Genomic DNA, 60,948 nt, shown 5'->3' on the forward strand with positions numbered 1-60,948 from the left:
TGAACAAGGTTAACTACGTTATTCGCTGTGTAGTTTGCAGAAAGATTATTTTATATATTGTTAATAATTTATATAATTTCATAACGCAATATAACTGCGAATAAAAGTATACTACAAAACTTAATATACCTTAAAACAAAAAGCTAAATCTTATAAATGAATATAAATTATGAAGAGAAACAACTTGATCGAATAGAATTGCGTAATGTATTACGCTATTAGGTCTTTTGTTATTTATCATCTACTTTATTTAATGGAATAAATCGCAATGTTAATTGCAAATACGTTAAAATTGACGTTTATGTAGGTCTCGACTGCACAAGTGTAGGTTATTATTCTGCATCTTTTAGTTTGTAAATATTTATTTTTTAACTCCTTTTTCTGTATTCCTTGTTTTCTTTTACTTTTTTCCTTTTCCTTTTTTCCTTTTCCTTTTTTCCTTTTTCCTTTTTCCTCTTTCCTTTTTCCTTTTTCATTTTTCCTTCTTCCTTTTTTTTCTTTTCTACAGAGTAAATTTCAGGAGACTGTAAAAAGTAATTTTATGCCCAATCAACAATCAGGGAGAGAAACTTAGCTACAAAAATATAGAGGCATATCTTTACCCTGTATGAGATATAAGGTGAATAATTATAAACAGGAGATTAGGTCACTTTAGAAAGAAAATCATAGGAGAATACCAGACCGGTTTCTGACCAGGACAGTCTATTATTAACCAACTATATTCAATGTAAAATAAATATTAGCTAAAGCCTGGGAGCATGATGAAGATCTACCAATCTTTGTAGATTTTTGATAAACCTGTGGTAACATAAATAGAGATAATGTACTTAATAATGCGAGAATTTGGTATACCAAGGTAAAATTGGTAAAATTAGTTTAAGCCACATTAGATAAAACTAATGCCCTTATACAAGCAAGAAAACAAGACTCACATAAAAGCACAATTATTACAGTCCAGGAACTAAAGCTTTTCACCTCACAATTTTTACAGAATAGATCAATTTGCTTAAAAATTTGAGAGTAAATAGTGGATAGTCCATGGATCAAAATCTATATGATGCCGACAGGCGCTTTTACCATGGGAGTGGTTGCCACCCCACCTCGGGGGTGGAAATTTTTTATTATATTTTGACCGCAAAAGTTAATATAAACATTCATTCTAAGCAAAAAATGTTCTATACATTTTTTGATACAATTAATAGTTTTTGATTTAATCGTTATCGAAAGTGTTAGTTTTATATCTAAAAAATCAATATTTTTCGATGGTATACTCATTTACGATTCACTCAATTTTTGCCGTAGAACAAATTTTATTAGACCAAGTTCTTGGGAATTAAATTACCTACAATTTCATATTTAAACATTTTTTCGTATCTGTGATGCTAATCTTTCTATTCTGAAGAAAATGGCATTTTTTACCAAATTGCAAACATTCGTTATTCGCTTTAAACTTCAGTTTTTTTAAAATTAATCATTCTAAGCCAGTCAAACTTCTAGAATCTATTAACAATACATAAATAAAGAAGAATACATAAGGCCAATGACTTAAAACACCGCTAACTTACATTATTATGCTTCCAATTGGATTTCTCCTTTTTTTTTCAAAAAAATATATTGATTTTTTAACTGTAACTTTTTTATTTTTTATCTTAGAAAGTTCGTTAAAAAAGAATTTTGTAGGTATTCTCAGTCACAAAAAGAGGTGACATTGAAAGGGTTGGTAAATGTGGTTTTTGCATGATATTACAAGTTTTAATTGTCAATAGTTCACACAATTTTTGCCACAAAAAAATTTTTTGCAAACTAAGTTCTTGGGAATTAAATAAGCTACAATTTCATGTTTAAATATTTTTTCGTATCTCTGATGCTAATTTTTTTATTCTGAAGAAAAGGGCATTTATTACCAAACGACAAAAACTCGTTATTCGCTTTTAACTCCATTTTTTTAAAAACTAATCATTCTAAGCCGATCAAACTTCTAGAACCTATTAACAATACATAAATCAAGAAAACCAAATCAGGTCAATGACAAATTTTAATTAGGGTGGTGATTAGGGGGTTGTTTATGATCACTTTTTGCTGAAAAAAATAGGGACATTCTTTTCATTATATGTCACTTAATTTTGTTAGCTAGAGATTTTTTTATTTCTGGATATACACATTTTTAAATACTTTAAATTAGTTTTAACAAGTTATCCTCGAAAAATGCATAGTTTTCCCGTCCGTTTACTTTGAAACAATAATATTTAGCATTTGACGAAGAAGAGCCAACATATAATAAAGAATAGCTCGATTACTATTGGTCTTAAAGAAAATAAAAAAAAAACGGTTTTGTTTATTTTTTCAAAAGGTACATTTTTGTTAAGTAAAGTTGTTTTGATAAAACGAAAACTTTTTGAGTTATTAGCAGAAAACTGATTAAAATACATTGATTTTTTCGATATAAAACTAACAGTTTCGATAGCGAATAAATCGAAAACTATTAGTTTTATCAAAAAAAAATGTGTAGAACGTTTTTTGATTATAATGAATGTTTTTACCAACTCTTGTGGTCAAAATATAATAAAAATTTCCACCCACGAGATGGGGTGGCAACCACCCCATAGTAAGAGCGCCTTTTGGCATGATATAGATTTTGATCCTTGGACTATCCACTACTCATTCCCAAATTTTCAAGCAAGTCGATCCATTCTGTAAAAATTGCGAGGTTTTGTCGTATTTTAAGCTTCATTACTTGGACTATTATGACAATTCAAAATCAATTGACAGACCCCTTCCAGGTAACTAAGGAGATAAAACAAGGAGATGGGCTGGCTCCAACTCTGTTTAATGTATACATATATGGAACACTTTTTTTTCTCTGATTCTGGCCTTGGTTTAGAACTAGAACCTTTAGCCACATAATTGTATATCTTATCACTAACTCAGGTGTAATGTGTAGTGTGCGTGTTGAGTAAGTGTCTTGTTACTTTGCAAAGTCGACGTCATTGTCTTTGCAAAGAGACGCTAATTGTATCCGAACGTCTGCGGTCCCTCCGGTGAGTACATATATGGAACATGTTATGAGAAAAATGTCTGTCAAACCTAAAAAAAATTTTTAATGCCTAATATAAGAAAGGTAATAACGAAACGTAAATTTTGACAATAGACGACACAAGTGCTGAAGTAATAAAACAGCTGAAGTATCTGGGGACAATGCTTGCTAACAAAGCATGCTTCTGTATCGCACGTGTTTGGATCCAAAGACGTCTAGGTCTGGATCCCGCGTATGAAAAAAAGTTGATTAATAGCAAGCTGAAAATTTGTTAATAGCTTAAGGGTGTCTAGTCGAATAAACTTTGATATGTGTGAACACTGGAACAGGGGCAGTTTTAATTGTGGAACAGGTTAAAAATTTGGAACGGTCACAGCACGAAAACGGCACACTTATTTTGTCCGACAGAACAGACTTAAACTCTTCGAACAGAGATTAAACTCTCGTGCAAAAATCAGACTACTATTTATCACCAAATGGGCGTTTTAATGAGTGGAACATGTAGAATATGTCAAATGACAGAAATTATGACAGGCGAAAAATAGCAGTCTGATTTTTTCATGAGAGTTTAATCTCTGTTCGGAGAGTTTAAGTCTGTTCTGTCGGACAAAATAAATGTGCCGTTTTCGTGCTATGACCGTTCCAAATTTTTAACCTGTTCCACAATTAAAACTGCCCCTGTTTCAGTGTTCCCATATATCAAAGTTTATTGGACTAGACACCCTTAAGCTATTAACAAATTTTCAGCTTGCTATTAATCAACTTTTTTTTCATACGCGGGATCCAGACCTATCCATAGGGAAGTAAAGTTCAAAATATATAAAACTATAGTGGAAACATGAATCATAACAGAAAAGACAATAAACCGTATTAATAATTTTGAAAGAAAGATATTAAGAAGGATATTGGAACCCATTTTTGCACAATGGTATGTGGAGAATAAGGTTCAACGTTAGTTAGTTATACCAATATAACAAAGAACCCTCAATATCAAAATTTAAATATGCAAAGATTGCTCTGGGCATGTCCCCTTATGGCAATGGACATCATCATCATCATTGGCTCTACAACCCATGGTGGGTCTTGGCCTGTTCCAGAATCAGCTTCTATTCCTTCCTAGTCTTTCCTCGGTTTTCCAATTTCGTACTCTTAATACTGATGCCTGATTGACTTATGACAATGGATAGTGTCAGAAAACCTAGTAGAGCGCCTAGTAGAAGTATGGTGAGACGTCGGCTAGTAGGAAGGCCAAAGAAAAGGTGGACAGGTGAAGTGAAAACCGATATTAAATACCTAAAGAATTTGGTAGAGACTCAGGTAGGTGTTTATGAATTTATACAGTATATATTTGAATCCAAAGAAGAAAACTAATACATATAAACTTTTGGGACTTTGGATCTTTCAAACTTTTATAATATTTTAGATAATAAAATGTTATTGCCGAGGTTGGAAGATAGTGAAATGTGTAGGTTAAAACCCATTTTTAAAATGGTTTTATTTTTTATCCGGAAAAAACAACATGGCAATGGTTTTTCAGAGGAAAATATTTCATATAAATATTTGTTAGTTCCGTCAGGACAAAACACTGTTACTATTACCATATGAAATGATTTTACCTGTATATTCAACACACAAGGCATAATACACCGTAACGATCTGTCGTGATGTTAAAAAGCATCTCGAATTCTGAAGATGTTCTCAATCTGAGAAAAAATCGAAAAGGCAGGCAATTTGGTTCTACGAACCTAGCGGTAGTCCTGCCTGCATTGATCGCGGCCTCAAAATCGACTCCCACTCGACTTATTGACCTCACCAAAGCTTCTTGTTCTTGAACATTTGCCTGAAAGTCATTGACCATAATATGCACAGCAACGAGTAGCGGTACACATACGTGTTATATAATAATTATGTACCTATTTAGTTTATATGCAAAAAGTACAATAGGAAATATATTTAAATCAGAGGAATATGCGATTATAAAAACATTTCTTTCAGTTTCAGTGATTATTCATTCATGGAGATATTGACCAAGAGAAACCTACAAAAATCGAAATTTCAGCGATAATATTTTTGATAATTATTACCGTCTTCAAGTGATGTGGCAGATGTCCTTTAGTCGAGGAAATGAAGCATTTTGGCTCGCAATTTTTTCGTCCAGCATGGATTTACTTGAAATTTTCACAGGAGGTAGGGAATAGTCCAAGGATCATTTTCTATATCATGCCGCTGTACGCTAAAACCTTGGGGGTGGTTGCCACCCCATCTCGGGGGCGGGAATTTTTTATTACATTTTAACCATGTAAATCGATGTAAAAAGTAATTCTAAGAAAAAAATATTTTTTACATTTTCTTAAAACTAATATCTTTCGAGTTATTCGCGCTTGAAAGTAACAGTTGTTCGACGAAAAAATCGATTTTTTAGAGGGTTTTTTGAGAATACCTCGAACAATATGCATTTAATCAAAAAAACTGTAGATATGTAAATTGTATCTTTTAGTAACACAAACCAAATTCTTTTTCTGTAATATTTTTATGACCAATATAAACCGAGATACAGCATGTTAAAAGTTAGCTTTTTTCGTCAAATGCATAATTTGAAATATTCAAAGCCAAATAACGGAAAAACTTAGCATTTTTAGAGGAAAACTTAAATAATATTTTTTCAAGTATACAGTTAGTAGTCCTGTCGCCAGTGGGAGTACAACGGCCTCCTTAATTCAGATGGACTTACTCAAGTGTTTTTTTTATGTATTTTGACCCGTAGAACACGAATTTTTTGGGTAACAGTCGATCTGGATGTCGATAAGATTGTTATAAACAAAGAACTTGAGGAATCACATAACAGCAATTTTTCGCAAAACAAAACATTGTTTTGTATTTTTTGGGTCATTCTAAGCAAAAAAAAATTTTTCAAGTTTTTTCGTAGGATGCATAGTTTTCGACATAAACGCAGTTGAACTTTCAAAAAATCGAAAAATTGCAATTTTTGAACCTGAATAACTTTTGATTGAAAAATAAAATAACAATTCTGCTTACCGCATTGGAAAGTTCATGTCAAATTCTATCGGTTTTAATTACTTTCATCGCTAAAAATTAATTTTTTTATTGTTAAACAAAGCTTTAAACACATAGTGATTGAATGATGTTTTCAATGCATTTCCCATTTGAAATCGAACGAGTAGGCGCGCATACACACAATTTCTACATACCGGGTGGTGAATTGGAAAGCGGGCCATAGGAAACTCAATGTAAAATTCTAAGCTGTTAAATTCCTGCTTCCCTAATTATTTTACATCAAAAGTCATCAGAAACTATTTGTAGAGAATTGAATTCTCTATTGAAAACAACTGTTAATATTGTTCTATGAACAATAATTATTCAAAATTTTGTAAAAATATAATACAATTTTCAGAGTAATACGCCAAAGCTAGGCCACACACAATACAATAATGTGTATAAGATTGCATTTGTTGACAATGAATTTATTATATTAACAATTAGAACTGTCAATTTTTTTAATTATTTTATCATTTTTTGTTTAAAACACAATAAAGTTGATAAGATACCCTTAGTTAAGGAGAAAATATTAATAATAAAGATATTTTCTTCAGTCAATAATTTGATGTAACATGACTTTTGATGTAACATAATTAGGGAAGCAGGAATTCAACAGTTTAGAATTTTACATTGAGTTTCCTATGGCCCGTTTTCCGATTCACCACCCGGTATACTACGTACATTAAAACGCATGCATTGGGCACGGGAAACGTTATGTGTTTATGGCTTTGTTTAACAAATAAAAACTTAATTTTTAGCAATGCAGATAATCAAAACCGATAGAATTTGATTTTAACTTTCAAATGCAGTAAGCAGAATTGCTATTTTATTTTTTAATCAAAAGTTATTCGGGTTCAAAAATTGCACTTTTTCGATTTTTTGAAAGTTTAGCCGCGTTTATCTCTAAAACTATGCATCCTATGAAAAAACTTGTAAGATCATTTTTTGCTGAGAATCACCCAAAAAATACAAAAAAATGTTTGGTTTTGCGAAAAATCGCTGCTATGTAATTCCTCAAGTTCTTTGTTTATAACAAACTTATCGACATCTGGATCAACTGTTACCCAAAAAATTCGTGTTCTACGGGTCAAAATACATAAAAAAACTTGGGTAAGTCCATCTAAATTAAGGAGGCCGTTGTACCCCCCTGGCGACAGGACTATAGTCCTTTCAAAAAATAATAATAAAAAGTTTCTAGCTTGAAAAATAAGCAACGTATGATCAAAAAAAGGTCGGTACTTGCTTTTCTCTATGAAAAAATCAGTGAAAATAACCCCCTAACTACCCTCCTAATTAGAAATTGGTGTTCACCTTTGTGTAGTTCCTTTTATATTTGTATTGTCAATACACTCAACAAGTTTGACCTATTTAAAAGGCCTAATTTTAGAAAAATTGAAGTTTAAAGAAAAATTAATTTTTTGCAATTTCCCATTTTTCACCTTTTACTTAAAAATATATCCGAAAATACTGGAGATACGAAAAAAATGATGGACTGCTAAGTTGTAGCTTTTTTAATAACTAAAATTCCTTTGTGCATAGATTTTCATTATAGTGAACTGTTAGTGAGATATAGCTGTTTAAATCCTCTATTTATGAGCAAACACCCCCTTATTCAAGCCTTTTAATCCCACCCTAATTAAAAACTAAGGGATCTTACGGAATTTAGTTTACACAGTCTTATAACTCTTTAAAAATCCTATAAAGTTATTTTTGAAAAAACTTTTTATCGCCAAAAATGAAGGAGCTCTGTTTATAAAACGAATTTTTTTTTTCGAAAAATTCGAATAGTCCGCTTATGGATAATTTTCAATGTATGTATAATACCACAGAACCAGTTCGTATACTGGAAGATGACTAAAAAACTATTTGTATTTGTATTTGTACATATTTGTAAATTCGTATTTTTATGTAAATAAATGTTTTTGTAATTTTTTAATTCTACTTTTTTTTCTGTAGATCTATTAAAATATCTACTTATAAAAACTGTAATGTTATTAAGGGTTGAAATATTATAATATTATATCCTAAAGTATAAAACAATCATTATTTAACCAATCAAAACCAAATTTTACCCATATTAAAGTTTACAATGTTTTTATATAATTTTTGACAATAAGGGGTAGTTTACACCCCTAATAATAATCAACGCCCTTAAGCATGATATAGAATATGAATTAAGTAAAGTATAAGTACAGGGTAAGATGATTCCAATCCCAAATTTTTATGTAAATCGATGCAAGCCGAAATTATTCTTTTAGGATAAGTAAATTTTTCATGTATAGCTCCAACAAGGGTGGTTTTAAGGGTTGAAATATTACGATAGTGTGTCTTAAAGCATAAAACAATCATTATGTAACTAATAAGAACCAAATGTGGGCAATATTAAAGTTTAAAATGTTATTTTATAATTTTTTACAATTAGGGGGGTTTTCACCCTTAAAAAACCACAAGCGTACAACGGCTCAATATAGAAAATGAACTAGAGGGTATAATGAGCCTAATTCCAAATTTTTGTACAAATCGATGCTGGACGAAAAAATTGCGAGGTTTTGGCATTTTTTCAGCTTTATTTCCTCGACTACTTCGTTGTTACGCAAATTTAAAATTAACCCTAACTACTGACATGAATGTTTCAGGACTTACGACTTAGACTCTGACAGGCGGTATGTCATACCGTTGCCTATTTTCCTTTATTTTCAATATGCGCTTATCTTATATCACTGCACTGTATTTGCTTTTTACATCAACTATGGAATTATTCTTTAACTACTGTAGGATAAAATACTACTCCAAATAAAATAAACTTTTATATTTTTTACCGAAAATTATGAATACAGCATAATATTAAAAAAATGGTGGAGGTTCTTACAAACAATCTCTGCATAGATTATCTCTGGAAAATATAATCAGAGTCAATGGCGAATCTAGACATTTGCCTTGGGAGAGGAAATTTGCCTCAGGGGTGGAACTTCCAGTGTAACACCAACCAAAAGAAAACAACAACCAAAATAATAACTTATAGGTATGCATTAAGTTCCCTTAATTTTCCCAACTAGCGTGTTTATTGGGTTGAATTTGTCTGTCTGTTGTTTAAGTTTAATGTCGGCTAATATATGTTTAGGTTTCAACAATTTTTTTCTTTAATTTTGGACCTTGTTAGGTGGGTAAATTTCCCCTTTTTCCCTCCCCGTAGATCCGCCACTGATCAGAGTACAGACAAGATGGGACACATCATCAATGAAAACAAAACTAAATATATGTGTATCTCTTTTTCCTCTTCTTCCTCTTTATAAGCAGTTCTGCTTGTTCATGGGTAGATTGATATGCTATGGAATGCTATCACTACATTTTTTGCGCGGTCGGCCGATACTTCTTCTCTACAGATTGGTGATTTATCTCTTGCTATTTTGACCACACGGGACTCCTCATTCTGTTTATTAGGGCAGTCAATGAGGGTATTTGGCTCCGAATTACATCCTTCTTCTTCTTCTTCTTCTTCTTCTTCTTCTTCTTCTTCTTCTTCTTCTTCTTCTTCTCCTTCTTCTTCTTCTTCTTCTTCTTCTTCTTCTTCTTCTTTAGGTGCCATCTCCGCTACGAAGGTTGGCAATCATCATAGCTATTTTAATTTTTGAGGCAGTAGCTCTAAATATTTGTTTTGAGCTGCATCCAAACCATTCTCTCAGGTCCTTCCGCCATGAAATTCGTCTTCTGCCGATGCCTCTTCTGCCATCTATCTTTCCTTGTATTATGAGTCGCAAGATGCCATACTTCTCGCCCGCATCACATGTCCGAGATACTGTAGTTTTCTTTCTTTAATTGTAAGTTCAACTTCCTTCTCTTTACCTATTCTTCTCAGTACTTCATTGTTCGTAACTCTATCTACCTAGGAAACCCTCATAATTCTTCTATAAGTCCATATTTCAAAGGCATTAAGTTGACTCATTGTCTCTACATTTAACGTCCATGATTCCACTCCATAGTATAGTACACTGTAGACGTAACATTTTGTTAGGCGTACTTTAAGAGCTAATGTTAAATCTTTGCTACATAGGACCTTTTTTATTTTCATAAAATTAGAACGTGCTTTTTCGATTCTAACTTTGATTTCTGCAGTGTAGTCATTATTTTCTGTTATAAGTGTTCCTAGGTAAGTGTACTTTTTTACTCTTTCGATCTGCTGGCCCTCTACTATCAAGATTTCGTTAGTATTATGGTTGTTTTTACTAATTTTCATAAACTTTGTCTTTTTGATATTGAGAGAGAGTCCGTACTCCCTACTAAACACCCGTGTTGAGCTGCCCCCCCCCCACTTGCAAAAATTAAAAAACAAATAGCCCTGATTTATGAGCTTTCATATTCCGCAAACTAAAAATTTTGAGCTCGTTCCACTGAGCAGGAATTTAATACTTTAGTGGGGGGGGGGGGGGGCTGAGTCAGCCCCCCACTACTTAAAAATAGGAATATTGAATCGGTTTTTGCGGCAGAATTACGAGCTATTTGTGAGCTCTTGAAATTATATAGTTTCGATTTTTGAGCTCATCCCCTTCACCCCCAAACAACCCTTTAAATGATTTAACTTAAGAGAAAAATGCTGAGAAAATTTAAAATATATCGTATTGCGGATATAATTCTTATAGCTTATATACTCTAAGAATCAACTATTAAATCACGTTCATTTCGATTATTGAGCTGCAACCCCTTCGCAAGAAAGCCACCCTATCTTCCCGGCTTAAGAGAAAGTTGTACTTAAAATGCATCAGTAAATTGCAATTTATTTTGTATAGTGCAGTCACAGAAGGTAAAAATCAACGATTACCTTCAATTTCAGTGAACCTTCATCGATTTTCACGAAAATTGGTCAGTGGTTAGAGGATACCTCAAGAAACAAAGGTGGCATGGTACCACCTTGCGCCTTTACCCTGAGGGTGGATACCGCCCCTTCTCGGGGGTGAAAATTATTTTATAAAAAATAACTGCACAAATCTATAAAAGAACAAATTATAAGCAAAATGTGTTATATAAAATTAATAAAATAAGTCAATATTTTCCAGTTATTAAAGATCAAAGATTTTAATTATTCGTGAAAAAAATGCATGTTTTGAAGCAGTTTTTACAAAAAAGTTAATAGTAGTTTAATTCGTATAGCTTATATTCTAAGAATAAACTCTTAAATCACGCGCCTTTCGATTCTTGAGCTACAACCCCTTCGCAAGAAAACCATCCCATATTCCCGGCTTAAGAGAGAGTGGTACTTAAAATAATTTAAATTAATTATTTGGCGACTACATATCCTTTATTAATTTATGAGCTCGCAAAATATACGCATCTCAACTATTGAATTGCCATTCTCTTTCTATAGTGCAGTCACTGAAGGTAAAAATCAACTATGACCTTCGATTTCGGTAAATCTCCATTCATTTTCACGGAAATTGGTGAGCGGATAGAGGATACCTCAAGAAACAAAATTAACAATAACAACTTAGCCGGGGGTATACCTATGTCACCCCTTCTCGGGGGTGAAAATTACTTTATTAAAAATAACCCCACAAATCAAGAGAGGGACAAATTCTAAGCAAAATTTGTTATATAATGTTATTAAAATGAATCAATACTTTTTGAGTTATTAAAGATCAAATATTTTACTTTTTGTGAAAGAAAATGCATGCTTTAAAGCGATTTTTCATAAATAACTTAAAAACTGTAAGTTTTTACAAAAAAGTTTTCATCACTAAAATTGAAGCTAATAAAAATTATAATAAATTGCTGACTTGAAAAACCCTTTAATGTAAATTTAAAGTAAGCTATAGGTAATTAAATGTATAGTTTTATGTATAGTTAAATGTAAAGGCTGATGCAGCCCCCCCACTAAAGTATTAAATTCCTGCTCAGTGGAACGAGCTCAACATTTTTAGTTTGCTGAATATGAAAGCTCATAAATAGCTCATAAATCAGGGCTATTGATTTTTTAATTTTTGCAAGTGGGGGGGGGGGAGCAGCTCAACACGGGTCTACTACACTTACTATGTTACTCATGAGTCTTTGCAGGCTTTGTAAACTATCGGCTATTATTACTGTATCATCTGAATATCTGATGTTGTTAACTAAGACTCCATTTACTCTTATGCCGACTGTTTCATCTTCCAGAGTTTCTCTCATTACCTCTTCAGAAAAAGCGTTAAATAATAGAGGTGATAGTATGCAGCCTTGCCTGACCCCTCTCTTTTTTTCCATTTCTTCAGATGTTTCTTTTTCAATTATTACTATTGTTCGCCTATTGTAATAGAGGTGTGTTATTAGTCTTAAATCTCATTCATCTAGGTTTTTAGTTTTTAGAATTTCCATGAGTCGATCATGTTTTACTTTATCAAACGCTTTATTATTGTAGTCTATAAAACAGACGTAAAGAGGACGGTTAACATCCAAACATCTCTGTGTCAGCACGTTGAAGGAGAATAATGCCTCTCTGTTACCCATACGATTGCGGAACCCATATTGAGTGTCACTAATATCCAGCTCCAGTTTAGAGTGTATTCCGGCGTGGATAATTTTCAGCAGGATTTTCAAGGTATGTGACATTAAGCTTATGGTTCGGTAGTAATGCATTCTCTGGCATTTACTTTCTTTGGCAAACACACAAATGCTGATGTCAACATTTCTCTATGGATGATTCCCGTAGTATAGATAGCGTTGAACAGTTCTACTATTATGTCCAGGAATTTCCTACTACATCGATTTACTTGATATTTTCACAGTAAGTAGGGAATATCTCAAGAAACAAAGTCTACCCTATATATAATGGCGCTTTTATCTTGGGGGTGGTTCCCACCCCTTCGAGGGGGTGGAAAATTTTTTGGTGTAATAACCCCGGAAGTGGTTTTCATTGAAAAATGACATCTTTTCGGACGGTTTCTTGCGAATACCTTAAAAACTATGCATCTAACTAAAAAAACTATATAAAATATTTTTGTAGCTTCTAGTCTAGGCGCCAAATAGAGGTCACCGTGTCCTTTTCAATTCTGATGGACAAACTCAACGGTTCCTTATGGATTTTTGGCTGCTGATTACGAATTTCGTGGGTGGAATTCGATACGAGTGGTCAAAAAATTGTTATAAACAATTTAGTTGTTTATAAATTGTTTATAAGGCTCTGGCTCATAAACTAAAAGAGATAAAAAATAATGTTGCAAATAAAATTTGTTCTTTAATAAAAAACGAAGAAACAAACGTTTACTAAACTTAAATCCAATAATTAGAACTCAAGATATTGTAAAATTAGTGCACAATGAAAATTGCAAATTGCAAAATAAGTATTTTTCGAAGCTTTATCGAACATAACTCGGCTTTTACGCATGCAAATGAGCCTTAGAAGATCTTATTTTAAAGTTTTATGTATATTCTTCCAAACAAAGTTTGTTAAATTACTTTGTCTTCATTTGTTTTAAAGTTATATCCGTTTGAAGTTAAAATTTTCTTAAAAAATTGTACATTAATTTGTTTATAAGGGTTTCAAGCCAATTTGAGCTATAAACATTTATACCTTAATTAACAATAATGATAGAAGAACTAAAAAGAAACATTTTGAGCTTAAAAAAATGTTCGTATGTGTATTTTTGGCCAAGATATCGATATTTTAATAGCGCACTCTGAGGCGCGAGATTGGATCACCGCGTAAAGGACTACCGCGTAAACTTCTCAATGCAAATTATAATTTCTATGTATATATACGTTATCTTCATTTTTCATTTTTGAAAATCCCAATAAAATCTTATCATATAATTCTCACTTTTCATTCTATTTACTTTGTCTTCTATTTTTGGTACTAAATGAGAAAAAAAAACATTAAAAACTAATATTTCAGAAATATACCTAAAAATAAGTTGATATTATTTATTATTACTATTTTTACAAACTTTATCTTTCATGAATCTGCATCGAGATATACGGAGAATCTCAGCTTTTTTACATCTGCATAAGTTCTTAGAGCAATTTTTACAGTTACATGGTGGTATTAAGTCTGTTCTTGTAGGCAGTAAAACTAAACTTTCTGGGACTTCAGAGTCTAATTATCTATATGATATCCATATAAAGTGGATCTAGTTCTTTTGCAATATCATCAAGGCACGTTAATTGTGTGTATGCCGCCACAACATAAATGCTCGTTTTATATGCAATGATAATGTAAAATAACTCGATCCATTTTTACATCGATATCACATATTGGCTCATTTGCTTGCGTGGAAGCCCAGTTACGATCGATAAAGCGTCGAAAAATACTTACACACTTGACTGTGAGCCGTTTTGTGCCTCATAGCGCGCCATTGAAATATCGATATCTTGACCAAAAATAAACTTACGAACATTTTAAAAAGCTCAAAATGTTCCTTTTGATATCTTATATCATTTTTGTTAATTAAAGTATAAATGTTTACAGCTCAAATTTGCTTGAAACCCTTATAAACAAATTAATGTACAATTTTTTTAAGAAAATTATAATTTCAAACGGGTATAACTTTAAAACAAATGAAGACAAAGTAATTTAACAAACTTTGTTTGGAAGCCTATTAATGAAGCTTTAAAATGAGACCTCCTAAGGCTGATTTCCATGCGTCTAAGCGGAGTTACGATCGATAAAGCTTCGAAAAATACTTATTTTGCAATTTGCATTGTGCACCAATTTTACAATATCTTAAGTTCTAATTTTTGGATTTAAGTATAGTAAACGTTTTTTTCTTCGTTTTTTATTAACGAACAAATTTTATTTGAAACATTCTTTTTTATCTCTTTTAGTTTATGAGCCAGAGCCTTATAAACAATGTATAAACAATTAAATTGTTTATAACAATTTTTTGATCACTGGGATCGAAATCCACCCTCGAAATTCGTAATCAGCAGCCAAAAATCCATAAGAAACCGTTGAGTTTGTCCATCAGAATTGAAAAGGACACGGTGCCCCTCTGGCGCCTAGACTATTCTAAAAAACTAAGAGATTTGTTTCTCCATAAATCTTCTAGTCATAATACAAAAAGAGATATAGTAGGTGAAAACAGTTTGTTTTTTTGGTGCATGCTCAAATCAGTGTATTCAACTTGAAATAACAGAGAAACGGTCGATTTTTGGAGTATAATGCCACGCCACCAATACCTTTTGTAGTACTTAAAAAGGTCTTTAAAATGGGCAATAAAAAATTAATGTCGATTATATTCAAACTAAGCGGGATATGCTGCAAAAAAATTGACGACTAATATATTTTAAGAAAAATGAGAAGTATATTTAACCCCTCATCCATCAGAATTTAAATGCATTATTTTTCTTCTATAATGCATTTTATTATAGTGTTATTTCTATATTAAAACAGTTAGTGCGGCAGATTCGTGCAAATATTATAAGAATTGCACATTTAATGATACAAGCATATAATTTGGTCCACATATACTGCACATATAAAGGTACAAATTTAGATATGAGGCCATCTCAGATTTTGCCTTTTACAAAAATGGCGGTAATTCAAAATGGGCGACTATACATATGTGACTAATAGCACGATATCTTTTGAATGAAAAGTCCGGTCTCAACCTAATTTGCTACATAGGTTCCTTTTGTGATTTACAAGATCGATATCGTGAACTGGAAGAATGGGTTTACCAGAAGTTATGTTTTATATGGTTTCTTATGTAAAACTATTTTATATTATGTAAATAATTTATTTTCAATTTTTCACCCTGTATATATCAATTTTTCAAAATGGTAATACCACCATTGAAAAGAGCGTAAGAATATGTTTTAGGAACTATTTTGAACTTTTAGTTATGTTAATTACCATTTAATAAATGCATAACGTATCTTCACATGTACCTATGTGTGGTAGAAAAATTATTGTGAATTTAATAGTAGAAGCATTAATTTGGACCACATACACTACACATACACAAGTTCAAATTTAGCTATGAGGCCATCTCAGATTTTGCCTTTTACAAAAATGGCGAGCATTCAAAATGGCGGCTGTAGATATGTGACTAATAGCACGATAACTTTTGAACGAAAAGTCCGATTTCAGCCAAATTTGGCACCAAGGTTCTTTTTTTGATGAGTAAGATCTAGGTTGGAACCGGAAGAATCGGTTTACCAGAAGTTGTGTTTTTACTGTTTTTTATGTAAAAATATGTTGTTTTTTTTTCAATTCTTCCCTCCTGTATATATTAACTTTGCAAAAAGGTAATACCGCCATTGAAAAGTGTGTAAAAATATATTTTAGGAAAGATTTTGAACTTTTTAGTTATGTTAATTACTTTTTAATAAATGCATTACGTATCTTCGCATGTAGCTATCTATGTGCGGCGGATTCATTTTGAATGCCCGCCATTTTTGTAAAAGACAAAATCTGAGATGGCCTCATATCTACATTTGAATCTTTGTATGTGTAGTGTATGTGGTCCAAATTATATGCTTTTAGCATTAAGTGCACAATAATTCTTATATTATTTGCACGAATCTGCCGCACATAGGTTCATAGGTACATGTGAAGATAAGTTATGCATTTATTAATTGGTAATTAACATAACTAAAGGGTTCAAAATATTTGCTAAAAAATATTTTTACGCTCTTCTCAACGCCGGTATTACCTTTTTGAAAAATTAATATAAACAGGGTGAAAGAATTGGTAAAAAACAACATGTTTTTACATAAAAATTAGGAAAAACACCACTTCTGGTCGATCAATTCTTTCTGTTGAAGACCTCGGTCTTACACATCAAAAGAAGAACCTACATACCAAATTTGGTTGAAATCAGACTTTTCGTTCAAAAGTTATCGTGCTATTAGTCACATATGTATAGTCGCCAATTTGAATGCCCGCTATTTTTGTAAAAGGTAAAATCTGAGATAAACCTTATATCTAAATTTGAACCTTGATGTGTGTAGTATATGTGGTATAAATTATACGATTCTACCATTAAATTCACAATAATTCTTATAATATTTGCACGAATCTGCCACACATAGGTATATGTGAAGATACGTTATGCATTTATTAAATGCTAATTAACATAACTAAAAAGTTTAAAATATTTTCTACAAAATATTTTTACGCTCTTTTTAATTGCGGTATTACCTTTTTGAAAAATTAATATATACGATATTTAGTTGAAATCGGACTTTTCGTTCAAGAATTATGGTTAGAGAGCGGAATATATGCAAAGTGCATATAGATGCATATATTTCATATTTTCAGACAACAAACACAACATTGCATATTTAAGCTAAACACGATTTATTTTGCATATTTTAAAAATAAATTATATAAAAGTTTAAAATTTTCCTCTCTTAGTTGGAATTTTATAACTTCGATATGAACGAGCTCGTTATTTATCTATCTATCGCTCATCTGGACTTTCCCATTACTACCTGAATTTAACAATTATGGGTGTTCCCAGAAAAATATTATTTTATTAGCGTAGCAAGTCGTAGGTACCTACCTGCTTTTAAGGGTCTAATAATTATTTCGTCAGTTTCCGGCCAACATTTGTTTAAAGTAAACGTTGTATCGTATTTAATGTTTTTGAAGTGATTGGTATATATTAAATTTAAATATGTCTACCATTCAAAAAAGTGCTTGGATAAAGTGTTTTCCCGAGTTAAAGCTAAGTGGAGGCAAAGTATTTTGCAAGGCCTGTTCCAAAATCGTAAGTTACATTCATTTTCACATTTCATTTTTTAAATGAGAAACTGACAAACAAAAACATCATGTCCCACAAAATTATTCTGGAAAGAGTGTTTTACTTCTATAAAGACGGACATAGAGAGAAGCATCAAAATACAAAAATCCATCAAATTGTAGACAATTCCGCTTTTGTTCTTCAGCTTAAGTAACGTACTTTGCTCTTTAAGTAACGTACAAATTGCTAAAGAACTTATGTTCATAAAAGTTAATTTTAGTTTTTTACTAGATCTAATAAAGTCATTAGAACAAAGGAATTTACAATTAAGTGATTCGGTTAATCTTGTTAACACTTTTTCTGCTCATTGTCAAAAAATTCCCGGAAATAGAGGGATTACAATTAGAAATAAATTAAAAAATGTTTTAGAAAAAATGAGGGCTTCGATTGTTTGAGAAAAGTTGTACGTATTTTTGAAGGCAACTTTTCTGAAAATCTTACGACTTAATATATTGTTTTATTTTTGAGTATTTTTAATATGCATTTGCATATTTAGACAAATTTAAAAAAAATACCTGAATATTAGTAGTAAAAGTAATGCATATATATGCGCATACTTTGGTAATGTTGTGTTGCATATATTCCGCTCTCTAGTTATGGTAATATTAAACACATATGTATAGTCGCCATTTTGAATGCCCGCCAATTTTGTAAAAGGCAAAATCTGAGATGGCCTCATATCTAAATTTGAACCTTTATATGTGTAGTATATGTGGTCCAAATTATATGCTTGTATCATTAAATGTGCAATTGTTTCGCATATCGGCCGCACTAAGTAGTTTTTTTACTTGATTTCTAACTTTGTTCAGGTCTTCTTAGCTGGACATTTTAATTCCAAGGTATTTTATTTTCATTACTTGTTCAATACTGATGCCATTCTTTGCTGATTACTATCTGTTGTTTTAGTTTTCTGAGATGAAATTGTCATATTGAATTGTTTTGCTCCTATAAATCTTTGAAATAAGGTTTGCAGACTATATTTATCTTGAAATATCAATACAGCGTCGTCTGCGTCACAAAGTATTTTTACTTCTTTGTTTCCCATTCTGTATGCTCTTCATTCGTTGGCGCTTTTGATGAAGGAAAAGGAAACCTTTTTAATATAGTAAAAGAGTCCATCAAATTTTCGTTAAAATCAATTCAATGTATTTTGCATAATAATGTTGCAATCTATTTTTTTTTTAATTTGAATTCTTTAAAATCTTGCAAAACAAATGCACTTGGGTGGACTCAGAAATGCTAAAATTATAAACAATTTTTTTTCTTATAAAAAAAGAGTATCTCGATAACCATTAGTTTAAATTAGATTCAAAAAATGATGTTAGGAAAGGCTCGGTCACAGGCTTGTTTTAAAAGAAAAAAGTTTAATTGGAAGGAGTGGTTCCTGATATACAACCGGTAAAGCCGATTGGAATTTGCGACGACGTTATAAATAATAGGATAACAATATTTAAATCAATACCTTTCTCATTCGGATCTTCTTCTCGATAAAAATTTTCATATATTTAAGATATTCATAACATATATTATAATAATAAAACGATTGGTATTGCGCGTGAAAAATACCTAAAAACTAGGTTGAAGGAAATTGAATTTCAAAATTGTTTTTCGGCCTCGAACGGAGCAATTTTCCTTTGTTTTTCGTTTAATCCGATGTAACTTGATTAGAGTTACCATAAGTTTTTCTGCAAAAATCCGAATGTCACCTCTCACCTCCACCTCAAAACAGATCCGCCTGGTCAATTTATATATGATCTAAAAACTGAGCTCTATATACGGTTTTGTTTGTATCTTTTTATGGTCTTAAGAAATTTATATATACTTTTATTTCAGTGCTTTTTATAAAAAATACAGTTATTCTTACATCCGATACATATTAAACAAAAAAACCCACACGACCAACCCATCAATCTTTCTGCATTTTAAATAAAATCTGCCCACTTTTCAAAGACCTGCCAACAACAACTCTTAAATCATTCGATTAACCGCTACTGTACTCTCTTTAATATCATAAAACGAGAACTAGTCCTCGCGAAATATTCTTCAGTTGATTTCAAAGCTTCGAAGAAGAAGAAAGCCAGAATAAGAAGAAACCACAAGTGAAGAAGCGGTCGTCTAACTATGGCGATAAAGAATTTTTCATTTTTTATTATCTTGGTCGTAGTTGTAGTAGTTGATTGTGCTCCAAAGAGGCCGAAGAAAGGCGAGCCTCCCGTTCTTCATACGGTTTATGATCAACAGCAAAAGGGAGACTATAATATACAGTTGCATTTGAAAGATTTTCAGATTATTGCAGTCTTGGGCGATGATGTAAGCTTAGGGGTAAGTTTTTTCATTGATTATTTTATTTTATTATACATATAAAGGAAACTTTAATTAAGGCCCTAGCGTGATTTTTTAGAGGACGCAATTTTTTATGTGTTGGAACGAGGAGGAGGGGGTTAGTATAGGGTTAAGTTCAAGTTTGTAGCCATAGTGAAAAAAAGGCGCAAAGGGTTTTCGCACTGTAGGACGTAGGTTCTCTCATAAACTAGCAACCCTACAGAACATTTTATCAGACATTATACAATACGTCCATAAAGTAACGCATAAATTCATTATTTCATAAACCTGCGAATTTAAGGAAAAATCCCGAAACAGGTAAATTTTTATTTTTAAATTAACATTTTTTGGCATATATATCATACTAGTGACGCCATCCATCTGGGCTTGATGACGTAATCGATGATTTTTTAAATAAGAATAGGGGTCATGTGATAGCTCATTTGAAAGGGTATTCAATTCTCTAATTACTTATACAGGGTGTTCAAAAAAATTTTTTTAATTAAATTAATTGAGAAAAAAAAGAAGAATGTATGTAATTTATTTAATTCAAAATACGTTTTACTGTTGGCAGAAAAGAGAAAAAACATATTTTTATTTGACAAATAAATATTGCTTTTCGGTTAAATTCAATGTTAAAGCTACCGCCCACCAGCCTCTTGGAAATCTAAACATTACGTTTAGAGAAAACATTTTTAATATGTATTCTGACAGCAGTAAAATGTATTTAAAATTGAACAAATTACATACATTCATCTTTTTGTGTCAATTAATTTAATTAAAAACATTTTCTTGACAACCTGTATAAATAATTATGTTAATATTTATATTAGTGAATAGAGAATTAAATATCTTTTTAAATAAGCTACCACATGACCCCTATTCTCATTTAAAAAAATCCTCGATTACGTCATCACGCCCAGATGGATGACGCCACTAGTATGATATATACGCCAAAAAATCGTAATTTAAAAATAAAAATCGACCTGTTTCGATATTTTTCCTTAAAGTCGTCGGTTTACGAAATAATGAATTTATGCGTTACTTTATGGACGCACTGTATACGACAAAATTTAATTTTCTACACCTTTATTCCTCTTACTTTATTACCGTATAATGGAAAATTAAAAAATTATAAACGAAAATAACTAAACATTTTAGAAAGTCAATTGAACTATAACTATATTTATCTGAAATATCAAAAAAAAACTTAACAATAGGTGGGACTGTAGACTAGCGCGAAGCTTCATGTTGTATTTTTTGTATTTTTAAATTTTAAATAATAGTTTTTTAATTAAATAAACTAATTTTATTATTTTATTATTTTTTATTTTAAAATTATTTTACAACATCGATTTACAAAATATATTAATTTATTTATTTATTTTAACAATTTTTTGTACATTCGAAAGGACATAAAACCTCTGTTAGTTAATATCCTTGTTATTCTTATTCTCGCATAATAACACTGGATGGCTTTTTGCCTATTTTGACTATGTCCTTCCATTCAGATTTCTCTTGAATCCTTCTCCTCCATTATCTTACATTCACAGTTTTCAGGTCGTCTTCCATGTCATCCAACCATCTCGTTCTACGTCTTCCTTTTTCTTTGTCTTCCAATCGAATTCCTTTTTAATATTCTCTTTGTGGATTTTGTATTTCCTTGTTGCTGGACACATCTCAGCCATAAGTCTCTGACATTTAACAAATCTTACAATATTGTGCCTTCATTCAATTCATTAATCTCGTCGTTTTCCCTGATTTTCCATGTGAGGTCTTCCTCTTACACTGTGCTGTATACTCTTTTCAGTATCTTTCGCTCCGATGTTTTGAGTTGCCCTTCATCTTTTTTGCCATTATCCAGATCTCACAATCATAGGTTACTACGGATCTAATTGATGTTCTTTATTCGGTTACTATTATTTTCTCTACATCTGATCTACTACCACCTTTTTTCCATTATTGATCCCAGATATGTAAAGTTATGTACTTCCTCTATTTGTTACTTAAGAAGTAAAAAGACTTCCTTTGTAGATGATATATAAATTTTTATTAAAATTGTTCTTAAAAAGCTTCAAGTTTGACTAAAAGTACATCACAAACGTTTTCGGTCTTATCAGATCATCTACCAGGTTAAACTCCAGATCTAGGTTAAACTATAGTTGAAACTAGCCGCTAACCATTGGTCACATGACCGTTGTATTACAAAATTTGAGCCATTTGGGCTTAATCAATACAACACCGACACTATTTTGTAATACAAATGTTGTAATACAAAGGTCATGTTGACCAATGGTTAGTGGCTAGTTTCAACTACTAAGATCTGGAATTATTTAACCTGGTAGATGGTCTGATAAGACCGAAAAGGTTTGTGATGTACTTTTAGTCGAACTTGTAACTTTTTAAGAAAAATTTTAATAAAAATTTATATACCACCTACAAAGGAAGTCTTTTTTACTTCTTAAGTAATTTTTTACAATGGTATACAGCCAATTAGAGGGATCCCCCTTTTTATGTCCTCTATTTGTTATTTATTCATTTTAATTTTAGTTTCTTGTCTGTTGATTTTTAAGAATTTTGTTTTTTATGTACTTAGCTTAAGGCCCATTCATTTGGAGTATTTTGCAGACTTGTCGATTTTCTTCTGAATATTGTTGCTATGTTCGGTTAGGAGACAAATAATTCAATTTGTTGTGTAAGTTGAACCTAATACCTGTTTTTTATTGCTTACCTTTACCACGATCCAATACGTTATAATTAGGAATAATGTCGGGGACAGTACGCATCCTTGTTTAACTCCGCTTTGTATAGCTATATCTTCTACCATTTCTCCCGCATATTCTAGTCTGGCTCTGTATCTTTTGTAAAATAATCTGATCAGGTTATTGTATTTCATCGGCAGTCTATATAGTTTCAGAATCTTGCATATTTGCTCTCTGTTTATACTATCGAAGTTCTTTTCGAAATCAATACAAATTATATTTATATTTAAAAATAAATAACCATTTTCAATTTCGTTGCAAAACGAAAATACAGCCGAACCATATTCTAGTCCAATCAGAGAGTGCAGCAAGCACCTCTACCGGTTTCGAAACTTATTAGTTTCTCATCAGGAGGCACATATGTTGCTCTCTCTGATCCAACCAAAACAAACCCCAGTGTGCAGTCTCGGATTGCAACGAACGAAACAGCATAGATGTTCTAGCGGCCACTGCTAGCAAAAAGACTAAGTTTTCACTCTAATGGCATAGAAAACAACATCATCCTTAGTCTCAGCATCCGTATGGCTTGCAAATTGTAGAAGCCTCGGAGGTGTAACCAGAGAAGGTTCCCATTGTTTTCATTCTGGTGGGACGTAGAATAGCATTATGTTGTTTTATATGCCATTAGAGTAAAACTTAGTCTTTTTGCTAGCAGTTGCCGCTAGGGCATCTATGCCGTTTCGTTCGTTGCAATCCGGGACTGCACGCTGGGGTTTGTTTTGGTTGGATCAGAGAGAGCAGCATATGTGCCTCCTGATGAGAGACTAATAAGCTTCGAAACCGGTAGAGGTGCTTGCTGTACTCTCTGATTGGACTAGAATATGGTTCAGCTGTATTTTCGTTTTGCAACAAAATTGAAAATGGTTATTCATTTTTGATTTACATTTGCTCTGATTGGAGTACGAAGGGAACCATTCTCGTTGGAATTTTACCGCGCTGAGCAGATGGGACGTGAATTGTAAATTGTAGAATTCCCTCATCTTCCTTAGTCTCAGCATCGGTATGGCTTGCAAATTGTAGAAGCCTCGGAGGTGTAACCAGAGAAGGTTCCCATTGTTTTCATTCTGGTGGGATGTAGAATACCGTTATGTTGTTTTATATGCCATTAGAGTGAAAACTTATGTCTTTTTTTATATTTATATTTCTTTGTCATTCGCTAGCTTGTTCCAAGATAATTCTTAGAGTACAAATGCGGTCATTAGCGGAGCTTTTAGCGTGAAAGCCTGCTTGGTTTCTTCTTAATGTCTTGTCTGGCTTCAGTCTTTTCAATATGAATGAACATAAGAAATTACTTTGGATGTGGCGCTCAATAGTGTTATTGATCGTCAATTCTCGGAACTACTTTTGAAGATGGCCCTTTTTTGGTATCTTAATGATTACACATTGGTGACACAATGATTACACGGTAGGTTGCCACTTTCATTGGTTTTGACCAGTGATGTGGGAGGGAGGGGAGGGGAGGGATCTGATGTGGTATCACTGGTTTTGCCCTTTTTAGTTTAAGTTTCAATGTGTTTTATTATATTTCTTCTTTCGTTATTTCAGCTGTTGTAACGTTTAACTACTGAATTTCATTTTCTTCGTATATATAAGCTGTTGTTGGTTCGTATTTGGAGTATATTTCTTCGAAGTGTTTTTTCCATACTTGTTATCTCATGTTCTGTTTTAATTATATTTCCTTTGTATATCTTTGATTTGTTTACTACTTTTTAGTGTTTTCCCTGTCAACTTTCGTATGATGGTGTATTATGTACTTACTTAGGTCGTTTAATTTCACCGTCATTTTTTTCTAGCGGTTTTTTTCTAGCCTCTTTCGAGGGATTTGTCTTCATCAGTGGTTTCCTTTTGTAACATTTATTCTTCGTATTTTTTTCCTTCTTCTATTAGTTGTAATATGTTTCGGGTTATCCATTTTTTGTTTTCTCTTTTTCATTCCAATCGTTTCGTTTATGTTTTTTGACATAATTTTCTTAAAGTTCTTTCATAGTTCCTCTACAGATTCTTCATTTTGTGGCGCTGATTTTTGGTTTATTTTCAGTCTTTACGTGAATTCGATTCTTGTGTTTTCTTGTTTAACAGCTTAGATATTGTATCTTTGCGGTTACGTGGAAGAGCGCTTCTTAGCTGGTGTTTCTAGGAACATCATCTAAGAGCGAACGTCGCCTTTTGCTTTATTATAATTAATACTGTTTGTCTAGTTTGTATTTTTTTCTTTTTTGAAAAAAAGCAATAAAGTCATTATTATTATCAGATTTAGCCATACGGCTCACACTCCCTCTAAGGGGAAAATTGACTCATCCCAGATACCTACGGTATCAAAAGGATTGAGCTCTGGTGGGACTCTTTCCGTGTTTTCGAGCCCTAGGTGACTTGGTATGCAGGTGTATCTCCCAGAAATTTTCGTACACATCTGGCCGTTGCGAGTAGTACTGCTTTCTGCATGGTCTTATAAAGATGTTCATTAAGACCCAGCTTTTTTATGCTTTCGAGGAGGGTCTTCGGAATGACTCCAGTAGTAGACATAATAATCGGTATCGTCTGGGTACTTTGCATTCTCCATTGTCTCCGTATTTGAATTTCCAGATCTCTGTACTTGGCGATTTTTTCAGTAAATTTAGTACGTAGATTATTGTTGTTAGGAATCGCCACATCAATGAGGGTTGTTTGTCTCGTTAATTTATTGACTAATACGAGATCTGGTCTACTATGCGCCACTGTTTGGTCTGTGAGCACAGTGCGGTCCCAGTATAGCTTGTAGTTGCCATCCTCAAGCATACTCTCAGGGACGTATTGATAATATGGGAGATGGTCGGTTTGGAGAAGTCCCAGCTTGATAGCTATCTCCTGATGAAGGATTTTTCCCACTGCGTCATGCCGCTCCTTGTACTCAGTTGCAGCAAATGCCTGGCAGCCCCCTGTAAGATGTTGGATGGTTTCTTGGGCTTGACATCCATATCGGCATCTGTCGTTTTGAACATGGGGGTCTTTGATGATATATTTCAGGTAATTTCTGGTTGGTATAACCTGATCCTGAATGGCCAGTAATGAACCCTCCGTTTCAGGGAACATCTTTCCTGATGTCAACCAGTAGTTCGACGCTATATTGTCGACATAATCTTGGCTGACCTCATTGGGATGTCGCCTGTGCAGAGGTTTACCCATCCAGGCGCGCACTTTTTCGTCCTTAGTAAGGTGGTTTATGCGCAGTTCTGCTTCCTCCAGTTTTATCGGTGTTGTGTCATCTACTGCGCAGATAGCGCGATGTAGAGTAGATGTTTCAGCCTGCATCTGAAAATAAGTTCTTAAATTAGCAATTTGTTTATCTAATTGCTCACCTATATCCATAAGTCCTCTTCCTCCTAGATTCCGTGGTAATGTTGTTCTTTCTACTGCACTTTTAGGATGGTGTTTTTGTGCCTTTGTGAGGTGTGTTCGTACTTTTCGCTGAAGAGCTTCTATATCTGTTTTTGTCCACTTAATAATACCAAATGAGTAGCTAAGCGCGGAACATGCGTAGGTGTTTAGTGCCTTAAAAAAATTTCTACTGTTAAGGTGTGAGCGAAGCAGCTGTTTTACCCTTCGTGTAAACTCAGTAGTTATCTCTGTTTTCATTTGTTTATGGTCAATTTTCCGCACTTGCTTTACTCCAAGATATTTATACATATCGTTTTCACCCATGGCCTCGATGTTCTGGCCATTTTGCATATCGAATCCTCCGGGCTGTACTTTTCCTCGGACTATATTTAAAATACGGCACTTATCTAGTCCAAAGTGCATACTAATATCATTAGAGAAAGTTTCTACAGTTTTTAGCATCTCGTCGAGTTGGTTTCGAGTGGAAGCCATTAATTTCAAATCATCCATGTACAATAAATGATTAAGCTTCGCCACCACATTGTTGTTATTTTTGATGCTAAAACCTGCATCTGAGGAGTTCAATAGCTGAGATAGTGGGTTCATAGCTAGACAGAACCACAGAGGACTCAACGAATCTCCTTGAAACAGGCCCCGGCTGATTACGATATTTTCAGTTTCGATGTTAACTTCACCAGGTATTTGAAGGTGAATTCTAGTTTTCCACTCTGTCATTATATGCTCTAAAAAGGTCACTATATTATCATCGACTCTATATATTCTCAATATATCTATAAGCCATTCATGCGGCACTGAATCAAAGGCCTTCTTGTAATCAATGAAGGCAGTAAAAAGATTCCTCTTTTTGGAATATGCCTGGTTAGAAATGACTGAGTCGATGATGAGTTGTTCTTTGCATCCCATGGAACCCTTAGCGCATCCTTTCTGTTGAGGCTCTATGATATTGTTCAGAGCACAGTGTTGATAGATACGCCGGGCTACACAGGATGTGACCAATTTATACAAAGTTGGAAGACAAGTAATTGGGCGGTATTTGGCTGGATCTTGGGTGTTATTTTGATCCTTCGGTATTAGATAAGTGGTACCCTGAGTTAGGAATGCTGGTATATCCTGCGGATTAGAAATAACATGATTAATTAATGTTGATAAGCATTCATGAACACTCCAAAACTTCTTGAGCCAAAAGTTTTGAACTCCATCTGGTCCAGGAGATTTCCAGTTATGAAGCTCTTTGATGATATTTGAGACTTCTTCAGTAGTGAAGGGTTCGTAAAGGGTAGTAATGTAGTGTTGGCAGTTCTGTGTCGTATCTTCTATCCATCCAGCATTGTTGTTAAGAACAGCTGGTGTGGAAAGTTGATTTCCCCAAAACTCATGAATTTCTTCTTGGCTTGGGTAAGTCTTATCGACACGTTCTACAGTGGAATTGAGTTTTCGATAGAACGCCTTCTCAGAACTCTCAAAAAGAGCATTGTCGCTTTTGCGGTTGTTACTAACTTTGTACCTCCTTAGTCGCCCTGAATAAACGGAGAGTTTTTGTTTTAATGTATCCAGACACTGATGGGCTGTGTTGTTTTCTGGATCATATCTTGAGTGTCTTGCGGTACTCAGCATTATTTCTTCAGCTCTCCTGATGACTCTTGTACTTCTTACACCTCGTATGTATTCTGTGACTTGACCAATATCCCTACGCAGCAATTCAATCTTTCCGAGCAGTCTTTTTTCCCAAGGTGCAATTCTGTTACCAGTTCTTTCGTTATTAGTACCTCGTCGTGTTCTGATCTTAACGCCCATTACATTAGCAATTGCTGTTGCTGCACAGTAGATTAGCATGTGCAAATATTCTAATGTGTGGGCTTCTGCGACATAATTGGGTAGGACTTCAGTGTTCACAATTTGTAACAGCGCACCTAGTTTCTTACAAGAGTTTATTCGTGGTAGCGGTGGTCTGCTAAGTGGGTTTGTTCCATTAAACTGCTGTACCGCACGTGCCATTTCGCTTACTAGGTTATCACGTAACTCGTTATTTTCCTGCTCAGTATTGTCAGGTTGAGTTTCTTGTATGGCAAGCTCAGAAATCTGCTCATGAACTTCAACAGGGATTTGATCTTCAATTACAACATCGTTCTGAATCTCCCGTTCGACTTCGCTTCTGATGGTATTGCGTCTAGTCTCTGGGATAAGGTTGTTTCTTATAATTACCCGGTATTGGTCCGATACTCGTTGCTCCGATACTTGAATATCTGGGTATGTCCTGCAAAATTCGGCATACAGCTGTTGACGGTAGCCGATTGTTTCTTGACCGAGGTTTGTCACCTTGTAGTAGAAGCGCAAAATGTTTTCATTAATGGACACAGTCCATTTCATGCGCTGCCTCGGTCGTCCCGCTTGAGTGAGCGCCGGCTGATGATCCAGCGCAGCACCTTCGGCGGGTGGAGCTCTTGTTGTTGTTTGGCTCGCTTGTGGTTGTGGTTGTGGTTGGGCTGTAGCTGATTGTATGACAAGGGCCCGCCTCCTCAACACCCTGCCACCGACGTCCCGCATGCTGTCACGTCCAGCGCCGGCTCCAGACGTGCCCTGACGATCCCCAGGCAGCGATCCTAAACATAAATTATTAATCTCCATTCTCATGGGTGTGCATTTTATACCTACTGCCAGGTGTCAGTTTTTGTTCCACGGCAAGTATTCCTGCTACTCTCTGGGTATTGGCGCTACGAATACCCAGAAAGCATCCCCCATTCGCAGGGGGCCGCGCCTGATAGAAGAACTGACAAAAAACTCCCACAGGTTTATTATTATTATTATCAGATTTAGCCATACGGCTCACACTCCCTCTGAGGGGAAAATTGACTCATCCCAGATACCTACGGTATCAAAAGGATTGAGCTCTGGTGGGACTCTTTCCGTGTTATCGAGCCCTAGGTGACTTGGAATGCAGGTGTATCTCCCAAAAATTTTCTTACACTTCTGGCCGTCGCAAGTAGTACAGCTTTCTGCATGGTCTTATAAATATGTTCATTGAGACCCAGCTTTTTTATGCTTTCGAGGAGGGTCTTCGGAATGACTCCAGTAGTAGACATAACAATAGGTATCGTCTGGGTACTTTGCATTCTCCATTGTCTCCGTATTTGAATTTCCAGATCTCTATACTTGGCGATCTTTTCAGTAAATTTACTACGTAGATTATTGTTGTTAGGTATCGCCACATCAATTAGTGTTGTTTGTCTTGTTAATTTATTGACTAGTACGAGATCTGGTCTATTATGTGCCACTGTTTGGTCTGTGAGCACACTGCGGTCCCAGTATAGCTTGTAGTTGCCATCCTCAAGCATACTCTCAGGAACGTATTGATAATATGGGAGATGGTCCGTTTGGAGAAGTCCCAGTTTGTTAGCTATCTCTTGATGAAGGATTTTTCCCACTGCGTCATGCCGTTCCTTGTATTCAGTTGCAGCAAATGCCTGGCAGCCCCCTGTAATATGTTGGATGGTTTCTTGGGCTTGACATCCATATCGGCATCTGTCGTTTTGAACCTGAGGGTCTTTGACGATATATTTCAGGTAATTTCTGGTTGGTATAACCTGATCCTGAATGGCCAGTAATGAACCCTCCGTTTCAGGGAACATCTTTCCTGATGTCAACCAATAGTTCGACGCTATATTGTCGACATAGTCTTGGCTAACTTCATTGGGATGTCGCCCGTGCAGAGGTTTACCCATCCAGGTGCGCAGTTTTTCGTCCTTAGTAAGGTGGTTTATGCGCATTTCTGGTTCCCTCAGTTTGATCGGTGTTGTGTCATCTACTGCGCAAATTGCGCGGTGTAGAGTAGATGTCTCAGCCTGCATCTGAAAATAAGTTCTTAAATTAGCAATCTGTTTATCTAATTGCTCACCTATATCCATAAGTCCTCTTCCTCCTAAGTACCGGGGTAATGTCGTTCGTTCTACTGCACTTTTAGGGTGGTGTTTTTGTGCCTTTGTGAGGTGTGTTCGTACTTTTCGCTGAAGATGTTCTATATCCGTTTTTGTCCACTTAACAATACCAAATGAATAGCTAAGCGCGGAACAAGCGTAGGTGTTCAGTGCCTTAAACAAATTTTTACTGTTAAGCTGTGAACGAAGCAGCTGTTTTACCCTTCTTATAAACTCAGTAGTTATCTCAGTTTTCATTTGCTTATGGTCAATTTTCCGCGCCTGCTTTACTCCAAGATATTTGTACATATCGTTATCGCCCATGGCCTCGATGTTCTGGCCATTTTGCATATCGAATCCACCGGGCTGTACCTTTCCTTTGACTATATTCAAAACACGGCACTTGTCTAGACCGAACTGCATACTAATATCATTAGAGAATGTTTCTACAGTTTTTAGCATCTCTTCTAGGTGTTCTCGAGTGGAAGCCATTAATTTCAAATCATCCATATACAACAGATGATTGAGCTTCGCTATTACAGTATTATTGCTTTTAATGCTAAAACCTGAGTCTGTGGAGTTTAATAGCTGGGAAAGGGGGTTCAAAGCTAAACAGAACCACAGTGGACTCAACGAGTCTCCTTGAAACAGGCCCCGGTTGATTGCGATATTTTCGGTTTCAATATTGTTTTCACCAGGTATTTGGAGGTGAATTTTAGTCTTCCAATCTCTCATTATATGCCTTAAAAAGGTCACTATGTTATCATCGACCTTGTATATTTTCAAAATATCTATTAGCCATTCATGCGGTACTGAATCAAAGGCCTTTTTATAGTCAATAAAAGCAGTAAAAAGGTTCCTTTTTTTAGTGAATGCCTGGTTAGAAATGACTGAGTCGATGATAAGCTGTTCTTTGCAGCCCATGGAACCCTTAGCGCATCCTTTCTGTTGAGGCTCTATGATATTGTTTAGAGCACAGTGTTGGTAGATACGCCGGGTTACACAGGATGTGACCAATTTATACAAAGTTGGAAGACAAGTAATTGGGCGGTACTTGGATGGATCTTGGGTGTTATTTTGATCCTTGGGTATTAAATAAGTAGTTCCCTGAGTTAGAAATGATGGTAATTCCTGCGGATTAGAAATAACATGATTAATTAATGTTGATAAGCACTCATGAATACTCCAAAACTTTTTAAGCCAGAAGTTCTGAACTCCGTCTGGTCCAGGAGATTTCCAGTTATGAAGCTCTTTGATGACATTTGAGACTTCTTCAGTCGTGAATGGTTCGTAGTTAGCAGTGACGTAGTGGTGACAGTTGTGCGTCGTATCTTCTATCCAGCCAGCATTGTTGTTAAAAGCAGCTGGTGTGGAAAGTTGATTTCCCCAAAACTCATGAATTTCTTCTTGGCTTGGGTAAGACTTGTCGACACTTTCTACGGTGGAATTGAGTTTTCGGTAAAACGCCTTCTCAGAGTTCTCAAAAAGTGCATTGTCACATTTTCGGTTGCTACTAACTTTATACCTTCTTAATCGTCCTGAATAGACGGAGAGTTTTTGTTTTAATGTATCCAGACACTGTTGGGCTGTGTTATTTTCTGGATCGTATCTCGTGTGTCTTGCAGTGCTCCGCATTATTTCTTCAGCTCTCTTAATGACTTTTCTACTTGTTACACCTCTTATATATTCTGTGACTTGACCAATATCCCTACGCAGTAATTCAATTTTTCCGAGAAGTCTTTTTTCCCATGGTGCAATTCTGTTACCAGTCCTTCCGTTATTAGTACCCCGTCGTGTTCTGATCTTAACGCCCATTACATTGGCAATTGCTGTTGCTGCACAGTAGATTAGCATATGCAGATATTCCAATGTGTGGGCTTCTACGACATAATTGGGTAGGACTTCAGTGTTCACAATTTGTAACAGCGCGCCTAGTTTCTTACAAGAGTTTATTCGTGGTAGCGGTGGTCTGCTAAGTGGATTTGTTCCATTAAACTCTTGTACGGCACGAGCCATTTCGTTTTCTAGACTATGGCGCAACTCGTTGTTTTCCTGCTGTGTATTGTCAGGTTGAGTTTCTGGTATGGGAATCTCAGGAATCTGCTCCTCAAGGATTTCATTAGGGACTTGATCTAAAACTAGCTCTTGGTTATTAATCTCCCGTTCGACTTCGCTTTTGATGGCATCGCGTCTAGTCTCTGGGATAAGATTATTTCTTATGATTACCCGGTATTGATCTGATACTCTTTGCTCCGATACTTGAATATCTGGGTACTCCCTGCAAAATTCGGCATACAGCTGTTGTCTGTAGCCGATCGTTTCTTGACCGAGGTTTGTCACCTTATAATAGAAGCGCAAAATGCTTTCGTTGATGGACACAGTCCATTTCATGCGCTGCCTCGGTCGTCCCGCTTGAGTGAGCGCCGGCTGATGATCCAGCGCAGCACCTTCGGCGGGTGGAGCTCTTGTTGTTATTTGGCTCGCTTGTGGTTGTGGTTGGGCTGTAGCTGATTGTATGACAGGGGCCCGCCTCCTCAACACCCTGCCACCGACGTCCCGCATGCTGTCACGTCCAGCGCCGGCTCCAGACGTGCCCTGGCGATCCCCAGGCAGCGATCCTAAACACAAATTATTATTCTCCATTCTCATGGGTGTGCATTTTATACCTACTGCCAGGTGTCAGTTTTTGTTCCACGGCAAGTATTCCTGCTACTCTCTGGGTATTGGCGCTACGAATACCCAGAAAGCATCCCCCATTCGCAGGGGGCCGCGCCTGATAGAAGAACTGACAAAAACTCCCACAGGTTATTATTATTATTATTATTATTATTATTATTATCTTCTTCTTCTGTTTGCCTTCCAGTTTTTGAACTAACGCATAGCATAAAACAAATTTAAAAACTTCCTATCATGTATCTTAAAACATGGTTATTTTGCTATTTTATTACACAAATGGGGGTAAAATTTACCTTGTGGGGGTTGGGATATTGACTGCGAAACCTAAGTCTTCATTCGCCTAATCATAGACTAAAATTTACCTTTATATACTAAATCCATCTCTATCTGTATTTCCGGTGCCGCCCAAAATCCCGACAGCCAAAATCCCGACAGCCAAAATCCCGACGGCCAAAACACCGACACGCCAGAATCCCGACACGCCAGAATCCCGACAGGCCAAAATCCCGACATGCAACAATCCTCTCATAAGTAAAAATTCCGACTTTTGTTTAATACTTTTAATACAAAATACTTTTGTTAAGTAACAAAAAAATAAAAAACAAATGGTCATAAACAAAAAACAAGAAATAAATGTAATATGTTAAAAAGAAACTTATCAAAACTGTCGGGATTGTGGCTGTCGGGATTTTGGCTGTCGGGATTTTGGGGTAGACCCCTGTATTTCAACTATTATCTTTTGTAATATCTCACTTTTCAACACGTCTTCTTCGTCAATAATAATGTTTAAATACTTCATCACTTTCGCTGACACTTTTTGCAATAGTTGTTATGAAGAACTTACTAATTTTCATCTTCAGTTCATTTGCTAGTGACGGTTTTTCTAATTCTAATATTATTATATTTTTGTGGTTTGTTAGTTTCTATTTAAATTAAAATATAAACTTAGAAATCGACAGCTAAAAAATATTTTTTATAATTTTTAGGATTACGATTACACCTACGACTATTCAGATTTCACAGTAAAACCTAGTAGCTCCAAACCAACTGAAGCACCTTCGACAGCTTCTCCAAGTGTTACAATTTCATCATCATCGATACCGCCATCTACTGCAAGTCAACCGAACAGCCCAATAAGCATTGTTTCCCATACAGAAGAATCATCCAGTAAGCCGGATGAAAAACCTAATGTAGAATTAAATCTTGGTGGTTCTTCAGAGCAACCACTATCATCAAATGAATCATCGGAAAAACCTATTTCTACAGAAGAACCTGTATCCACAATCAAACCAATCGTTGCAGAAAATTCTACCTTTTCAGCAATTCCCGTTTCAACAGAGCTAACATTGGTGAATAGCTCACCTGTGGTCGAAAATGCAATTTCTAACAGTTCTACAACTCAAAAAACCGCCAAATTGGATGATTCACCTGGCAAAATCAAAGTTCAGATTATCGAGACACCAATACGGATGAGCGTTGTACCTGGAGAAGATGTTGAGCAAAACGAAACACTTCCACAAGGAGAAATTCTTCAGTTGCGTAGGTGTGCCACAGGGTTTACCAGAGATAAGAGGGGCAGATGTAGACGAGTGAGACGACCTGCAAATCTTCAACAATCAATACCGTAAGTCAGACAATTCTTCTTCCTTTTTTTATTCTTTTTGTATAGACATGACTCTGCTTGTTTTTTTCAATGTGACTCCAGTAAATTGTCGTTCCATAGTAACTATCGAACTGGAAAAACTGTTTTTGTAGTCTTCCCACTGATCGTCTTTCTATTGGAGAACCGTCTCGCCGTCCTTACTACTTAGGCCAGGGTAATAAGGCAAAAATATACCCTGTTCGTGACACTCGAGCAGCCAGGGTACTGAAGCGTTTTTTCGACAGGTAATACCTATGATAACAAATTGTAACTATTTCCTGCGTAGGATCTGGCGGCCATTTTTATTTATAAACAATTTAATGTCGAAAAACGGCATTTTTTCGGTTTTTTCTCAAATCAATGGAAAACAGTGTACCTTGTTGTTACATTAGTACAAACATCTTCGTGATCATGGAAAAATCTTTAAAATGACGTATTACACAGATTGATATACTTATTTATTGTTAATATAATTGAGAAAAAAGGTCTAAATTTCAAAAAAATTAATTTTGCAATAACTATTGTAAAAATTAGTGTACAGCTTTGAAATTTTTGTCAAATAAGGGTTCTGTAGTGCGTAATATGTGACAAAAATTTCGAAGCGATTTATTCAATTGTTTATATTTTATTCAAATTGTTTATCCCAGAGAGCTTTTTTTGCAATAAAATAAGTCAGAAAAACAGAATGTTAGAACCATTCTGCAGGTGTCAAATAAAAGATCATAAGCTAAACTTTCAAACTTGTTTAAAAAAAGTTAATATAAAGTGCATTTATTAGTAATAAATAATTATGCAAAAGTCTCGTCAATTTTTCCTTATAAACAATTTGAATAGCTTTTTTGTTATGGTCGGCACAAACATTTTTTTACATATTCTACAAGATGGTATTTTTACACGAACTTAAAAAAAAATAATTTAGCCTAGGTCAATTAGGGCCAAAGTTAGCAACATTTTTTTAAAAATTTACAGCTAATTTGTTTATAATACATAAGGATCGAAAATAGCGCTTTTTCACTTTTAAAGACATGAAGTATTCATAAAATTTTTTTGCTCTATTTGCTTTTCAAGGAAGTCGTCAATAAAGCTTTAGAAATGAAGTATGTAAATCCATGCGACCTAAAATTGAAATATTAACTTCAAAATCCTACAGTTTTTTGTATCTTGGGAACCAACCAATGGATTTTAATGTTTTTTTAATTTGTATGTACTTTTAGCGTACTTTACAAGTATAGAGTCAGTTGATTCATAAATTATAATAACCAATTTAATTTATTTAAACAAAAAAAAAACAATTTATTTAATTTTTTACCGTGTTTTAGGTGCACTACTACAAAGTAATGTTATTTATATAATAACTGATAAAAAATTGTTATGAATATATTATAATATATACAGGGAGGGGCTAAATTATGGAAAAAATTAATTTTCTCTAAAATGGAGGATTGTGAACAAATCCCGAAACAGGTCGATTTTTATTTTTAAATTACAATGTTTTGGCATATATTTCATATTAGTGACGTCATCCACCAGAGCGTGATGACGTAATCTATGATTTTTTTAAATAGGAATAGGGGTCGTGTGACACCCCATTTGAAAAGGTGTTCAATTCTCTATTCAGTAATATAAACATTAATATCATTATTTATACAGGGTAGCCAAAAAAATAATTTTTGAATTAAATTAATTAACGAAAAAAGAAGAATGTATAGTTTATTTATCTCAAAATACTTTCTGTCGCTGTCAGAAAATTGAAAAAAAATGTTTAGTTGGCAAATAAACATTTATTTTCGCTCAAATTAAATGTTAAAACTGCAAAGAGGTTGTCTGTGATTTAATTTAAGCGAAAAGAAATGTTTATTTGTGAAATAATTTTTTTTTATTTACTGGCAGCAGTACAATGTATTTTGAGTTAAATAAATTACATACATTCTTATTTTTGCGTCAATTAATTTAATCCAAAAATTATTATTTTGGTCACCCTGTATAAATAAGGATATAATTGTTTATATTACTGAATAGACAATTGAACACCCTTTCAAATGAGGTGTCACATGACACCTATTCCCATTTAAAAAAATCATCGATTACGTCATCAAGCTCAGATGGATGACGACACTAGTATAAAATATATGCCAAAAAAATTGTAATTTAAAAATAAAAATCGACCTGTTTCGGGATTTTTCTTCAAAGTCGTCGATTTTAGAGAAAATTAATTTATTCCATAATTTAGCCCTCTCTGTATATATTATTATAATAAAAGAAAAATTTCTATAAAAGTGTGACTTTTACTCTATAAGTTTGCTTACAGTTGCAGTAATTTTTTTGATTCATTGTTTATCAAATCATTGTTATGTCTTAGATTTTATATTTATATGAATAAAAAATAATATTACCTGGGGAATAGTCCGATATTCCTCTACCAAGGCCATAACTGTACCAAATTTTCTGGAGGCCTGGGATAACGGCGAATAGCTCTTTTTAATTCATCCCATAAATGCTTAACAGGATTGAGATCTGGGCTGCATGCGGGCCTTCTAATCTTATCAGTCCAACCTCTATTTTATGAGTCAATCAGTGTTTTTATTTACAAAAAATGGTACAGCTCTTACACGAAAAGAGATATTCGGATAATTCAAAAAACAAAATTTTAGTGATGTCTCTGGGATAATATGACAGGACTATTACACAAAATGAGCCCTTCCGTTTTTCCACAGAATTTTTTAAAGTTAGTAGAAAATACAACGCTTCCATTCACCCCTGTATAATGCCACGCAAGCAAATTTTTTTGTTACCGGAAAAATACGAAACGATATCAATATATGTATCTACAAATTGGTGCAAAAATCTTAAAAATCGGAGCACAAATAATAAAGTTATAAACTATTAAACTTAATCAAAAATTTTGGGTGGCCGAATTTTGTGCCGGTGAGTGTAGTAATTATATATTTATTACAATTTTTTATCAATTATTACATACATAACATTGTAGTTGTTCACCTAAAATACGGTAAAAAAAATTAAAAAAAAACATTTTAAACAAATTAAATTGTTTATTAAATAATTTATAAATCAACAGACTCCATATTTGTAAAGTACGCTAAAAGTACATACAACTTAAAAAAACATTAAAATCCATTGGTTGGTTCCCAAGTTACAGAAATTGTAGGATTTTGAAGTTGATATTTCAATTTTAGGTCGCACGGATTTTATGCTTCTACTTCATTTTTGAAGCTTTATTGACGACTCCCTTAAAGAGCAAATAAATCCAAAAATTTTTCTGAATACTTCGTGTCTTTAAAAGTGGAAGAGCGCTATTTTCGATTCTTATTTATCATAAACAAATTAGCTGTGGATTTTTAAAAAAATGTTGCTAACTTTGGCCTTAATTGACCTAGGCTAACTTATTTTTTCCTAAGTTCGTATAAAAATGCCATCTTTTAGAATGTGCAAAAAAATGTTTGTAGCGGCCATAACAAGAAAGTTATTCAAATTGTTTATAAGGAAAAATTAACGAGACATTTTCATAATTATTTATTACTAATAAATGCACTATTTATTAACATTTTTTAAACAGGTTTGAAAGTTTAGCTTATGCTCTTACATTTGACACCTGCAGAGTGGTTCTAACATTCTGTTTTTCTGACATATGTTATTGCAAAAAAAGCTCTCTGGGATAAACAATTTGAATAAAATATAAACAATTAAATGAATCGCTTTGAAATTTTTGTCACGTGTTAAACACTAATTAACCCTCATTTGACAAAAAATTCAAAGTTGTACACTAATTTTTAAAATAGTTATGGCAAAATTAATTTTTTTGAAATTTAGACCTTTTTTCTCAATTATATTAACAATAAATAAGTGTATCAACCTTTGTAATACGTCATTTTAAAGGCTTTTCTATGCTCTCGAAGATTTTTGTTCTAGTGTAACCAGAAGGTGCACTGTTTTCCATTGATTTGAAAAAAATCGGAAAAAATGCCGTTTTTCGACATTAAATTGTTTATAAATAAAAATGGCCGCCAGATCCTACGCAGGAAATAGTCACAATTTGTTCTCATAGGTATTACCTGTCGAAAAAATGCTTCAGTACCCTGGCTGCTCGAGTATCATGGAAAAAACCTTATTACCCTGGACTAACTCTATTTGTTGTCATTCGGCTAATGTGGTCATTCTATTATACTTTTTTATTTCTTACTCAGTTACTAATGTTGTCCACCTTGAGTCTCCATCGAATATCAGTAGTTCTAACTAATAGACCCACATAATAAACCCAAAATCTGTTACTATCAATTTTTTGAACGGGTTTTATCTCTGCTGTTTCTAGCAATGTTTTTGTGCTCTCTATGTCAGGTTGCGTTAATGTCGTATTTAATTTTATTGGTTTGATGACTGCTTTGTAAATTCTGCCGTTCATTTTTTTTTCGATATTTTTATTTCTCTATATTGTTTCATTCAGGCAACCTGCGGCTTTGTTTGCTCTATTCACTTGATCTTCCTCTTCTGTTAGACTTACATCCGTGCTGTAAAAACACTTACATTTTTTAATTCATCTTCTTGTAGTTCTTATTGGCGGTGGCTGTGTAAACATCTACTGAGCTACAACTATACCACTCTCTTCGGTTTCTCAATCAGGAAATTCTTAAGCGAAACCTAAAAGAGTGGTATAGCTCTATAGAATAGCTCTCGTAGAGCTTTTAATTACTATTTTATAAATATTTCCTGATATTCTCGGTCTGGGATTAATAAAACAGTTCAATATTTTTCAGACTTTTTCAATTCATACAATGTTAAAAGCTCCAAATACCATAATTTATAATTTCACTATTCTGAAAATTGCAATTGATTGGTCTATAGTACAATGTTTGTTTTATGTTTATCTACACTTCTTTTAATTGATTTACAGTATTCTAACACTATATCATAATTCATAAAAATATTTATTATAGTTATTAAGATACCAAGAGTATTATTATAAGGATAATAACGGTTGAGGTCAATGGCCTATATGTTACCGGCCAAACCCGAATTCAGGACAAACTAGTTTGGCCTAGGCCAAACTAGTTTGTCCTATCGCGCGTAGGCCAAACTAGTTTGTCCTAGGCCAAACTAGTTTGGCCTAGGCCAAATATATCCTTATATATGATTTATCCTGATATGTATAATAAAGACTCACACTTCAGGATAAACTAGTACGGCTTAGTCTAAACCAATTTAGCAGAGTCGAAAGTAATTTAGCGAACATGTAAGGACTTTTACATGCGGGGAATTCCCAAATCACGTCCCAACAGGGATGGCAAAAAAAATACACATCGATATATTAAATCATATGATACATCGAATGAAGATACTGATACATGCTATAGATCAATATATTGTCGTATAATTAAATAATATAAAAAATAATAAATTAAAGAATGAGGTTTTCTCCAAAAATTAAAAGAAAAGATACACTTACGAATAAAATCGAGTACGAATTAATATTGTTTTCACCAATTTTGAAAAAATGTGAAAACGTTGAATTATTATCCACGTCCGTCTGTCCGTCCGTCCGTCTGTCTGTCTGCCGTGAACTCAACTCCTCCGTCATTTCACCAGGTAGAATGACATATGAGGTGTCAAATGAAAGCTTATAATCCAAGGATGGTACTAAAGGTGAGAAGTTTAACCTAGGCTGTCTGTCCGTCCGACCGCGAATATAACTCAATATTATTGTTTTTTTGTTACGAATAATTATAATTTTAATAAAAATGCTTATTTTTCCAAGAACAAAGTATTTTATTCAATGTATTATTTATATTAAGCCGTACTGGTTCGCTGAATTACTTTCTTCTTCTTGACTTTTTCCCATTATGAGTTTGCCGTTTTCGTCTTCCATAGCACTCTATTCTCCCAGTCGCCATCTCTGAGGTCTCTATCTATCATAGCATTTCCTATGTGAGTTTTCCATCTCACTGCAGGTTTTCCTCTCCGTCTTCCTCCCCGCGGGCCCCAGTTCCGTAATCTTTTCGGCTATCTGTGCTCCCGCATTCTTTGTACATGCCCGTACCATTTCAGGGCTCTAATTTTACTACCACAACTTTTTTGTAATTGAGCATTCTACTTCTATTTTGTTTCGTATTTCCTCTGTTCTTATTCTATCCTATCTGGTAATTTGTAGACACCTTGTCATAAACTCCAATACAATTGTTCGTATTTTATTTCGTATTATTGTTGTCACTGGCCATTCTTCCGCTCTTGTAGGGTAATATTCAGCACAATGCCCTGAAAAATCCTTTTTTGTTTTCTTTAGTTAGAGTGTTCTTCCATATCATTCCATGTAGTGCTTTCGTAACTTGTTTTCCCCGTACTATTTTCATTTCTATATCTTTCATACAAGTGCCATCTCAGTTTATCATTTACCCTAAATACTTAAAAATCTTACAACTCTTAATAGTGTCTTCTAAACTTACGTTTAAATCAGCAACCAATCTGTGATCAATTATGTACTTTCGACTAGATTAAATTGGTTTAGACTAGGCTAAACTAGTTTATCCTGATATAAAAACATACATTTCAGGATAAACTAGTTTGGCCTGAAGTGTGTGTATTTATATCAGGATAAACTAGTTTGGCCTACGCGCGATAGGACAAACTAGTTTGGCCTAGGCCAAACTAGTTTGTCCTGAAATCGGGTTTGGTCGGTAACATATATACCGAGGGCCTTCCGCCCAACGGATATACGTTGACCGAATCACCGTTCAAATAAGTACATTTACCAGCAAAAAGTCGTAACGTAATTGTGGTAACGATAGTTTTACTTAGGTTGTTATTTGTCAACTTGACAGTATTTAACTAGTTATTTAAATTTAATGCAGTAGGACCTTTTTTTTTCAAAATATCGCCCTAGGGCATTATATCATACTTAACTGACTTCAAAATCATGTCATTATTTGTCAAATAATATACCATTCGGACTTTAAGTACTTAACGCTATCAATTTATTTCTTAGACTGACCTTACGATTTAACTTCTCTAATTTATTGTGTGTCTCTGCTTCCAGGAATTTCTCTTTTTTCTTTGAGTCATTCAGTCGGTTTCTAGACTGTGGTTGAATTCTCTAGACTGAACAGCGGTTCGGTCAGGTTACTTGTTACTTGTCATATCAAGAGCCGTGCACTTGGAAAGTCGATTCGAGTATATTCCACCATGGAAAGAGCACGGCTATCGTAACAATATTTTGACTTCAGTTTGATTTTTCTGTGGATATACCTTTTACGTCCTTTTTATAAACCCCTCTTCTGTCTATTTCTTTGGTTCCAATTTAGAATTTCTGTAACTGAACGGAGTCATATGCCTTGCTATTCTCATCTTTACTTTGTTCCTCAAGCTGTCACTCCCTGTTCCATCAGAACTCTTTTGTAAAGTAATACAATATACGATTTAACACTTTCTCTTTCGCTCCCTCTACCTGTAGCTTCACAATCATTCGTGGGTCCTTGATGTCTGTACTATTTACAGTGGCGGTTTCTCCATAAGTGCACATGTGCACGTGAACCCCCAAAATTATTTTCACACCAACATTCATATAATATGTAAAATTTATCATTATATAAATAACATTTTAATCTAACTATACAGTAATTGAAATTGGAAATAACAGATCCAAGGAGTTTATAAGTATATTTTTATTCTATTTCAAAGGAGAAACTTCACGGATGCGAGGCCTTAGACAGAACCTTGTTCACCGCTCACGGTGGTTCCTATCCCAATAACTTTTCATACGGCAAAATACAACTCACCACCCGCCCCGCTATAGCCCATAAGTTTAGATGGCCACAAGAGCACACATTGGATGTGATCTTATAGTAGGGGAGCAAAGTATACTAAATGTGCAGTCACTCAAGCCTTATGGGGACCCAGGGCCGCGCCGTCCACGTGTGCAATGTGTGCGGCGCACACAGGCGCCAGCAATTAAGGAGCGCCACTAGAGTTTTCACAAAAATTTTAGGCGGATCAAAATAACACTTATCCATTTTTTTCAGCTTCTACCAAACGTTGGGAATCATAAAACAACACTTTGCAAGTCTGGCTTTAAAGCATTTACCTAATACACGCTGGTCCAGCATAATTGATGCTTTACAGCCATTATACAAAAAATTGTCAGAAATTTATTTTGCTTTATGTAATATAACGCATTACCATAAAGATCGTAATTGAAATTATCAAGCTAGATCTTTAGGAGATAAAATATCAACATTTACATTCATATGCTCAGTTGTTCAGTCTACATACCTATGGTATAAAGTTCCGATGAAAGTTAACTTCGTTAGCAAAATTTTTCAATCAAAAACAATGAATATGCAGCTGGCATTAAATGATTTACAAGAGATAAAAAAATTGTTACTAGAGTTTCGGACAGATATCAAATTTAATGATGTTATTGCTTCAGCAAATGAAACTGCAGAGAAACTGAATGTGGAGCCCAGTTATCAACCAACCAGGTTGATTAGGAACATAAAGACGAACCGATTTTGAATCCTAAAATGTCATACAAAGTTAATTTCTTTCATTGTGTTCTCGAGCAAGCATTAATTTGGAAATTTGGAAAAAAACCGAGATTCAATGATCATCTACATATTATAGAGGGAGACGATTTTTTAAAGAATTATATGAATTATACAGCTTCAGCCTTTGTTAAAAGAATTAAATAATGATGTTTGTAAAATTTTAAAATATATATTTTTAACGGTATTAACTGTTTCTTCATCTTAATGTGCCTATCCGTGACGAATGTAGGTGATCATCATGGCAATCTTTATCTCAGCTATATCCGCGCTATTCAGAGCGGAAAAGCTGCACAGATGTTGTATCAAACCAGGTACTGAGGTATTTTAACCAGGATGTTTTTTTCTTGCTGGACCTCGCTTTCCAAACATTTTTCCTTGCACGATGACTTGCAGTGGAGCATATCTGGAATAATTTCGCATAATGTGTAGAAAGTACTCTAACTTCGCGATTTGATGGTGGCCAGTACCTCTCGGTTCTTCTTCATTTTTCTGAGGACCTTCTCATTTGTGACCCGGGCAGTCCACGGCATTTTAAGAACTCTACGGTATAGCCACATCTCAAATCTTCCAATTTTCTGCACATTTTCTGTTCAAGGTCAATTATTCAACACCATAAAAAAGGACAGAGAAGACGTAGCATCGCAGCATTCTTACTTTTATACCAAGAGAGAGGTTGTGACTCTTGAAGAAAGTCCCCATACGGTTGAAGGTGGATTTAGCTTTTTCATTGCGCTCTCTTATTTCTTATTCTGATTCCGGTAAGTGCTGGAAGGCGCGAAAAGTAAATTTTTCTGAAATAGATATTTATTTTCAAGTTTACCTGTATCTTTAGTTATTTATGTTGTTACGCCAAATGTATTTACTTAATTATTTTAGCTTTGTTTATTTTCCTGTTGCGTATATGAGAATTTTTAGTTATTTTTGTTTGGTTACAATAAATAATTATATATTTTCCCATTATTTAATTTAACGAGACGATTTAAAAGAATGCGTATTTTTGGGCGCCATTAAATATTTTGCACACAGGCGCTAACACTTGCTGGCGCGGCACTGTGGGGACCTAATGGGTTGTGAAGAGTAGGGTCTAAAACCAAAAAAAGTTAAGTAAAGTTTTCCATTTTAGTGGGCACTTGCCATTTTTTAATTTAATTTTCCATTTCCAACAATCGTTTTTTCCGATTATAACGCCATCTATCCATAATTAGAAAAAATGTTTCGAATAAAAGTTACTTATTTTTATGTAGGGAATCAAAATGTGCAATAAAAAATGGGGGCTCCTATTTAAGATTTTAAAGTAACCCCCCACCCCACCTCCGTGGGGGGTCGTGTTTGGTGCCATTCGATATATTTTTCAAAAATATTGAATAAGTGTATTTTACAGTTTTTCGATCTGATGTTCATTTCGCGAAATATCACGGGATTCGTATTTATAATATTAAATTTACCCCCCCCATCCCTCTCCGCGGGAAGTCATGTTTGGTATCATTCGATAGATTTTTAAAAAATATTGAGCACATATTTTTAGTTTTTCGATCTGTCATTCATTTCACGAAATATTCGCTTTTTTCTTGTGAAATTTTGGGACTCACCCATTTCCTTACGCCCGGCTCAAATCGACAGATTTTTGAAATATACACTTTTTTGCATGTATTTAACTTATCTTATCTTAATCTGACAATTTCGAGTTTTTTTAAGGATAGATTTTTTTTTTCGGATTCCCCTTAATGAACTCCCCTGTGTTAAGAGCCAATATATGGTACATCTGCAGGGTACCAGGTTTCTCCCCATATGCTAATCAGACGCGCTCGAGTAACTGCAATAATCCCTGCTTGGGCTCCCCTACCATTATGCTTATGTTGTTTTTAACGTGCACGATGCACGGCACACGTATTTTACGTTTAAATTTTGCTTTCCTGAAGTTAGTATTTCGAAACAATATTATTAAGAATGGGAGGATTTGTGGATGTAAATGTTAGCGTGGAATATTTAAAATCAATTAAATTTTCTTCATTATATTTAGAAGAAAAATTAAAAATGCCGAAACCAAATTTGTTAATTAAGAATGTACCAAAGTGCAAAGGTCGGGATTATAAATGATTATTTAAAATGGAGATTTGTGTAAAAACTTACAAATTGTGTAGGTGTGAAGTACATATTTGGAGAAGAGGAAGCATACCGAATAAAATAAAAGATGCGATTTTAACTATCCAGTCCACTTCACTAAATTTTTGATTAAAAATAATTTACAAGACGATTTTTCTGAAATAATTTGAATTCTTCAATTACTTGTTACGATGCCAGTGACAACTGCAGAAACAGAACGATGTCTCTCTGCATTGAAACGTATCAAAACTTTCCTTAGAATAGCTATGGGTCAGGATTGATTAACTGCACTCACAATGTTTTCAATTAAAAAAAAATGATTCAAGAAATTTCAAATTTTACTGAATTTGTTTGTGAATAATTTATCTAAAAAAAAGGCGACTGACTTTCGTTACAAAACTTGCTTTTAACATTGAAACACTAAATTATAATTTTAAGTCAATAAAATACATTATTTATTGTAATTTTTAATAAGGTCCTTTGATTTTTACAATTTGACGACACTCAAAAAATTTTACCTACGGAAATAGGGTCTCAAGGTCTTTTTATATCTTAATATTATGTGTGCACCCCCAATATTTTACACCAGGCGCCGCCACTGACTATTTACCTATTTACCTTTAGAGAGCTTGAATATTATTTGACAGAATTACTGTGTGGTCCGCGTATATAATCACATTAAGTAGTTCCCCGTTGATTTTTATTAAATATAGCTGTCTCTCACGTGCCTTTTCAAATAACTGGTCTGAGTACCTAAACATTGAACAATGTTGGCGACAAAATGCAACATTTTGCAACATTTTTACGATAGCAATTTGATTCCAGTACAAATTTTTAATGACACAAATATCTTTGTCATCTATTCCTATATTTTTCAGCATTTGAATTAATTTTATATGCTGTACTTTATCGAATGTATTTTCGAAGTTCCCGAAGAAAGCAAATGACATTGTATATTATACAAAATACATATTTTCTTTGGTAACGGCATTTTTGTAATAGGATGTTTAGCGCAAGAAAAGTCTCCCTGATCCCATAGCGTTTCTAAAACCAAATTAGGTATCTTTGAGATCTTCGCATTTGCGTCTAATTCTGTTGTGCAGTATTCTTAGGAAAATCTTAAGAGTGTGCCTCATTAGGCTAATTCGATATTATGAGCCTTTTCACGCATTGTGTGTTTAGGTATTGCGACAAGATGGAATTGAGCCAATCTGTGGGAATCATTCCAGTGTTATAATATTGCATTAAAAAGTCTTATTACTACTTCTATGTTGTCTTTATCTATTAGCTCCTATTACTGCTTCATACTGTATGGTAATTTTTACAATTTGTCGGTGCATTCTAATCAGATTCTAAGCATTACTTCAATCCCTACAACTACAATTTCTTGTGTGTCTCAGCTCTCAGCTGTTATTCCATTATTCCGAATTTTAGCGTTATTATCGCCACCTCAATTTCTGATTTCAGTATTTGAGGTTCGTTTTCATAAATTGTTTTCTCAGTCTGAACTTTATTGTCAGAGAAACGTATTTCGAAATTTTATTTCCACATCGCTGTGATACCTTCGGCGTTTGTTACGGTATTGCCTCTATTATTTTCAATGATCTGTGTCTGCGGTTTGAATTCTCTCGCTGGACATTTGTTGACTATTGAGAAAAGTTTTCTAGATTATTGGCGACCAGCATGTTTGTCTAATTGTGCACAGCATCATCATCATCAATCAGCCCTGATTTATCCATTGTTGAACATAGGCCTCCTCCAGATATTTCAATCTCCTTCTGTTCTGCACCTTTACTATCCAATTGCTCACAATTTTTTGAGGTCGTCGGTCCACCGCGTTGGGTGTCTTCTTCGGCTTTGCCCGTGGTCTCCACTCATGCAATTTTGTTTTCCATCTGTCGTCTTTCATTCTTGCAACATGTCCTGCCCATCTCCATTTTTGCGTCGTAATACGTTCGATAATATCTTCGACTCCGTTTCGCCTACGCACTTCCTCGTTTCTTACTATATTTCTTAAGCTTATTCCAAGCACTGATCTCTCAACTCTCCATTTTTCGTTGTGCCCTGCTCAATTCTTCAACTGATGTTTTTGTGAGAGTTAAAGTTTCTTCTACGTATGTGAGGACTGGTAGAACGCACTGGTTAAAAGATTTCCTTGTTAAATAGATTGGTCATCATCATCATCCAGGCTTCTGCATCCAAAGTTGAACATAGGCCTCCCCTAATTTCTTCCAGTTTTGTCGATCTTGGGCTTTCTGCAACCAATTCCCAGCAATCCTTTTGACGTCGTCTGTCCATCGTGTAGGTGATCTACCTCTACTTCTTCTGTCTTCTCTTGGTCTCCACACTGTAATTTTTTGGGTCCACCTCCCGTCCTTCATTCTGGCTATATGGCCCGCCCAATTCCACTTCAGCCATGCTACTCGCTCTATGACATCTGTGACGCATGTCCTGATTTTTTCGTTTTTGACCCTGTCTATGCGTGTCAGTCCAAGTAGTGAGTGTTCCATTCTTCTTTGGGCCACTCTAAGTTTCGTTGCTGTGGCCTGGGTTAACGATAATGTTTCGGCGCCGTAAGTCATGACTGGAAGCACACATTGGTTGAACGTCTTTCTTTTCAAATAATTTTGCAAGTTGCTCTTGAAGATGTCTGATAGAGCTCCATATGCGGCCCATGCTAAGGTGATCCTTCTCTGTAATTCGGCAGTTTGATTGTCCCTGGCAATTTGGATTTCATGCCCTAAGTATTTATATTTATGGATCAATGCTATTTCGTTGTATTGATATTATTCTCCGGTAACAAAAAAATTTTGCTTGCATGGCATTATACAGAGGTGAATGAAAGCGTTGTATTTTCTCCTAACTTTAAAAAATTATGTGGAAAAATGGAATAGCTGATTTGGTTCTATAGTCCTGTCATATTATCCCAGAGGCATCACTAAAATTTTATTTTTTGAATTATCCGAATATCTCTTTTTTTGTAAGAGCTGTACCATTTTTTGTAACTAAAAACACTGATTGACTCATAAAATAGAGGTTGGATTGATAAGATTAGAATGGCCCGCATTAACCCCAGATCTAAATCCTATTGAGCATTTATGGGATAATTTAAAAAAGCTACACACACCGGCAAAATTAGCCGAACACCTTAAAAATGGGACATGTTTGATGTCTCGAATCTCCTAATCCTGTTGTAGGATTCTGTTGTTCTTTTAGTATGTTATAGCCCTATTAGTTAAGAATATCGGTGTAATAATATTGTTGCTAGACAGGTAAATGTCATTTTATACCGGGTGTTACAATCATACTGTGTTTTTTTCTTAAAGTTCGGAACACCCTGTGGAATATTCTAGCGTATATAAAATATTAAAATTAAAACTAGATTGTAGACTTAGGCTTTCTTAACATTTTATTTTTTGATTCATTTGCTTATGTTGTAAAATAAAAAAGTTATGTGCTTTAACAACTAGCCATGCTTTTTATCAATAAATCCTCATAGTAGGGGAGGAAAGTATGTATGCTAAATATACAGTTACTCGAGCGTTATGGGGACCTATTTCATTGTGAAGAGTGGGTGCTAAAACCAAAAAAAGTTAAGTTAAGTTTTTCATAAAATGTGGGACTCTCCATTTTTTAATTTAATTTTCCATTTCCACCAATCGTTTTTTCCGATTATAGGAAATATAGGCTATATCTTTCCATAATTGGAAAAAATGTTGCGAATAAATGTTGCTTATTTTTACGTCGAGGATCCAAATCTTGAATAAAAATTGGGGGCTTCTATTTAAGATTTTAAAGCAACCCCCACACCACCTTCGTGGGGGGTCGTGTTTGGTGCCATTTGGTGGATTTTTGAAAAATATTGAATAGGTGCATTTTGAAGTTTTACGATCTGATGTTTATTTCGCAAAATATCGCAGGGTTCCTATTTAAAATTTTTAATTTACCCCCGCACCCCACCCCTCTCCGTGGGGTGCCACGAGTCCCCACGGAGGTGGGGTGGGGATTTAATTTAAAATCTTAAATAGGAGCCCCCAATTTTAATTTCAGATTTGGATTCTTTACGTAAAAATAAGCAACTTTTATTCGACACGTTTTGTCGAATTATGGATAGATAGCGCTATAATCAGAGAAAAATGATTGTTTCAAATGGAAAATTAAATTAAAAAATGAAAAGTCCCCCACTTTATGGGAAACTTAACTTAACCTTTTTCTGATTTTAGCACATACTCTCCAGAATCCAATAGGTCCCCATAACGCTCGAGTAACTGCAAATTTAGTATACCCCCAACTATGAGGATTTATTGATGAAAAACATGGATAGTTGTTAACGCACATAACTTTTTTATTATCTTACGTAAGTAAATGAATCAAAAAGGAAAATGTTAAGAAAGCCTAAGTCTACCCTAATAGTGTTAATTTTAATATTTTACATATGCTAGAACAGCGTTTCCCAAACTTTTTTTCCGTGGCCCGGTTATTTTTGTGCTTATCCTTCGTGACCCACTAATTTTTTGCATAGCCTGGTGTGTGTACAAGAAAACATATTTAAATATTTATTACAGTTTTATATATTTTAATAAAGAATCATTTGCTCAAAAACAAATGTAATAAAACAACATAATAATCAAGTATTAATGAGAAGTAGATGTTAATTTTATCCTCAGGTTCGGTTTGACTTCCAAATGGTTCCTATATTTATTTTTATGGAAAAGTAGTGTTAAAAACCCTACCTCACATTTATAGGTCGTAACAAAAGAAATTAGAAATGTTATCGATTTTTCTGCTAAAACTGGGTACCTACTCCTGGCGGCAAAACAGCCAAAAATCTATCAGTGGTATTTTTTCTAATATGTCTTTGAGTGCTTTATCACACGATAGTTTAATTACTGACTCAACATACGACCATTGTAAATGGATACCTTATCTACGCTTTGTTGCTGTGGATGGGGGAAAGTATTCCTTCAGATCTCATCCGACAATGAATTTACGATATTATTTTTTTTGTAGTTCCGTTAGCTTTGCAAAAACTTTGTAAATTCCTGCTTCCGCGCGACGTGTCTACAAATTAAGTTTTTTGGTTGAAGCTTCCACCTTCTCTTGTACTTTACATTGCTACCTTGTAATGTCATATTTGAATTGTTCAAGAAGTCAAAAATATCACAAAGGTAGACTACCTTGATTAACCAATTGACATCATGAAAACTGTCTTTAAATTGAAATATTGCATTCCTAGCCGTTGGTGGATGTGCTTCTAAGAATATTGAAATTTCTTCCTTCAATTCAATAGGTCTTTCTAAAACATTCCTTTTTGATAGCCAACGCACTTCGCAGTGCAAAATAAGATCTTCACGTTCACTTCCCATTCAGGGGCGTCATTTGATAGGGGGCAGGGGGGGCATTTGCCCCCCCTGGCCCTGAAAATTACTGAAATTTACAAAAAATAGATCAATTTTGTATTATGTTTGCATATAAATGTATTGTATATACAGTGCTAGTCAAAAGTCCGTACCCCCCCTCGTATCTTCTGAACGGTTATACCTATAATAGTGAAATTTGGAGAAAGGAAATAAACGGACGTAAGCTTCTTAACTAGTTATGACAGGTGACTTAATAGTGACAGGTGACGTTACAGAGCCACTGTGACCGATAATTTTAAATAGGACTTTATGGCAAGTGACACCTCGTTTGAACGGTATTTAAAATACCTATTCAGTCATACTAATTTTTTTGGGTTTAAGTTGATTTTAATTTTGGTGAATAAATTAAATAAATATAATATTGTAGGTTCGAATTTAATTAATAAAAATTCAAATGTCCGCCTATGGATTTTTTGTTAAAAAAGTTGACGTTTTTTAATTCTCTAGTAGTTTTTACGTCAACGTCAACCTGTTTGACAAGTAATCATAGGCGGAATTTTTAATTTTTATTAATTAAATGCGAAACTACAATTTTATATTTATTTCATTTGTACATCAAAATTAGCTTAAACTCAAACAGAATTAGTATGACTGAATAGGTATTTTCAATACCTTTCAAACGAGGTATCACTTGCCATAAGGTCCCATTTAAAATTATCGGTCACAGTGGCTCTGTAACGTCATCTGTCACTATTACGTCACCTGTCATGACTAGTTAAGAAGCTTACGTCCGTTTATTTTCTCCTTCCAAATTTCACTATTATAGGTATAGCCGTTCAAAAGATACTAGGCGGGGTACGGACTTTTGACTAGCACTGTATAATGCTTGCCCCCCACTATCAAAATTTCAAATGACGCCCCTGTTCCCATTTCTCTGCACAAAGCAGAGACTACTTTGTGAGTTCAGTGGGCGAGATTTTATGAAGTTTAAAAAATTTACACTCTCCTTCATAGATTCGGTTAAAATCAGTGGCATTTTTTGACAGCTAATACCTCTGTGTGGATGCTAAATGCACCCAAATACATTCTGGCGTTAAGGCTTTGATCCCCCGAAAAAGTACAGTACAAGTGCCTGCCATTGTCCGTGATCCATTGCTACTAAGTCCCACACATTTCTCACACATTCTTCTATTCAATTCCATTACCACTAATGTAGCTAGCAATCAGATTTAATATTTTTTCAGTTGTTGATCTTGTTGATAAAGATTTACAAAATAGAAATTCTTCGTGAATAGTATTTTCAAAATCGTGTCTTACAAAACATATTAGATTAGCATTATCTGATATGTCTGTAGTTTCATCAAGTTGCAAGGAAAAATAGTTATAGTCCTTTAAGTGACATACATATAATAGTTTCTTCAATATTATCTGCCATCTCCACAATACTAAGCTTCAATGTGTTATTTGATATAGCCAGCGAATTCACATCTTACTTTTCCTGCTGCTGTTCATCACATTTTATCCGAGGTGCATGGGCGCCCATACAAAAATTTTCAGGGGGGCAGACGTGAGAATGTTGCACATTATATTTTGTATAATTTGGATAACCATATTATATAGTATACAGCACCCGAAAAGCTAGGGGGGGCACGGCCCCCCTGCGCATGGGTATGGGCGCCCATGCCGAGATGCTACTATTTTCATTGCTAGAACTATTAATTTCTTGGCCATTGTGTGTGGATAACCTGTTTCAGCAATTAATTTTGATATTTCATAAGAAGCCAGTACAAGGTTTTCAGATTGAGCGTTCTGAGAAAATTCAAAAATATATTCTCTATGGTAGCTATTAATTCTCTCTTTTTATTTATAAAAAAAACCTATTCGTCAAAGACAGGCGACCCGGTATTTTGGTTTCGTGGCCCGGTACCGGGTCGCGACCCACCATTTGGGAAACGCTGTGCTAGAATATTCCACTAGTCCAGAAAGCCACTGCGCATCCGCTAGAAAAAATATTCTAATTCGGATTTTTTGCACAATCTTACTCAAAAAGAACTCCTTTTAACAAATTTGCATGTTGCCAGGACCAAAAAGTGGTCAAAAATTTTTTAAACGTTTTTTTTTCTTTTTTTCCTAAAATTATTTTTTTTGCACGGAAAAAAGTTTTTTTAGGTTTTTTGGATCATTCCAAAGAGAAAAGGTCTTTAGTGACTTTTCTCTAAAAATGATAATTTTTGACATATAAGCGATTCAAAATTGAAAAATTGCGAAATCGGCCATTTTTAACCCTCAAAAACTATGTGAAAAGCTGAAAATTTGAATGTTGCCAAGGTAGGTAGGTATTCTTTAAACATCGATTGATGAAATCCCGAAGAGTTTTTTGCAATACAATATTTAAAACTCCTTTGTTTTTTAATTGCTAATCAAGCGTTCACGACACCATTTTCCACCGACAGTATGGTGCAAATTAGAGGAATAAATTCGTTATTTCGTAAACCGGCGACTTTAAGGAAAAATCCCGAAACAGGTCGATTTTTATTTTTAAGTTATGATATTGTGGCATATATGGTATACTAGTGACGTCATCCATATGGACGTGATGACGTAATCGATGATTTTTTTAAATGATAATAGGGGTCGTGTGCTAGCTCATTTGAAAGGTTCTTCAATTCTCTATTCAGTAATATAAACATTTACATAATTATTTATACAGGGTGTCCAAAAAATTTTTAATAAATTAAATTATGTGACAAAAAAAGAAGTAGAAGGACAACCTGTATAAAAAATTATGTAAATTTTTACATTACTTGATAGAGAATTGAAGAACCTTTCAAACGAGCTACCACACGACCCCTATTCTCATTTAAAAAAATCATCGATTACGTCATCACGCCCAGACGGATGACGTCACTAGTATACCATATATGCCACAATATCATAACTTAAAAATAAAAATCGACCCGTTTCGGGATTTTTCCTCAAAGTCGCCGATTTTCGAAATAACGAATTTATTCCTTTCATTTGCACCATACTGTCGGTGGAAAATAGTGTCGCGCACGCTTGATTCGCAATTAAAAAACAAAGGAGTTTTGAATAATGTATTGCAAAAAACGCTTCGGGATTTCATCAATCGATGTTTAAAGAATATCTACCTACCTTGGCAACATTCAAATTTTCAGTTTTTCACATAGTCTTTGAGGGTTAAAAATGGCCGATTTCGCAATTTTTCAATTTTTAATCGCTTATAAAAACTATCATTTTTAGAAAAAAGTCACTAAACACCTTTTCTGTTTGGAATGATCCAAAAAACCTAAAAAAAACTTTTTTCCATGCAATAAAAATAATTTTAGCAAAAAAAACAAAAAAAAAAAAGTTTAAAAAATTTTTGACCACCTTTTGGTCCTGGCAACATCCAAATTTGTTAAAAGGAGTCCTTTTTGAGTAAGATTGTGCAAAAAATCCGAATTAGAATATTTTTCCTAGCGGATGCGCAGTGGCTTTCTGGACTACACAGGGTGCTTCAAACTGTAAGAAAAAAACACATTATGCTTGGTACACCCGGTATAAAATGATATATACCTGTCTAGCAACAATATTATTACAACGATATTCTTAAATAATAAGGCTATAACATACTAAAAGAATCACTTAAATCTGACCAGTGTTTTAGGAAATTCAAGACATCAAACATGTTCCATTTTTAAGGTGTTCGGCTAATTTTGCCGGTGTGTGTATTTGCCGTAATCCTAGGTCTCCAGAAAATTTGGTACCGTTATGGCCCTGGTAAAGGAATATCGGGCTATTCCCCAGGCAAGGATAACACATCTTTATTCGATGCTAAACAGATTGCGAGCTGTCGTTGCTGCAAGAGGTGGTCGTACCCGCTATTGAATTGTTTTGTTTTGTTAATTTTAGTGGGTTTCATATTTTTAAATAAATAAACCTTCAAAACAGTGTTTTTTTATACCTCTTACAAGAAAAGAGATGTTTGGATAATTCAAAAACAAAACCTTGGTAATACCTTCAGGATAATACAAAAGGAGTATGAAACAAACTCAGGCCTCCAATTTTTCCACAGAATTTTTTAAAATTAGGAGAAAAAATAACGCTTCCATCCACTTATAATGTCACAGTATAATGTCAAGCAAGCAAGCAAGCATAGTGATTTAACCCAGCCTGAGAGACTTGCTCACCCCTAGAGAATGACATTCGGGTGATACAATTCATTGGGGCGAGGAGGATTAACTCCCGTAAACAGGAATCACTCCACCCCACTTCAATGCTCCAGACCATCCACTTACCCCCCGATAGCAGTCTGATGCGCTATAGGGGCTCTCAATCAGCAAAGTGCTTATCATATGGGAGTCTTGGGTACACGGACTCCCATATGAAATCCAACCCCGATCAATGCAGGCCAGCGTAAGGCGCTCTATTCCCGCTATCTCTAGTGACTTATCTTCGATCTGTTTTGCTTGCTCGGGCGCCGAGTCCCCGCTCTGGGCTATGTCCAGTTCGGCGACTCGGCGCTCGAGGATGTGGGCCCCTCATGCCCGTTTTGTTGGGTTTTGTTACTAATATTTTTTTGTGGCTTTCGCCCAGTATAATGTCATGTAAGCAAAAAATTTTTGTAACCGGAATAATAACAAACGACATCAATACAAGTACCTACAAACTGATGCAAGAATCTTGAAAATCGAAGTACAAATAATAAAATTATAGATTGTCAAAACACACAAAATCGTCGATATAACTTAATTAACCTATGAAATTCCAATTCTGTCAAAATTTGATAAATGTCATTAGTGTCAAAATTTTATAACAATGGAGTAAACATGCCTGCGGTTGGACCAAGCATTACAACGCGGTAAATTTGAATCACTCCTCTTGGTTTAAAAACAAACTATAGCTTCTCTTAAGTCCTCTGTTATGAGAACAATATGTCATCGGCATATCGGAGGTGATTTAATATCTTTCCACCGATGCTAATACCCTTTGATTCCCACTTTAGTCGTTTAAAATCGTACTCCATGACTGTTATAAATAGTTTTGGCGACAAGGTATAGTCCTGTCGCACCCCTCTGCCAATTTTTATCTTCTCAGTCATGCAATGAAGGTTAACAGTTGTTGTCACATTTTCGTATATATGTTACCGGCCAAACCCGATTTCAGGACAAACTAGTTTATCCTGATATAAATACACACTTCAGGCCAAACTAGTTTATCCTGATATAATAAAGACTCACACTTCAGGATAAACTAGTATGGCCCAGTCTAAATTAATTTAGCTGAGTCTAAAGTAATTTAGCGAACATGTAAGGACTTTTACATGCGAGAAATGCCCAAATCACGTCCCAACAGGGATTGCAAAAAAAATTATACATCAATATATATTGTATTATTTGATACATCGAATGAAGATATTGATACATGCTATAAATCAATTATATTATTGTATAATTAAATAATATAAAAAATAATAAATAAAAGGATGAGGTTTTCTCCAAAAATTAAAAGAGAAGATACACTTACGAATAAAATCGAGTTCGAATTAATATTGTTTTCAGCAATTTTGAAAAAATGTGAAAACGTTGAATTATAATCCACGTCCCTCTATCCGTCCGTCTGTCTGTCCGTGAGCTCAACTCCTCCGTCATTATACCAGGTAGAATCACAAATGAGGTGTCAAATGAAAGCTTATAATCCAAGGATGGTACTAAAGGTGATACATTTGACCTAGGCTGTCTGTCCATCCGACCGCGAAGATAACTCAATATTATTTTTTGTTTATTTTAATAAAAATGATTATTTTTCCAAGAACAAAGTATTTTATTCAATTTATTATTTATATTAAGCCGTACTAGTTCGCTGAATTACTTTCTTCTTGGCTTTTTTTCATTATGAGTTTGCCGTTTTCGTCTTCCATAACACTCTATTCTCCAAGTCGCCATCTCTGCGGTCTCTATCTATCATAGCATTTTCTATGTGAGTTTTCCATCTCACAGCAGGTCTTCCTCTCCATCTTCCTCCCCGCGGGTCCCACTCCAGTAATGCTTTCGGCCACCTGTGCTCCGGCATTCTTTGTAAATGCCGGTACCATTTCAGGGCTATACTTTTACTATCACAACTTTTTTGTAATTGAGCATTCTACTTCTATTCTGTTTCATATTTCCTCTGTTCTTATTCTTTCCTACCTGGTAATTTGTAGGCATTTTCTCATAAACTCCAATTCAACTGTTCGTATTTTTTTTCGTATTATTGTTGTCACTGGCCATTCTTCCACTCTTGTAGGGTACTATTCAGCACTATGCCCTGAAAAACCTTTTTTCTTTTCTTTAGTTAGAGTGTTCTTCCATATTACTCCATGGAGTGCTTTCGTGGCTTGTTTTCCCCGTACTATTTTCATTTCTATATCTTTCATACAAGTGCTATATCGGTTTATCATTTACCCTAAATACTTAAAAGTATTACAACTCTTAATAGTGTATTGCATCTCTCAGGAGCCTAACTACAGGTTATAGAACCAAATCAACATACCTGCGAGCTATTATAGTTAGCCGGATGAAAATTAAAGGATTTCTTACCGATCACAATTACTCCCCAGAACATGACTCGTCCTCTTTTATATTTATGAACAACTCTGACAGTTTCCGTTCTTGCTTGTCTTCCTCGTCCTCTAAGTATACGAATTCATTAATCATCTGGTTTTACATATCCTACTTTCGTTTGAAAACAGCACACTCTTCCAATTTCCAATGTTCTCTGGTTAACTCGGGATCCCGTAACTTACTCTTGATATATAGTCCTTTGGCACGAGAACTCTTCTTCTTATCGTTTCAACTAAAATATTTACACCTATAGCTTCCAAATGCTTCTTCTTCTTTAAGTTCCATCTTCTATCGAAGGTTGGAAATCATCATGGCAATGCGGACCCTGTTGACTGCCGCTCTAAATAGCTCTGCACTACTGCATTCGAACCATTCCCGTAAGTTCTTAAGCCAGGATATTCTTCGTCTTCCCACATTTCGCTTTCCTCGGATTTTGCCTTGCATAATAAGTTGTAATAATGAGTATTTTTGCCCTCTCATCACATGTCCCAAGTACTCAAGTTTTCGTCTTTTGCTAGTTAGTATTATTTCCGGTTGATTTCCTATCCTTCTAGTTACTTCCACGTTCGACATTCTTTAAATCCATGATATTCGTAGGATTCTTCTGTAACATCAAAATTCAAAGGCGGCCAACTTATTCAAATGGACTTGTTTCAATGTCCACGCTTCCAAGCCATAAAGAAGAGTAGAGAACACGTAACATCAAAGCATCCTTAGGCGTAGTTCTAACCTTATATCCCGACAACAAAGAAACTTTTTAAGTTTAATGAATGATGCACGTGCTATTTCAATACGTGTCTTAATTTCTTTGGTTTGGTCTACATTTGAGGTTATCCGTATTCCTAAGTATTTGTAGTTATCCACACTCTAAATTACAGTATCTTCAATAGTTAATTGGATATCCCTATTCCACGAACATACGTCTGTTGTGGATTATCTCGACAACGAATATTTTACTGTGCAAATTATGAAGAACGAAAGTAAATTGCAAAATACATTGTTGTTTATTGGAACAATTATTAGAGCCATTTACTTTCGCATTTCTTATGTTGCACACTAAAATATGCGTTGTCGCGATAATCCAAGACAGTCGTATATTCGTGGAATAGCCCATATTTGCGTGTGCTGATTTAGCTATGATCATGCATTTAGTTTTCTTTAAATTCATCTTCAGTCCGTAATCATGACAGCGTTCATTAAGGCGTTGCATTACGTTGTGTAAATCATTGTTGTTATCTGTTATTATTATTGTATCGTCTGCAAAACGTAGGTTGTTCAAAACTTCTCCATTGATAGATATACCTTCTATTGAATCTGAGAGCGCTTCTTGAAATACTGCTTCACTGTAGACATTGTGAAAAGTAGTGGAGACAGCACGCAACCCTGACGGACTCCTCTTTGTATTTTGATATCTTGGGTGTCCTGGTTGTCAACTCTTACCTTGGCAGTTTGATTCCAATATATATTGGATATAATTTTCATATCACGACTGTCAATATTTTTGCTTTTTAATATATCTACAAGCTTTTTATGTTGAACTTTATCAAATGCCTCTTCAAAGTCCACAAAACATATCCTGATTCATGTCCAAAAATGTTTTATAGTTGTACATTTATGGTACCTATCTCAATAAGCGAAAGCGCTCATCAACGTGGCAACCAAATGGCGTGCAAGTGGTGTGGTGTACCAGTGGCAGGTAGAATTGCTAAACCTGTATAAACGTATGTAGTACCTTGCGATACGTGCGACTACATATATTTATACAGGTTTAGCAATTCTTCCCGCCACTGGGATACCACACCACCACTTGCACGCCATTTCCACGCCATTTGGTTGCCTCGTTGGTGAGCGCTTTCGCTATATTCCCACGGTTTTAGGGTGTTTTTCAGGGTGTTGTCAGTATATCCAGCAGTCAGTGTTAGGATAGTTTTTCGGATGCTTCTCTAAAATCTTCTGGCTATTTCGCAACCATTTGTTGTCTTTTATTTTAATTGTCTTACTGTGTAATGCGGAATTTTGCTTGTAATATTATGTGATTAGAACCACAGTCTGCAGCGTAGATTACTTATTTCAGCACATTTTTATATACAGTCAAACCTGCCATATCCGGATCAATGTGGCGACAGACCGATCCGGATATGAAAAAATCCGGATATCAAGACTACTACTTCTTTTATAGTCTCTGAAACGTTTTCTCCTTCATACATTCCAGTAGTCCAACCCGTCAATAACTTTCGTCGACAGACACGTTTTATAGATCCTATAATACATTATTTTGCCATCTTTTAGTTCTTCTTTTAGTGCGTTGTCCAACAGCAGGACTGCCTTTCTCAGTAGATTTCGGTAGATCCGGACGGCGCAGAACCGTCCGGATATGGGGAGGTCCGGATATGACAGGTTCGGATATGGCAGGTTGTACTGTACAATGATGAGCGCGTTAATAACCGGCAAAATAGCACAAAAGATAGAAAACGTATTAAGTTGTGAGATAAAAAGAAATGAAACTAGTCGAGTTGGGAAATTTAGCGATATTAACCTAAAAATTTACATTATATTGATTGTTTCCCACCTTTAAACGTATCGGACGAGTTTGGCAACTACCACTGTCACAGTGACAGTTTTAGTTGACATACTCATCTGATACGTCTAAAGGTGAGAAACAATCAATATAATGTGAATGTAAATGTTAATATCGCTAAATTTCTCAGCTCGACTAGTTTCATTTCTTTTTATCTCACAACTTGATATGTTTTCCATATTTTGCGCTATTTTGCCGGTTATTAGCACGCTCATCACTGTATTTACCCTTCTTTTGTTTATTTTAGGGGCCAAATTCTTAAAACTAATACTTTTTCATTATCTTGTAGATTTGGATTTAGCAGGTTTGCCAGTAATCTTGCCACTAGACTCCGCCAGACCTCAGAAGACAGCTCCATATCTTCGTCTGAATCGAAAGAAGATTAAAATCAAGGAATATCTAGGAAGTTTATTTATTTGAAATTTATTTATTTATTTTTAAAATATTTATTTGTACATGAAAACTCCATCACTATGCAGATGCAGTTTGTTTTAATTTTTTGTAATTGTTTATGTATATATAATACATACATATATAGGGTGTCCCAAAAGTAGCGGAACGGTCGAATATTTCGCGAACTAAACATCGGATCAAAAAACTGAAAAATACGTATTCAATCATTTTCAAAAATCTATCCAATGATAACAAACACCAATCCCCACTACACCCCCTGGAGGTGGGGTGGGGGTAACTTTAAAATCTCAAATGGAAACCCCCAGTTTTTCTTGCAAATTTGGATTCGTTACGTAAAAGTAGGCAACTTTTATTCAAGACATTTTTTCGAACTGTGGATAGATGGCGCTATAATTGAGAAAAACCATTTATCCTGATAACATAGGTAAATTATAGAAACTGTCTAATATCTCACGAAATACACTTCCAAATGAGAAACCAAAAAACAGATTTTTAATCTTTTTCGAAAACCTATCGAATAACACCAAACATGACCCTCCAACCCACCCCCTGGAGGTGGGGTGGGGGGTAACATTAAAATCTTAAATAGAAACCCCCACTTTTTATTGCAGATTCGGATTCGTCATAAAAAATTAAGCAACATTTATTCGAAACATTTTTTAAAATTTTTGATAGATGGCGCTAATAAATCGTATTTTTCCAATTAAAGCGCCATCTATTAACAATTCTAAAAAATGTTTCGAATAAATGTTGCTTAATTTTTCATAACAGATCCGAATCTGTAATAAAAAGTGGAGGTTGCTATTTATGATTTTAAAGTTACCCCCCACCCCACCTCCAGGGGGTGGGTTG

General features: G+C 34.5%; 1 protein-coding gene across 1 annotated transcript; it reads left to right on the plus strand.

The window, feature by feature from the left end:
* The first annotated feature begins 19,800 nt into the window (after nucleotides 1-19,800).
* Nucleotides 19,801-60,609, plus strand: LOC114333331 (uncharacterized). Its single transcript, XM_050648323.1, has 3 exons — nucleotides 19,801-20,124; nucleotides 33,835-34,472; nucleotides 59,972-60,609. Exons 1-3 carry the CDS (start codon nucleotides 19,924-19,926, stop codon nucleotides 60,066-60,068), a joined length of 936 nt encoding a protein of 311 aa, XP_050504280.1. The 5' UTR covers nucleotides 19,801-19,923; the 3' UTR covers nucleotides 60,069-60,609.
* Nucleotides 60,610-60,948: the final 339 nt, after the last annotated feature.

Source organism: Diabrotica virgifera, chromosome 4 (genome assembly GCF_917563875.1).
Source record: "Diabrotica virgifera virgifera chromosome 4, PGI_DIABVI_V3a".
Lineage (NCBI taxonomy): Eukaryota > Metazoa > Arthropoda > Insecta > Coleoptera > Chrysomelidae > Diabrotica > Diabrotica virgifera.

Bases quoted from the DNA above. Each gene is read 5' to 3' on its own strand.
- LOC114333331 (XM_050648323.1), top strand. From the start codon at position 19,924: ATGGCGATAAAGAATTTTTCATTTTTTATTATCTTGGTCGTAGTTGTA. The intron at 20,125-33,834 runs GTAAGTTTTTTC...TATAATTTTTAG, and splicing joins GCGATGATGTAAGCTTAGGG to GATTACGATTACACCTACGA. The intron at 34,473-59,971 runs GTAAGTCAGACA...ATTATCTTGTAG, and splicing joins AATCTTCAACAATCAATACC to ATTTGGATTTAGCAGGTTTG.